This window comes from Tasmannia lanceolata, unplaced genomic scaffold (assembly GCF_043159265.1).
Source record: "Tasmannia lanceolata isolate RefF3 unplaced genomic scaffold, GAP_Taslan_0.1 ptg000026l, whole genome shotgun sequence".
In the NCBI taxonomy this organism is placed as follows: domain Eukaryota; kingdom Viridiplantae; phylum Streptophyta; class Magnoliopsida; order Canellales; family Winteraceae; genus Tasmannia; species Tasmannia lanceolata.
Genome location: NW_027518703.1, coordinates 9,172,539 through 9,237,635, shown reverse-complemented (window position 1 = coordinate 9,237,635; position 65,097 = coordinate 9,172,539). Strand labels below are relative to the sequence as shown.

The window sequence follows — 65,097 nt, the reverse complement described above, 5'->3', positions numbered from 1 at the left end:
ATTTTTTAATTGGAGAATTGTAGTATAAGAACCTTTGAGAAAACCGGTCGTGTGCAATATTTTGAGCAGTAAACTAGGTTCAATTCTAATAGGGGTGCAAGAATGATTCAACCTTGATTAGTTTGGTTTAGTAAGATCCCTTTTAGAACTTTAAGGCACCCATGGATGACAGTTCTAAAATCTAAAATTTTCAAAACAGTATCAAGGCTTGCATGGGATTATCAGTATGAAAGAGAAAAGAAAACATAGTTTTTGAAGTAATCGAAAGGTTGGAAACTGATCTCAAATAGTTCGTGGGGCTGTAAATGAAAATAAAGTGTCATAGGTAAGCAGTTGCTATGGACCAAACCGATGTAGAATATATCTATGTTGTATTCAAAAATTAAAGAAAGAGTCATTTATAGCCATTTTAGCTTTCTCAAGAAAAAAACGTCTTCTCTTGATTAAAGATGGTTGAACCATGGGCCAAAAAATGCACTGATAAAACAAATCTACCATATTGTCATTAGGCTTTGGCCTTGTTAGTGTTAACCAGTCATATCTAGACAATTGATCGGATGGCTCAGATCACCTGATAGATGAGTTCTTGGATAACATGTGGTTGCAAGTTGCAACAACAAGCGACCCAACCCTCTTTAAATAGGTGTTGTATAGAAAAGGAAACAGAGACGCTAGAAGTAAAGCGTAAGGACTTGTATACGTAAGCAAAGAAACTGAAGAAAAGTATTCAGGGTTATGTCTTTACACTAATCAAAATTTTCCATTTTAATTACACCCATTCATAAGGGGTAAAACGTAAGAACTGATATTGTTGTTTTTGTTTTAAGGAATATCATAGACGGTCCTTGTCTGGCTTTTACCTCCTCTTTACACATACCAGAATCGGAAAATAAATAGGGAGACATCTTACCCTTTTCTTTGCCTAGTCTAAATTTAATCATGACTTATAGGGATTTGCTAGGCAATTTCTGCCAAAGCCAGATCATGGCTTACTATTGCAGGAGACAATAGCCACGCAGGCTCACCTTTCAGCAAATTTTGTCTTATTCATTTAATGCATCCGAAGTGGCTATTCTCTCAAGCAAAAGTCAGCCAGCAAATGCCTTTCCGCAAAATTCCCTAGCATATACCTATTGATTATTATGGTAACAATATAATTGGGTCTACAAATTGATTGTGCATGGACTTTATGCATATATAGACACATGTGTTGTGTATATATAGACATGATCTCCCCTCCATATCTCAAACAACTCATTGAGAAATCATTTTTCAGGAGAAATTAAAGTAGAACAAGCATGGCCTCTTTGTCCGTTGCAAGTTCCCCCATGCTCCTAATCCTCTCCTTATCAGTGTTACTCCATCATTCATGCTATGCAGCAGACCCTGATCCTCTGCAGGACATCTGTGTTGGACAACCAAACGCCACAAATATATTTCTGAATGGATTCCCCTGCAAGAATCCAACTACAGTAACGTCGGACGACTTCTTCTCCGAACTCGTAGCCAAAGAAGCCAACACAACAGATATCTTTGGGGTTGGTTTAACTCCTGCCGATGCCACGACTTACCCAGGGCTCAACACTCAAGGGTGTTCAATCCTCCGTATCGACTATAATCGCGGAGGGATCGTTCCCCCTCACATGCATCCTCGCGCGACTGAGCTCTTATATATATTAAGGGGAAGAGTGAATGCTGCGTTTGTGACCACTGATAATGTTCTCTACTCAAAGGACTTGAAGACTGGAGATCTTTTTGTGTTTCCTAGGGGGCTGGTACACTACAATTACAATCTGGGGAAGGGGAAAGCAGTAGCACTTGCATTTTTTAATAGCCAGTTGCCAGGAGCACAGTTCATTCCCCTCTCCCTCTTTGCTTCAAATCCTACTATTCCTGATGAAGTTTTGGAAAAGTCTTTCCTAGTAGCCAAACAAACTGTGGAAGCCATCAAAGCCAAATTTACTTCCTAAGCTACTAATACTCCTTATGCTTCTCCGTATAGAATATCTTTCAGGGAGGAGAATATATGTCACTACTATCTTTGTCGCTTGTAATTCCTCACTAGAGGAGCTTTTTTTTTTTTTTTTTGTTAAGAATAATGTGTTATGGTGTATTATGATGGGACCCATCATCACAAATGTAAGGGCATGTTTGGATAAATTTGAGTTATTAGGGAGATTATGAGGGATCCGGGTACCACTAGTCAACTAGCCCTCAAAAGCTAGCCATTAAGGAGAGGGTGCCAAATCCTTATAAGCCCATCCACATGTTTCAACCTTTTCGATGTGGGATCTTTTGGTTTCTCGTGGTACCCCAACAATCACCCCCTCCACGTGGTAGGAACATGGGAACTACAAGATCTTCCCCGAGGGATTTTTCCATCCTCAGAAGCATACCGGGGTTATCGAGATTCTTCCCCAAGGGATTATTCCGTCCTCGGACGTACACCGGGGTTACCACGCCCCGGTTCTGATAGCACTTAAGGGATTCGGGTAGAACTCACCCTTAAAAGCTAGCCGTTAATGGGAGGGTGGCCAAATCCTTATAAGCCCATCCACATCTTTCAACCTTTCCGATGTGGGATCTTTTGGTTTCACGTGGAACCCCCAACATATTATGATGTTATGTAGATTTTAGGCTTTGCCTAGGCGAGTTCATACTCTATTTTGAGTGAAAATTAAGTTCATCTTCATAATTTTGCCTATTCTTCTTATCGATGTATCTTGAAAGCTTGAATTTTAATCCTCCAAATTGGTAAATTTTGCTTCTGCACTACATCAAGAAATCACACTAATTAGATGATTCTTACAAAAATTGGCAACATGTTTTTTTGAATGGCAATGAATTAAAAGAAAAAGAAACAACAGGAAGACCGCGACGATAGAGAAGATCAAGACAAAACAAACCACAAGAAAAAAAAACACAAAAGAACCAACAACATATTAAGAGGGGAGGATCAAAAACTGCAACTCCGCCCTAGACGCACCCTCCCTTGCTAGCCTGTCGGCCTCACTATTAGCCAATTTCCTCACGTGATGAAATGAGAATGAAGATCCCCACCAAATCTGAGATCTTATCAATCCATCTTGCAAACCTCCAAGGGCGAGACATGCTTCCCTTCAACCATCTTATGGCGTTTAAGGAACCACCTTCCATTATCACCTTATCTCACAAATATTGTGATCCATCATCAACCTTAATCCTTGAAGCACCGCTCTAATCTCCGATTCGTTGGAGTCCGCGATCCCAATCGGTCCCGAGCACACCTCTAACCATCCTTGCCATAGATTGTGCGCTGAAGCAAAATGGAAGCTAGGCAATGCTCAGACCCAAGCAATGGTTAGAGCTAGAATCTTGATGTATAGGAAATGAGGAGATTTCACTTGTCCTCTAAACACCCTGCAGTTTCACTCCTTACACAATACCCATAATGTGGTTAATAGAACTATATGCCATAAGGTTTTACCTTCTCTACAAAAATTGGCAACATTATCATAGTTAGGATGACATCCGATGGACCGTTATTGAGACCAGCTTGGCAACTATAATTTATAGCAAACTTTGAAAGAAAAACATTAGACAAGTAAATAAGAAGTGGAGAGTTGAGTATCATTATCAAAACAAGAGTGCTCATATCAATTCCATTAGAAAAGTGTAAAGTGCAGAGGGTTCCTTTTGCTGATTGAAGAGGAAGATGTTCAAAAGCAAAAATAATATTTCCTCCCCTCTGACGGATAAAATCACTCCCCAACTCCCCCCCCCCCCCCCCCAACGTTATTCTTTAAGTTTTAAAGGCAAATAAAAACGTCGAAGGGGGTGAATTTATCCTCCGGCAGTGAACCATTCTCACAGAAATTGTTAGGGGGGAGGGTGTAAATATCATTCCCCAAATTGTTATTTTCTTATTAATAAAATTTAAAAGGCTGCCCCTCTTAAATTTGAGCTCACTTCCTTGTGTTCTTGTGCATGGGTCACAAAATAGGGTTTCCTCTTTATTTTCCAAGCGACATCGCTTTTTGCTAGCAGCCCTCACAACAAATAGGAAGAGATATGAATTGTGTTTCAACTGTGTATATTCAAAGGGAGGTTGGGCCTGTAGCTCAATGGTTGAGGCTTGGTTTCTCAACCTTGAGGTCGCAGGTTTGATCCCTGATTACCAACCAAAACAAGGGCATATATTCAAAAGTTCAGGTTTTACTAGCTTTCAATGTATGTATTAACAGGTGACTTGGTCAATTTTTCTAGCTAAAGGCCAAATCAAAACATGGAGACTGCTAAGTAGTTGCTATCTACCAACCCATATATACTATATCCCATTTATAGCCGTTCTAGCTTTATCCAGAAAAAAGCTTGTTATCTTGATTAAAGATGGTTGAACCAGTGATCTGTAGAAAATTGATCGGAAGTCTATGATCATCTGATTAGATGTGAGTTTGAAATAGGTGTGATATTTCTGTTTTGAGCAAAGAACTAGAGAAGGAAACACATACGCTAGAGGTAAAACGTAAGGACTAGTATATATACGTACGTAACCAAAGAAAACTACGAAAAGTATTTCGGGTTCTGTCTTCACTCATCGATTTTCCCATTTTAATTACACCCAGCCTTAAGAGGTAAAACGTAAGCACTAATATTGTTTTTTTTTTTTTTTTTTTTTAACCCGGAAAGGAATGCGACCCTGGGGCGGGCCTCTGCATATTATTTATTGAAGGCACAATACAAGAGGAGGGCAAACAACCAGCCCTCTAGACCGTGACAAACAAAGGGGTACCAAAGACCCTACACAACACCACCTCCTTCGATCATTTGCTTGGGCGAATATTTGGAAAACCTTTAGTGTCGCATCTTGCAGCCCCCCGGGCTATGCGAGGCATTTCTGACCATCCATGGAAAATTTGATGAGATCTAGATTTGCAAGCTTCATTTGCAAGAGCATCTGCCACTTGGTTACCTTCTCTAAACTGGTGCTGATGATGAGGGCCCATGAAGTCCATGAGGTCTATAATTTCGGGCCACAAGAAAGAGATGGACCAGGGGTGGCTTCCTTTCTTAGAGATGAAATCCATGAGAACTTTGCTGTCTGACTCTACTATGAAATTCTTGAACCCAAAGGCTTTGCATAGCCTAAGGCCGTCCAATAGAGCTCTCGCTTCAGCCACCATGTTGGTAGATGTCCCGTAGAAGAACGCAAAAGCAAAAATAACTTTTGCTTTGGCATCTCGCATAACTCCACCGCCTCCCGACTCTCCTGGGTTTCCCTTGGCTGTTCCATCAATGTTCAATTTGAGCGAACCAATCATCGGACGTTCCCACCAAATCCAATTATCCCTGCTGATCTTTTGCCTCTGCGGTTCAATCTGGATTTGCTCCAAAGCTAAACACTCCACCATATTGTTTTCTTTGGTGAATTTTTTGCTAGAGCTCACAGTTTTTAACTTATTCAATATTTGCTGAATCACCCAATTTGTACTTCTCTCTTTACCTTCCATTCTTCTATTACAACGTTCCTTCCAGATTTCCCAAGGGATAATCAAAGCTGACATGCCAAGGAGAAATCCAGCTTGGGTGCTCCTTTTCCTGCCATATGATATCCAAGCAAGCATCCTGCTCCTTACTGGTTGCAATGGAAGAAGTTTCATGGCCCAGAGGTCTGCGAAGAACTCCCAGATTCCCCTTGCTAGGCCACTGTTACCTAACAGATGATCAACTGATTCTTCTTTACTGTGCTTACAACATTCACATTTGGATGCCATCTGGATTTTGAGATCTTTGATTCTGCTGTTCACTGGAATGGCATTGAGGAAAAGTTTCCAAGAGAAACAACCCATCTTAGGTGGGATGGAATCCCAAATACCTTGCGCCCAACTCACTTTAGGGCCACTCCTTCTACATACTTCCCAAGCCGATTTAGAGCTGAAATTACCTGACGATGTTTTTGCCCAAATGAGCTTGTCAGGCGATCGGTTGATGACGATCTTAACCTTGTCCATAATTGCATCCCAACCACCAGGAAGAAAAGGCAATATATGACTCTTCTTCCACTCTCCATTCTCATTGATCATGTCTTTGATTTTTCCCTTAAGATCGTTTCCTTGGAATCCTGTTGCATATTCCACCAATGGCTTATTCCCTATCCAAATATCTGTCCAGAAAAACACCTCTCCTTTTCCAACAGTCCACCTCGCATTTTCTTGCCACAAGGGTTTTGTAGCAATAATATTTTTCCATTGTTTTGATGAGACTGCATTTGGCTCCACTAAATTTAAGTGTTTACCCCTGCTGTAGGTAGATTTCAAGAATGAGGCCCATAGCCCATGGGATTGGTGAAGCCTATGAAGAGCCTTCATTCGGAATGCAATACATAGGTCCTCCATAGCTTTTATGCCTAATCCCCCTTCGTCTGTTGGCTTGCAAATTTTCTTCCAAGCAACCCAATGGTTTCTAGCCCCAAAGTCTGAAATCCCCCACCAAAAGTTGGCCATTATACTGTCAATGCGCCGGAGAACCTTTTTTGGAGGGGTTAATGTTGACAGGATGAAGATGGGAAGGCTTGATAGAACATGGTTGATTAATATAAGTTTTCCTCTAGAGGATAACATTTTCCCTTTCCATCCTTCAATCTTTTTCCGAACTTTATCTATTAGCCCATCAAAGAAACACGCTTTAAGACGACCCGTGAATAGGGGAGCTCCTAGATACATTATAGGGGACTTCTTTTGCATGTACCCTGTACTTTTGCCAATAGCTCTTTGCCTACTGAGCGTCATCTTGTCTGATGTGGTAAAGCTGCTTTTGTTAGCGTTAACTAGCTGGCCTGACATAGCTTCATACCGCTTTAGGAATCTCATAATCTGGTTCAAGCTTGCTTTCCCTCCATTTGAAAAGATCACGGTGTCATCTGCAAACAGACAATGAGATATTGGGGTGCTATCTTTACTTCTCAAGAAATACTTAGCCTTACCCTCACGGAACAGTTTAGATATTCCTCTGCTTAGAACTTCTTCGGCAATAATAAAGAGACAAGGAGACAAAGGATCGCCTTGTCTGAGACCCCTCGAAGATTTAAAAAATCCATTTGGTTCCCCATTCAAAACCACTGAGAACCAGCACTTCTGGGTTGCTTCTTCGATGAGCTTTCGCCAAGACTCCGAGAATCCAAATCGCGCCAACACTTTTTGCATGAAATCCCAATTTAATCTATCATACACCTTGGCCATATCAATTTTGAGCATTACATTACCTCCTCGCACTTTCCTACCTACTCCCACCATCATTTCCTGGGCAATTGATATATTGTCTGAAATGCATCTTCCTTTAACAAATGCTCCCTGTTCTGGAGAAATCAGGTTAGGCAAAACTTTGGCAAGTCTTGTTACAATAATCTTGGCAAAGATTTTATAACAGAAGTTACACAAACTGATTGGTCTATATTCAGAAAAGTCCTTTGGGTCTTCCACTTTCGGAATTAACGTAATTAGAGTGGAGGTATAGTGTTGTTTTGGTTTTAAGGAATATCTTAGGCGTTCCAATGTTTGTTTTCGGAAGAAAAAGAAGAGGCCATTGTGAATGGACTTTATGCATAGATAGAAGACACATGTGTGGTATATATATAGACATGATCTCCCCTCCATATCTCAAAACAACTCATTGAGAAATCATTTTCCAGGAGAATTTGAAGTTGAACAAGCATGGCCTCTTTGTCCCTTGCAAGCTCAGCCTTGTTCCTAATCCTTTCCTTATCAGTGTTACTCCTTCATTCATGCCATGCAGCAGACCCTGATCCTCTGCAGGACTTCTGTGTTGGACTCCCAAACGACACAAATGTATACATGAATGGATTCCCCTGCAAGAAGCCATCAAGAGTAATATCGAACGACTTCTACTACAGCGGCCTACAACAAGGAGGCACCCCAACAATATTTGGGATTAGTTTTTCTATTGACAATGCCCAAACTTACCCAGGGCTCAACTCACTTGGGGTATCACTTAACCGAATCACCTATCTTCGCGGCGGAACCAATCCCCCTCACGTGCATCCTCGTGCGAGTGAGCTCTTATATGTAGTAAGGGGAAGAGTGAATGCTGCGTTTGTGACCACTAATAATGTTCTCTACTCAAAGGACTTGAAGGCTGGAGATCTTTTTGTGTTTCCTAGGGGGCTGGTACACTACAATTACAATATCGGGAAGGGAGGAGCAGAAACACTTGCATTTTTTAATAGCCAGTTGCCAGGAACATCAGCCATTTCCCTTAACCTCTTTGCTTCAATGCCTTCTATTCCTGATGAAGTTTTGGAAAAGTCTTTCCTAGTAAATGAACAAACGGTGGAAGCAATCAAAGCCAACTTGGCTTCCTAAGCTACTAATGCTCTCTATGCTTCTCTATATAGAATATCTTTTATAGTTTGGTATTTTTCCTACCTTCTCTGCTTGAGGGTGGGGAATCTAAGTCACTGCCCTCTTAGTCGCTTGTAATTCCTCACATGAGGAACTTTTTATTTTCGTCAAGAAAAATGTGTCATGGTGTATTATGATGGGACCCATCATCACTAATGACAACTTGTTGTTCCATATTATTGGAGACAATATTTAATAAAAGAATAAGAAGAGTTCTGGGGGTTAGACTTTCAATGCCCACAAATTCCCTATCCTTCCTCTTTTCTTCCTCGCTCCTCTCTTCGAAGTCCTGATTATTCTTCTCTCAGTATTTCTTCTTGCTTTTTCAATAACAACTTTGAGATTGTTTCACATCTGTCTTGACAAATGCATCGCTCAGAAATCAGTCTTTCACTTTTTTGTGAAGGGTTGAAACTAAAAAACTTGTTTTTTGTGAGATTAATCTCACTCCTCCATAAGAAAGTGAAAGGCTGATTTCTGGGTGACACAGGTGAAACAACATTTTAAACTTGCAAATAAGAAAGATATTTCATGCCTAATTCAACAAATGTCAGCTATATCTCAAACATGAGGAAATGAACAAGTATATGCCATGTTTTTGACACTGACAGGAGCTAATTATTTATCAATGTTAAACTATAAAAGAATAAATAATGCCATCTCCAACAGCTTAAGCTTTTGGTGTAATTTGTAGTTTCACATGGTATCAGAGCAATTGTGAAAATCTTTGATAGTAAAAATCCACATGTAATGGCCAACACAAAAGAGCAGCCACATGTGCCATGTGTAGGCCAGCCCTAAAATTAAAAAAGAGGGGCCACACGTGAGGGGGAGTGTTAAACTATAAAAGATTAAATAATGCCATCTCCAACAGCTTAAGCTTTTGGAGTAATCAATAATGGTGATATTGCACTCCAATCTCAATGGTCCTCTCTCTCTCTCTCTCTCTCTCTCTCTCTCTCTCTCTCTCCATATATATATATATATATATATATATATATATATATTTATTTATTTATTTATTTATTACCTTGTTAGAATTTGAATATGAATTTGTGAAGCAGCCTAGGATGGTAAACCGTAGGCCTATGTTGATTGTTGTCTCTCTTTTCATTTATTTCAATATGTTTCCTTTGATTAGAGCGTAAGATTGAGAAAATGTGCTTAGGTCAGGCGGTGGATTGAGCAAACTCTTGAGGAATGAACACTCTACCATGGCACTAAATATTTGAATTGATGTCATTTCATTTTTTTTGAAAAGGGCAACAGATTATATATATATATATATATGTAAAAACAGAACCGAGGTGGTCCTGAAGGAACAAAGATAATACAAAGATAGCAGTACAATAATTCAAGGAGGTAGATAGTCAAAGCACTCAAACGCGGCCCGAAAGACTCCTTTCTTGGCAAGGGAGTCTGCTTCCGCATTGGCTGATCTCCTGACATGGCGAAAAACTATTGAGGAGCCCTTAGCCCTGTCCTCTATTTCCTCTAAGAGAGGCAAAAATCGCCAAGGGGGAGAAGCGTTACCCGAAAGCCAGCGAATAACATTTAAGGAATCCCCTTCGACGATAATTTTGTCGCACTCTAGACGAGGCATCGAGAGAAGCCCGCTATGAACGGCTCGGACCTCTGCCTCGTTTGAGTCTGCCACTCCGATAGGTCCCGAGTAGACCCAGAGGACTTCCCCTTTGTGGTTTCTACATAACCCCCCTACTCCTGCCATTCCTGGATTGCCGATAGACGATCCGTCAAAGTTAAGTTTCAGGGATCCCGGAGGAGGAGGAATCCAGGAGGGGAGGATTTTCACTTTGGTAGCCGATTCCAAGCATATGATTGACCATCCTTCCCAGAGGTCGAAAGCTGAAACAAAACGAAACAGAGGAAGGCTTCGAGCCCAGGATATGACCGCAGCTATCAACTGAATATAAATCCAATAGGGAGATCTAGCCTTCCCTTCAAAGATACGAGCATTCCTCTCTTTCCACAAGAACCACCATGAGGCCAGGAGACACATCTTCCACAGCGTTCTGCCTTTCCTTTTCCAAGGAGTCCAGGCCCAACTCTGAATGAATTCAGCCATAGAGTTGGAGGGGACCCAACTGATTCCAAAACGAGAAAAAATAAGACCCCAAATATGGCGAGCAACCTTACAGTGTATGAAAAGGTGGTCAATGGATTCCCCAGCGGATAAACATAGAGGACAGTGATCTACCAACCACATTCCTCGTTTCCTCAAAAAATCCATAGTTTGAATGCGGCCCCAGCTAACCGACCACCCAAAGAAAGCAACTCTCGGAGGGCAAGATTGTCTCCAAAACGAGGAGGACACATGCTCCACTGAAGAAGGGATCAGATGGTTATAAAAAGATTTGACTGAAAATATCCCCGAAGGATTCCAAATCCAAATCCGACGATCTACGCCCGAAGACTTGATGAAGCAAGAATCCAATAAGGAGAGGAGGGCGTTGTAAGAGTTTAACTCCCTAACAAAGAAGTCTCTGCGAAACTTAAGAGACCAAGCCACCTTCCCATGTTCCCTTACAAAACATTCCGACACCCAGACCTCTTTCTGAGATGAAACGATGAATAAGTCAGGAAACATCACTTGAAGAGGATCGGCCGAACACCAAGGATCCTGCCAGAACCGAATCCGATCCCCCCTATATACTCTGAATCGGACGCCAGGAGCAAATAACGACTTCAACTTCAAGATGTCCCTCCAAGCCGTGAGACCTTTGAGTTTAAAATTATCAACAGAGTCCCAATGCCCATGATCTGAACCATACTTACTTCCAATGACCCGGACCCACAAAGAGGATTGTTCTTCGCCAAATCTCCACAGCCACTTGCCCATAAGGGCCTGGTTAAAACTTTGAACCCTCCTGATACCCAAACCTCCATTTTTAGTAGGCAAGCAGACCATACTCCATTTAATCAGGGAGACCCCCTTGGAAGACCCTGATCCGCCCCACAGGAAGCGTCTCTGAATTTGTTCGATGCGTTTAGCAACCGAGGCGGGACATTGAAAAAGAGATAGAAAATATATCGGCATATTGGATAGAACGGCCTTTATAAGCACCAATCTACCTCCTTTGGAAACCAACCGGCGCTTCCAGGTGGCCAAACGTCGCTCAATCCTTTGAATAATAGGAGCCCATAGGTTGTGTTTCGGTCGACCCACACCAAGAGGAAGACCCAGATAGGTTGCTGGAAAGACATCTAAATCACACCCCATAATTCCGGCGAAAAAGGATGCATCGTTCTCAGAAACGTTGATCGCGAACAACCGAGATTTTGCGAAATTAGATCTTTGACCCGAAACCATCTCATAACAACGAAGCATAGCTTTAAGGTTAAGAATCTGGAATATGACCGGAGAACAGAACAGAAGAGTGTCATCCGCAAACTGAAGAAGCGATACTTCCACCTTGCTCTCGCCAATAAGGAACCCTTGATATAGCCCCAACTCACTTCCTTTTTTCAGCAGTCTGCACAGTGATTCGGCCACAATCAGGAAAAGAAAAGGAGAGAGAGGATCGCCCTGCCGCAATCCTCTAGAAGATTTGAAGAATCCTTTTGCTGATCCGTTGATGAGGACAGAAAACCAGGCGGACGATAAGCAGTTCCGGATCCACCCTCTCCACCTTCCCCCAAAGCCCATACGACCCATGAGAAAATCTAATGCTGCCCAATCCACTCGGTCATATGCCTTCTCCATGTCAAGCTTGCATAGAATGCCGCCTTCCCCCTTCCTCCGATAATAGTCAATGGCTTCATTGGCTGTTAAAGAACAATCAAGAATTTGCCGGTTGCTTATGAAGGCACTTTGACAGACCGATATAATTGAAGGAAGAACCACTTTGATACGATCCGCCAGAACCTTTGCGAGGACTTTGTAAAGGCTGCCCACCAAGCTAATCGGGCGAAAATCCGAGCTTTTTGTTGCTCCTTCAATTTTTGGAATGAGGACGAGAAAAGTTGCACCTGTCCCTTTGTCAAGGATGGCTCCCTCAAAAAATTCTATGAAGAATCGAAGAATATCCGATTTTACTGTTTCCCAGCAAGTTTGAAAGAAAGCCAAACAAAAACCATCGGGTCCAGGGGCTTTATCTTTTGCCAGAGAAAATAGTGCTGATCGGATTTCCACCTCAGAGAAAGGGATTTCCAATCCGGCTGAGGCTTCCAGGCTTAAGCTAGCAAAACAAATGTCTTGAGGAATTGGGCGTAACATCCCATCAGCTGAGTATAAAGATCTGTAGAATTCAATAATTTCTTCAATAATTCGCTCCTTGTCAGATACAATCTCCCCCTCCACTTCTAAGGATTCAATTCTGTTCCTTCTTCTGCGAGCACTAGCCATGGCATGGAAGAAGGCTGTGTTTTTATCTCCCTCCAACAACCACTTGACTCGAGATCTTTGGCGCCAAGAGATTTCTTTAAGCATCAACAACTCTTTATGCTCTTGAATTAATCTTCCTTGTTGCTCATAATCCTCCGCCGAGGCCAAACCACTCTCTGCCAATGTATTTATCTCCATCAATCTGTCCTCAAGAATCCTCTTCCTGCCTTGGTCCACTTCTTTCTGCTCCTTATCCCACTCTTTTAATTTCCCCTTAATGAAGCGTAATTTTTTGCCTATAACTACGTCCCCTGGACCTTCAAAGACGCTTTCAGACCACCATCGGACTAAGAGAGCCTCCATTTGGGGATTTTCCAGCCAAGCTAATTCAAATCTGAAGGGGGGCGGGCCCCAGAACTCCATTTTAGGAGACAAAAGGAGAGGGCAATGGTCGGAAACTGAATGGGGTAAAGCCTGCTGATAGACTTCAGAAAGAATTGCCAACCAGTCACCCGAGAGAAGAAATCGGTCAAGCCGACTCCGGTTCGAACCTCTGGCCCAGGTGAAAGAGGAGCCACCCAAAGGTAAATCTGCGAGCTCGTTGATTGCGATGAAATCAGCGAAAGATCTCATGCCCGCAGTGACTCGCTGACCCCCAAGTCGATCTCTTGATCCTAGAACTTCATTGAAATCCCCCCCGATACACCAAGGAGCGGAACATAGGCGACGCGTCTGATTTAATTCTTCCCAAAAAAGACACTTCTCAGAGGATGACAAAGGACCATAGACACCTGAGAAGAACCAGACTGAATTATCATTGCATTTACGGAAAGCAACGGAGAGAGAGAAAACTCCACGCCAAACATCTGTGCTGGCCCACAAGACTGAATCCCAAGCCACCAAGATGCCCCCTGAAGCTCCTTTGGATGCTAAGAAAGCAAAATTCCAGTCAGTATTGAACCCCATGCTTCTCATATCTATGTTACGGATTTGCTCCATCTTTGTTTCCTGGAGACAAACAACCTCAGGGCGCCGATGTTTAACTAATGCTTTGATTTGAATTCTTTTCTCCAGAGAGCCCAAGCCGTTTATATTCCAGGATAAAATCTTCATTAACAACTATATTCCGATGAATTCCTCCCCGCCCTGATACCAGACTTTCTTCCTTTTTTCTGGGATGTGAGACCTTTGCTATGCGATCCAGAATCATAATTGATATCCGATTGAAGTCTCACCAATTCGCGCTCCGTGCGTTTCAGGTTTACTTCGGATATGGAGACTGGAGATGACACTCCAGCGACCTCTCGTAGTTCTGCCTCCTTTATGCTAGACCTATATTCCTCAACGGGACCCGGAAATATTAGACCCAGATGAGAACTAATGTGCATGGTATGATCCACCATCAATTCAAGCACCTGTTGGGAAGAAACCAAGCCCGAGTCATTCCGTGGAGGGACATAAGATAGTTCTGAGTCACAAGGCAGGAGCTGAAAATCCGCCTTGCTACACCATCTCAGTGGACAAAGATGGGAGAAACTTCCAAGCGATACCCTGACGAGCGAGCGAAAAGACCACTCCCTAACTTCACCAGAGAATAAATGCTTTATACCTCCCAAACCACTATAATCAATGATCACCTTCCTTTGCCCCACCCGGCACTGAATGAAGAAACGGTCATCACGAGAGATAAGGATACATCTACTCTTGTGACTTTGCAGACTATGCCCCCACACCCGGTTGTCACCGAGCTCCTCCTCAGTCTCAGAATACGTGAGAGTAGCGCCCATTGTGCTTGAGTCGTGGATGAGGCTCTCCTCCTGGTTCCCAGGACTCGCCAGTGGAGAAGCCCAAAGGTCCTCTGAAGCAACTTCTCTTTCAGAAAATTCCATTGGACCCGAATCGGGCACGTAGATTACATCTACTCGAGGAGAGTCGCTGTGGTGCGGAGGGGATAAGGCTGAGATAATATCTTCAAAGCTGTTGACCTTAGAGTAAGGAGTAGCTGTTGCTGATGAGTCTTGAATAGGACCAGCTACACTGGACCACCTGTATGCATGTGAGGGACCCTCTTTTTGAAATTCAGCATTTTTGCCAGGTGAGATGCTGCTAACCGGTGCCGCTTTCTGCGCACAATAGGCTGAATGTGAAGGAATCTCCGACTCCACCAACCCGGCGACCCCAGCATTTATCTCCGGCACCGACAGCAATGATGAGGTTTCATTGATGGCATTGAAGACATCATAGATTGCAGTTATGGGATGGTGAACTACTTCAGCTTCACTTACCCCTTCAGTAGGAATATTTAAAGGAAGACCCAACTCTTCTTCGGAAACCATCTGCCCAGCCGGAGAAGGAGAGGAGATTTTTGCAAAGTCGTCGTCAACTCTTTCCCGGGAGGCTAGAATCCAACGAATTGTGCCATCGATAGAGCTTTGGAGAGATAGTTCACTTCCGGGGCGTCCTTCAGACATGATCAGCATCCTACCCACTTCATATCCGAAACCCGCATAACACGACAAATCTACCTCCACCACCTGGCCTATTTTCCTCCCTATACGCTGAAAATTATCGGCGCACCATGCTTCAGGCGGAACTCCTTCTATTTTCCACCAGGAAGGCTTCCCCGCCTTAGGAAATTTTGTATCCCACTTCTGTAGATCTTCCAGAGGAGAATGGGATGGAGAGCACCAATCTCTGATTAAGTGAGATCGATTAGCGCCCGCTGGGATGGAAATTTGGATTTCTAAAGGAGCAATTTTATACACCACAGCTTTAGTCCTGCTATTGCGAGAGAGCCAGTCTTCCAGCGCATCCAGATCACCATCCCACCCTTCCTTCATCTTCCCCCATAAGCCTAAGTCTGCATTACTAATAGACTTAAGGGGGACTACTTCAAGGTTGAAAGCTACACCTTCCGAAGTTGCAGGAAGCAACGGCTCCATTCTAACATTCTCTGCTTGAGGCGCTGTTGGTTTAGGAACAAGCCCCCTCCTCACCATCGGATCCGCTGACTGTTCTTGGTGCCCTGGAAAATTGAAGTCCGAACTGGACCAGACTTTATGACACTTCCAACATCTAACCCTCCTTCGAAAATTCCTGAAAGCACATCTGCAACATCTCCAATCTCCCAGTTCTCTATTCTTTCTTTTGTGGAAGGCACTCTCCATTCGTCTTCCCTTCTTGCTTCGGACGGGTAGCCACTCCTCCTCTTCATATCGGTGAGGCCAATTTCTCTGCCCAACTGCCGGCTCAGAGCCAAACTTCTTCCAACCTCCTACAGAATCGCCCAAAAGGCCTGCTTCGGGGTTGATCCGCCGGACCCCAAGAGGGATCAAATTCGCCCCACTGGCCCATCTAGGGCGATCTCCCCCAACACCTCTCACCCCGACGGAGGTCATAATTGTCACGGAATCCTCCTCCGCTCTGCAAAATGTGCCGACCACCGAGCCGTGAGAATCCACCGGATTCTGGATCGGAAACCCACGCGGAGACCGAGATGGAGGAAGACACCGAATCTGAAGGAGCTGAAGAAGAAGAGGTAGAGGATACAGATGAGAAGAAGATCCCTCTCCCTGCAAAATTATCCTTGTGCGAGAATCTTTCTGTAGATGGCGACCAGATTTAATGTCGTGAGGTCCACCTGGCCGGGTGCATAGTTACTTGTATGCTGTGACTATCGTCCAGCATACGAACTATGTCCGTTTTACACACAAGGTGTCCAGGTGTTGAGATACTAACGGTGCGGTGGCACTAGAAGGCGGGTATAGCCCTCACGGCTCCTACTTATAGTATCTCTCCGAGAGTAACTTGTATTGAGTGATTCCTGAATGACCGTCGACAATCCGTGGTGCAATCGGCTGAGATTGGTGATGATGAATGGGCTATATAAAGACCGAAAATGGAAGAGATTATATGGGTTTACGCTATGCCCCTTCGCAATATAGTTCGCATAGACGTTTCTTCAAACACCCGGTGGGCATCACTGCTGGAATGTCCCTGCAAACAATAGTTGGCAAGTCTCTTTGAGGCATTTCATCGAACATCAAGGAGGCGTAATTGCAAGAGCATTTCTGCAACTAAACTGCCAAAGAGACCTATACCACAGAACCGTGCCCTTCACGAATGGTCTCTGCAAAGAGACCTATACCACAGAACCACAAAATTGATTCCCAACAAAGACCCAAAACCTCAAAGTTTTCACATACCCCAACTCAAACCCACTTACAGAAAAGTAGAAGCAGAGGGAGAAAGCACCTGTTCCCAAACTCCAAAAGGGCAAGAAATAAAGCTATCCTTCAAAAACCCCCAAAACCCATCTCAACCGATCTGGTGTTGCAATTGAAATATCTTTGAGCGGAGAAAACTGAACATTCTGTACATCTCCTTTTGGGGCTTCAAGAAACTATCTAGAGAAGAAGGGTACTTCTTTTTTCAAGAAACTATCTAGAGAAGAAGGGTACTTCTTTTTTCGGATAAGATTGTGCCATCGTATTTCTCAATATTCAACCCAATTGGAGTCAGATCTTCCTTCCACTGCAACCAGATCTCCCTTTTCACAAATCGATCATCATCGTCACTGGTTCTGCTGTGAGAAACGGGAACTAGAAGAAACGCAGATCGATGCCCCAGCTAACTAAAAAAAACGAGGATAAACGGGAATTGATGTCATTTCATTGATTCATGTTTCATTGATTCCTGTGAAGATTTCATTTAAATTGGAGTTTGTTTATTCACCGTGTACAATGGTTTCTGTTAAGCATCCATGGATGAATGATCAAAGCGCTCATAAATGGCAAAATCGTAGGTTCAATTCCTGTTGGATTCAATGAAAAATGATTGGAGAAGAGTGCTCTATACTCGAAGTTGAATTTTCTCCTACTTGAGGAGTATTATGCACGCCAGGAGAGGCAATCAAGATCAAACCAGGAGGAGGTCTATTAAATGGAGTCCATGTTTTGTATCTTGGAATTTGATTCATCAATTGATAACCCGAACCATCGATCAAAGATGGCCTGACATAACAGCAACTGACCTAGACCTAGCCAAAATTTAATCCCTTTACAATCATATAACATTTCTTGATGGGAACTCCTATTTGAAAATAAAGACAAAAGTGAAAGGCTACTGATATCTGCACTGCCTTGATAATGACACAAGCTCACCTTGTGTAACACCAACCTTTTTGTGTATTTTGGTGAGTAAACTGTCAACCTTATTGTGTATTTTGGTGAGTAAACTATCAACCTTATTGTGTATTTTGCACTGATTGGAAGATTGGAAACTGATCTCAAATAGTTGGTGGGGGGCAGGAAATCAAAATAAAGTGTCATACATAAAGATAACTGGAGTATGTATGGAGAAACAAATTAAAATCAAGGATTCGAAGCTTACAGAATGCAAAACAAATTATAAACAGCTCTAAATTGTCACGCCCCGACCACACTGTGTAAATATTGTCCAACCCTTGGTTTTTCCACCCTCCTCGATTTGTTTTCCCGCATCACTAACCATACCCGACCCACTCTGCGGGGCCCAACTCTTGGAGATTCTGAAAATGCTTCTACACAAGGAGAAGGAGAGTTCAGATATATTGCCCAGGAACTTTCTCTCCTTTTCCGGTATGGGATCTTACAATCCACCTGTTAGAGCTTAGCGTTCTCACTGGCACACCGTACTGCGGGAGGTACGGCTCTGATACCACTTTAACTGTCACACCCCGACTTGGGATCCGCCGTCCGGAGCGTGCAACAGCCACGAACATGCAAGGCATCTACTCCACTCATTGCATACATAGAAACAAGGCTCCTAATAAATTGCAGAAATAAAACTAAATCAAAGATTAAACCAGTAATAATATGAGGGTTCTACTCATCCCTCTACCACCACACTTAACATTATTACATTCACCTCGAAATAAGAAGTCCAAGTAAATGAAGCTACAAATAAAGCTGGAATATAAACTTTTCACAAATGGCCACCCCTTCAATGGGATCCCCCAAGCCAACGATTTACTGCTCCCGAGTATATGAAAATGTTAATCCACATAATGAGCTAATAGCCCAGCCAGTTTACCCAATCCAAGTTATTAATCCTAAGCTTGATAACGACACTTTAACATAATAAGGACACCCATACATACATACATACATACATACATAATTTTTTTACATGAGTCCGGGTATTGCATGAATAACTTTGATAAGTTGGATAGGAAGGATAGTTTTATTGGAGTCATAGCAACAAGACCAAAAGCATCACACCAATAGGTTTTAAGGGCATCACACTAAAGTAGATCAATGCATCATGCTAAGAATTGTAGATATCACATCCACGAAAATTGCAAGGTTGTAAAACTTCAATTTTTTTAATTAAATTATTGTAGTAGATGGCCATGAGGCATGAGGCTTACAATATATAGATAGATGTGGGCGACTCCTAAAGCAACTTAGCAAGTTGAATCCTATTCAAACTGTAGTAATGACAATGGTTTTTTTTCTTCTTAAAATTCAACTGTTAAATAAGGGTATTTTGTCATTTGGGCATCATTTTGTTCACCCAAATGGAGTTCCGTTCTAGAGATATTTTCTATTAGGCTCCTATTCCCCGGAGTTTGTTTCTTTCAACCTAAAATGGGCGTAAAACAAATTCTAGGCCCATTTTCGACGTAAAAATGGCTGTAAAATTTATTTTATGCCCATTTTACATTGACAGAATCAATGTGAAATGGGCGTGAAATAAATTTTGCGCCCATTATTTACTTAAAAATGGGCATGAAATTTGTTTTAGGGTCCATTTTAAGTAGAAAGATGCAAAACTAAAGATAAAAACAAATAGAAATGGATATGAATTGTGTTTCAACAGGAAATATTCAGTCCAAGGTTCTGGTAGAACAAATCGCGTCATTTGACTAGCTTTCAAAGTATGTATTGACAACTGACTTGTGCAATTTTTCTAGCTAAAGACCAAATCAAAGCATGGAGACTGCTAACTTGCCAAGCAGTTGCTTTCGGTTGGGGTTTCACGCAAAAGCAAATAGTCCCACATCGGATGAGTGAAATGGATAGGGATGGGTTATAAGCAAGGTTTTAAATTTCGGTCCTCATCGAAACCGAAATTTTAGCCGAAATCCCAAAATTTCTGCTGAAATTTGGTAGAAGTTCTTGAAATGTCATTTTTTCAGCCCAAATTTCGGTAATTCGGGTTGAAATTTGGTAAAGGAATTAAAAAAATATTATTTTATCAATAATTTTGCCAAAATTTATGAAATTTCAGCCAAATTTGGTAGATTTCGCTTGTTTCGGTTTCGGAAAGTTTCAGTGTCAGTCCCGACCGAAACCCAAAATTTCGGTCCGAAATTTCAGATTTCGGTTGAAATTTAAAACCATGGTTATAAGGGAATGGGCACCCTCGCACTAACAGCTAGCTTTTAAGGGTGAGTTCTACCCGGTTAAATCCCTTACAAATGGTATTAGAGCTCACGGCATGGTAGCCCATATTTACCTCTGAGAGCGGAAATGTCTCTCAGGGAAGATCTCGGAAACACCGGTGTAGTATCTCGTATTTCCCACTTTGCCGCCACTTGGAGGGGTGAGATTGTCCACGTTGCTTCCACAAGGAGGGGAGATTGCTTGGGTTTCACGCAAAAACAAATAGCCTCACATCGGATGAGTGAAATGGATGGGGATGGGTTATAAGGGAATGGGCACCCTCCCTCTAACCGCTATCTTTTAGGGGTGAGTTCTACCGGTTAAATTTCCTACACTTTCTATGAGACCCTTGTGGATTGTATCTCTGTTGTAATCGAAACTTAAAGAAAGAATCATTTATAGGCCATTTAATTTTTTTTATAGAAAACAGATTCTTCTATTGAATGAATATGGTTGAACCATGGGCCAAAAATTGCATTGATTGGGCGAATACAGCATGAAATAGGTGTCATGTAGAAAAGGAAACAGAGATGCTAGAGGTAAAGCGTGAGGACTAGTGTACGTAACCGAAGAAAATTAATTCGGGTTCTGTCTTCACACTCATCATGTTTTTCCAATTTTAATTACACCCAACCTTAAGAGGTAAAACATATTTTAATTAGACCCAATCTTAAGAGGTAAAACGTAAGCACTGACGGTCGTTGTCACATCATTCGTAAAAACCAACGGGGAGACATCTGTCCATTTTCTTTTCCTTTTCCTGTTGCCACATCATTCCGTCAAAATTTAATCTATTTATTGGGATTTGTTAGGCAATTTCTGGCAAAGCCACATACCCTCTCTTTTTAGCAGATTTTGTCTTATTCATTTAATTCATCTGAGATGGCTGTTGTCTCCTGCGAAATTGCGTAGCAAATCCCTTATTTATAATTTCATATAGGGATTTGCTACGGGTCAATCGCAAAAGGCATTTCTCAGATCTTCTGTCGCATGTCAGAGCATCCACCTCATGAATGAAGACAAAATCTGCTGAAAATTGAGCCTGTGTGGCTGCTCTGACATGCGACTGACCATCTGAGCAATGCCTTTTGTGATGGACATGGACACTAGCAAATCTCTTTCTAATAACATTTATTGATTATTATGGTAAGAATATAACTGGGTCTACAAATTGTGCATGGACTTTGTGCCTAGATAGACACATACATGTGGTATATATATATATATATATATAGACATGATCTCCCCTCCATAATTTCAAAACAAAAAGCATGGCCTCTTTGTCCCTTGCAAGTTCACCCTTGTTCCTAATCCTCTCCTTATTAGTGTTACTCCTTCATTCATGTCATGCAGCAGACTCTGATCCTCTGCAGGACTTCTGTGTTGCAGACTTGAAAGCTCAAAAAATATCTGTTAATGGATTCGCCTGCAAGCCCCCATCTAAAGTAAAATCGAACGATTTCTTCTTCGATGGCCTAGCCAAAGAAGGAAACACAACAAACATCTTTGGGTTCGGTCTGACTAGTGGCAGTGTCCTAGAATACCCAGGGCTCAACACACTTGGGTTTTCAATGAACCGCATTGACTTGGCCCCCGGTGGGAGTGTTCCCCCTAACTTACATCCTCGTGCAAATCAGATGGTGTTTGTACTAGAGGGAATAGTGAGATTTGGGTTTGTGACTACAGCTAATGTTCTGTACACAAAGGTCTTGAAAGTTGGAGAGATTATTGTGGTCCCTAGGGGACTGATACGCTTCGCTTACAATGCGGGGAAGGGGAAGGCAGTTTATCTCGCAATTTTTAATAGCCAGTTGCCAGGGGTAGTGTTCATTCCCCTTGCCCTCTTTGCTTCAAATCCTTCTATTCCTAATCAAGTTTTGGCCTAGGCTTTCCAAGTAGATGAACACATTGTGAAAGAAATGAAATCCAAACTAGGTTCATAAGCTATTATAAGTCCTTTTACTTCTCCATGTACTATATCTTCTTGTTTGGTTTTTCTGCTTAATTTTCACCTTGAGGAGAATGTGAGTTACTACCCTCTTCGTCACTTGTAAGTCCTCACTTGAGGAACCCCTTTTTTTGTTAAGAATAATGTGTTATGGTGTATTATGATGGGATCTATCATCACAAATGACAACCTGTACTTTAATATTGTTGGAGACAATACCTAATAAAATAAAGGGAGTTGAGGGTTAGACTTTCATCCCCCACAGATTCCCTACACTCCCTTCCCTTCTTCCTCTGTTTCTCCCCTCCCACTGTCTTGATTGTTTGCATCAGTAATTCTTCTTTCTTTTTCATTAACAACTTTGAGATTGTTTCACCTGTCATGACTAAGTGCATCGCTCAGAAATCAGTGTTTCACTTTTTTTTTAACTGAAAAGATCAAAATGATCATTAGCTTAAGCTTTTCATTTGTTGCAGGGAATCAAAAGCAAGAATTGTGAGTGTTGCATACATGATTGTGATAATTGTGAACTGGGCCATTGATTTCATGGCCTGAATTAGCTTGGACAAGTTGTGCGTCTACAAATCCTTCGTCTGAAAGAGAAGAGAGGTGACCTGAAAATCCTGTAAGGGGAGAGGGATGGATGCCAAAAGACCAGAGACTATTTTTCATGAGTATCGTACATAAGAAAGGTATGCTAGCTACTTCAGGATCTAGGATCTAGCCCCTCTTAGAAAACCTTCTAGGACAAGATCCTCATGATGAACCACAACCGTCAGATGTGGATTATTGATCAATGTGCCCTTTGTGCGAGAGATGGTGAGACATAAATCACTTGTTTGTTCATTGTTTCTTCTTCTTCTTCTTCTTTTTGATAGGTAAGCTGGGGATTGGCAGGGACCCCTACCGGTTTATTAAAATTAGAAAGATGAAACAATTAGCTCACAAACTCTAACCCTATTCCAAGAATTGGGATACAAACCAAAAGAAGTAAAACAACAAGACCTATCCTTAAAAGCAGAGACTAAGGAAAGGTGAACAAAAGAACCTAACTCCTAATAAACAAGAGCCTCTATCATCTTCTAACTGAACTTCCTAGCTCTCTGGCTCTTCTGCAAATCCTAATGATTCCAAGCAGAACTGCCTATCATGAGCAGAGGAATGGTCATTGTCTCTTCGTTAGGGAGGTTTGGTTTCATTTAAAATTTTGGGATGTCTTGGGTTTTTCCTCATCGATTGGCTGATTTTTTTGGAAAGTTGGTTTCTAGTGCCCTAGCCTTATAAAGGAAGTGTTATGCCTAAAATCAGTAACAGATACGGCAGTGACGTAAGAGCTGAGCTAGAGGACCCGAAGAGCCGAAGTGAAGGAGCTGAGTCATGCACAAGAGCACACGAGGTCAGAAGACCAACCCGGAGTCGTTACTCCGGACATGCCCTTCGACACTCAAGTCAGTACGAGCAGGAGTGCAGAGCGAGTTTTTAAGAAGGGTAGTTCAGAAGTTATTACCCTTTACTCTGAGCCTTGAGAGGCTTTTTATAGTGGGAGACCTGGGGTGGTTGGATTACCTACCCCAGGACAGGTGTCGGGCCATTTGTGGATTTAGGTTTACCTACTCTTAGGTAATTACCGGATTGCCCCTGGGCCGACGCTGGATTCGTGGCAGGCCATCCTGGGGCCACGTGTCGACATCTAATTAGCTGCTGTTTTTCGTACCCTATCAAGAAGGATTCTATGGAGAGTGGAGATGCTACCCACCATTTGGATCCTTTGGAAGGAGAGGAATGCTAGGCTCTTCAAAAATCTATCTAAGGGCCCCTTATTCACTTTCACAGGTCCTTTCCATCACAAGATCATGGGTGAGGATCCTCCCTCCCTTCAAATTCTATTCAAGCTCTAATCTTAATAGCTGTTGGAAGGAGATATGCTTTTGATCAGACAGGGTGGAGCCCGCTTCTCTTAGATGGACTTCGCCTTATCCTGGTTGGCTAAACTTAGATTTTGATAGCTCAAGTTTTGGCAATCCTAGGCCAGCAGGGGTTGGATGATCGATTGCTTAAGGTCGAGGACAGAGATTTTTCATGCCCCTTTGGTTCATTGATTCTAATGAGGTAGAGGCGACATTGGTTATTCTGGGCATCGAGAATACTGATAATAGTCTCTTGGACAGGCTAATTGGGGAGGTAGATTCCTTAAACACCATTAGATGGTTGAACGGTAGCAAGTCTCAACCATAGTGATTCACGGAGTTGGTTGATGAGATCCTAGATCAAGTGCAGTGGCATTTGGTCCGATTTCAGCATGTTGTCGCTCGACCAATAGTGCAGTGAGGCAGACCGGATTGTGAGAGCTAGGGTGAATCGAGTAAGCTTAATTGGGAAAATTTTGATTATCTTCCCCTTAAATATTGGCTTCATATTTGTTGTTGTACTTTTTTTTTTACTTTGTTTTTGTTGACCTCCTCGGTCTTAGGGTTTCCCCCTCCTTAATAATAATATGTGCCTCATTTCAAAAAAGAAGTAATGTTTGCTACTTCACTTTTGGTGATCGAGAATCCTACATAAAAAATAATACCATTAACAAATCATAAGGAAACACCAACCTTATTGCATATTTTGGTGAATAAACCATGAAGCATGTGGACACTAGGTTCCAAACTAAAGACACTGATGTAAAATGATATGAGAGGGATTTTTTAATTGGAGAATTGTAGTATAAGAACCTTTGAGAAAACCAGTCGTGTGCAATATTTTGAGCAGTAAACTAGGTTCAATTCTAATAGGGGTGCAAGAATGATTCAACCTTGATTAGTTTGGTTTAGTAAGATCCCTTTTAGAACTTTAAGGAACCCATGGATGACAGTTCTAAGATCTTAAATTTTCAAAACAGTATCACGGCTTGCATGGGATTATCAATATGAAAGAGAAAAGAAAACATAGTTTTTGAAGTAATCGGAAGGTTGGAAACTGATCTCAAATAGTTCGTGGGGCTGGTAATGAAAATAAAGTGTCATAGGTAAAGAAAGATGAAAACCAAAACTGTAATTGGAGTATGTACTGAGAAACAAATTAAAATTAAGGATTGGAATCTCAAGGAATGCAAAAACTAATTATAAACAGCTCTAAATAATTAGGTGAATGGGATATAAAGGTTAGTTGTGTTGGACTCAATAACAAGACCAAAAGCATCACTCCAATGGGTTCTAAAGGCAATAACATGTCTTCTTAATCATGCCGATGACTCTGAAGTGTATTTGAACTCTGATGCCTTTGTACATGAACTCTGAAATCTCCGACTTTGATCCGAACTTAGACTTTGAATTGCATTTTTGCACCTTTGATTCAGAACCTTATTTGACATACACTACACTACTTTGTGCTTACTGTTCAGTAGTGAATTCAATTTTGGCTCTGTTACTTGACCCCATTGAATCTTGTCTTGTTAGACTGTGCTTAGAGTAGTGCGTAATTATGTACTGAGCTTTTCAGCTGACTGTGGTTATATATCGTTTTTAGGTTTTGATCCTCGTGAGGTTAACGGTGAGCAGGATGCTTATTTCTGGAATTTGACTTTGACTCAGAAATTAGTTTATTTGTTTCCGTTCATTAGGAAGTGAGTACTTTGAATAAAATGTAAAGACTATATTATTTATTTGTTTGACTCTTGGGGAGAGATGAGATTTGACTTGACTCTGATGGGTCCGCTTAGATTGAATTTGATGTACATTTTAATTATGAATGCCATGTTATTTTTGTTATCTGCTTTGTAGCCTTGTACATTTGTGGGACTTGTCTCGCAGGTGTATGGCGATGTCATGTCCTACGCCCAGGGTGGGGTTTGGGGCGTGACACATTGATTTTTATCTTTCACTTTCTTTTGTTTATTTTTTTCATTGTTTCTAGAGAGAAAAAAATATCCCTCTTTATGCATTATCTATTGTGCACATTGGAACAACTAAAATTAATTCAAGGATAAACCAAAGGAGGGTGATCTAATTAAGCTGTAATGTTTTACCTCTTAGAAATCCGCATGTTGTGAAATAGAAATTCATGATCTAGTTGCAAAGTTTTAAACTTCGTCCGAAATCAGAAATTGGCGAAACGTACCAAATTTTTTTCGGCCGAAATTTTGAAAATTTCGTCAATTTCGGCGAAATTTGAAAAAAAAATATTAATTTTTTATTCCTTTCCCACAAAAAAAATCCACGTTTTGTGCGTCTTTACCAAATTTCGGTTTCGGCTGTCTCCGAAATTACCCCCGAAACCGAAATTTAAAACCTTGTCGAGTTGTCTAAATTATGTTGGCTTGAGTCAATGGCTCAGGTAATCCATTTATAATTTCATACAATATTTATTGATGGAAAATTCAACTCCTTTTTGAAAATAAAGACTAAAGTAAAAATGACTGATAATTTGGTCATTTTCAATATTTTTGGCATTTGGTGGGAATTTGAGCTCTCTTCTTCCTTTTTTGCCACGTGTCACGGTATAAGATTTCTTTTCTCGGTACAGAACAGGTTTCCATTTTGCTAGTACTCTTGATGGAAAACACTTTCCAAAACAGAACTCCGGTTTGAAAATAAAGTCTAAAGTGAAAATGACCAACGCTTTGGCCATTTTCACATTGTTTTGGGCACTTGGTTAAGGGTGTCAATGGACTTAGATGGTCGACGGACCATCTGGATCCAACTTAAATGGACAGTATCTAAACACGATTTATGGACATATTTGATCCGAAATTATTTCTGATCGGACCCAATCAACTAACAAACACCCATTGGAAATCCTAAATCCCAATTTATTTTATTAGTCCATTTTTTTTTATAACTTTGAGTATTATTTCAAGGGTATTTTCATAAAAATAATCCATACGAATCTTATTTTAAGTATTTTTGTCATTCATCTCTCTCAAGTCTCTAGTAATCCTCCTCTTCCTTCTCTAACCATTGACCCCAAGTCCTTAACCCACCGTGCCCCGGTGCACCCTCACCCTCGTCTGAGAATTCTATTCAATTAACGCTGGATGCACGCCAATGGGAACAGCCTCCTACCTTGAATATGTCCTTGAGTCCAAAAAATCAAATGCTATTAAACAATGAAAAGTGATGGAAGAAAACACCTTCACGTACAGTATAGTCAATACATGTAGAGTTTTCATCTTCCCTTTCTGTCTGACTTTTTAACCAACTCAAAACTCCACTTCCTACCTACTCCTTCTAAGGCTAAACTACTAAACACTAATTGTAATTCCTTCTAAGACTTATAACTCCTTACACCTCCCACTAACAAACTTCTAATTCAACTAGGACTCTAACTTACATAACTTAAGGAAATAAGATTCTAGATTTCTTTGACTAGCTCAGACCCTACTAACTAAGAAGTCATCCTACATCTAATAAGGACATCAATTTATCTCCAACGATCAGTAATTCTGAGTTTTAAAAGCATCAAAATGGGTGTGCATACATGATTGTGATGTTTGTGATTTTGTGTTCTACTGATTTCATGGCCTGAATTATCTTGGACTGGTATTGCGTCTTCAAGGACTATTTTTTAATTTACGGAAATTTACTATATTAAAAGCAAAAAGAGATTACAAATCCTTACATTTGATCCCTAAATAAGCTCATACCATACTGTAGTGAAGAGCACGAACCTCCGCTTGAAGTTGAGTCCATCATTCCAACCAGCCTAGATAGAAGACGCATTGGTCCATGGACCAATGCGTCTGCAAAGACAAAGGAGATATATACTAGAAGAGAAGAGAGGGGACCTGAAATAAAATCCTAGAGGGGGAGAGGTAAGGATGCCAAAGGCCACATGCTACGGTTTACATTTTCATGAGTATCATACATAAGAAAACTTTTGGTGGATATTATTTTGTCTAGCATCACTGGACAGGTGAGCTGACATAAAGCCAACTGATCGAGACCTTGTCAAATTTTAATCCAAATAGATTTTCATATAATATTTATTGATGGAAAATTGATCTCCTTTTTTGAAAATAAGGAAGAAATTGAAAATTACAAACGATTTGGTCATTTTCACAAAGTTTGGTGGGGATTCAAGGTCTCTTATTTATGTTTTTTTGTTGCACGTATCATGATATATATGAGATTCCCCTTTTTTTACACAAAACGGATTTCCATTTTGCCAGCAGTCCTCTTGATGGCAAACACTTCCAAAAAGAGAACTGTTATTTGAAAATAAAGGTAGAGTCGAAAATGACCGATGATTTGGTCATTTAACAGTATTTTTTTTATGGGTAAGCTAGGGTTTTGCAGGGACCCCTACCGATTTATTTCAAAATAGAGAAGATACAAGGAAAGCACAAAGCATACCCTAACTTGGAAAATGCAAGGAAGGGATGAACCAAGGCTCAACACACATATGAGTGAGCAGACACTAAGCCTAAGAGATCAAGATGCTCATTACTTCTGACTTACATAATCGGCTAATTTGGATGGGATATGTTAGGCTCTTTGAGAGCGTTTTGGCTAACTTTTCTTACGAACTTCTTGCCATGTTTCATTTGGTTCAACTTCTAGGATCACTTGGGCGGCCTCTTTATCTTTTTTCTCAATGGAAAATTTTTCCTTTTCAGGATTTGAAGTTATCCCCTTGGCAGGACGTGCTTTCGTCGTGAGTAGCTCTTGCTAACTCCTCCTCGACTCCTCGTAAAATGCTTACGTATGAGTGAGCATTTTTCAGTAATTTGGAGAAGCCCTTGTGTCCGGTTTCTCTAAGGGCTCCTGTGAGTTTAGCATCCATTTTACGTGTAAAGAAACATGCCAATGTAAAACCAATTTTGTGCTCATATTTTAACTTATTAAAAATGCATGTAAAATTTATTTTAGAACCCATTTTAATTAGAAAGAAGCAAAACAAACGATGATAAGGAATGGAAAACACTTACAAAAACAAAGCATGAAGACTGCTAAGCAGTTGCTATGGACCAAACCGATGTAGAATATATCTATGTTATATCGATCAAAAATTAAAGAAAGAGTCATTTATAGCCATTTTAGCTTTCTCAAGAAAAAACGTCTTCTCTTGATTAAAGATGGTTGAACCATGGGCCAAAAAATGCACTGATAAGACAAATCTACCATATTGTCATTAGGCTTTTTCCTTTTTAGTATTAACCAGTCGTCTCTAGACAATTGATCGGATGGCTCAGATCACCTGATAGATGAGTTCTTGGATAACATGTTGTTGCAACACCAAGCGACCCAACCCTCTTTAAATAGGTGTTGTATAGAAAAGGAAACAGAGACGGTAGAGGTAAAGCGTAAGGACTTGTATACGTAACCTAAGAAACTGAAGAAAAGTATTCAGGGTTATGTCTTTACACTAATCAAAATTTTCCATTTTAATTACACCCATTCTTATGGGGTAAAACGTAAGAACTGATATTGTTGTTTTTGTTTTAAGGAATATCATAGACGGTCCTTGTCTGGCTTTTACCTCCTCTTTACACATACCAGAATCGGAAAATAAATAGGGAGACATCTTACCCTTTTCTTTGCCTAGTCTAAATTTAATCATGACTTATAGGGATTTGCTAGGCAATTTCTGCCAAAGCCAAATCATGGCTTACTATTGCAGGAGACAATAGCCACGCAGGCTCACCTTTCAGCAAATTTTGTCTTATTCATTTAATGCATCCGAAGTGGCTATTCTCTCAAGCAAAAGTCAGCCAGCAAATGCCTTTCCGCAAAATTCCCTAGCATATCCCTATTGATTATTATGGTAACAATATAATTGGGTCTACAAATTGATGGTGCATGGACTTTATGCATATATAGACACATGTATTGTATATATATAGACATGATCTCCCCTCCAAATCTCCAAACAAGTCATTGAGAAATCATTTTTCAGAAGAAATTAAAGTAGAACAAGCATGGCCTCTTTGTCCCTTGGAAGTTCACCCTTGTTCCTAATCCTCTCCTTATCAGTGTTACTCCTTCATTCATGCTATGCAGCAGACCCTGATCCTCTGCAGGACATCTGTGTTGGACAACCAAACGCCACAAATATATTTCTGAATGGATTCCCCTGCAAGAATCCGTCTACAGTAATGTCGGACGACTTCTTCTCTGAACTCATAGCCAAAGAAGCCAGCACAACAGACATCTTTGGGGTTGGTTTAACTCCTGCCGATGCCACGACTTACCCTGGGCTCAACACTCAAGGGTGTTCAATCCTCCGTATCGACTATAATCGAGGAGGGATCGTTCCCCCTCACACGCATCCTCGAGCGACTGAGCTCTTTTATATATTAAGTGGAAGAGTGAATGCTGCGTTTGTGACCACTGATAATGTTCTCTACTCAAAGGACATGAAGGCTGGAGATCTTTTTGTGTTTCCTAGGGGGCTGATACACTTCAATTACAATCTGGGGAAGGGGAAAGCAGTAGCACTTGCATTTTTTAATAGCCAGTTGCCAGGAGGACAGTTCATTCCACTCTCCCTCTTTGCTTCAAATCCTACTATTCCTGATGAAGTTTTGGAAAAGTCTTTCCTAGTAGCCAAACAAACTGTGGAAGCCATCAAAGCCAACTTTACTTCCTAAGCTACTAATACTCCTTATGCTTTCAAGGAGGAGAATATAAGTCACTACTATCTTTGTCGCTTGTAATTCCTCACTAGAGGAGCATTTTTTTTTTTTTTTTTTTGTTAAGAATAATGTGTTATGGTGTATTATGATGGGACTCATCATCACCAATGACATTTTGTCATTCCATATTTATAGGAGACAATATCTAATAAAAGAACAATGAGAGTTGTGGGGTTAGACCTTCGGCCCCCACAAATTCCCTATATATCCTCCTTTGTTTTCTTCCTCTCTCTTCTCTCTGTTAGAGAATAAAATCAAATTGTAGATTGATTGGGGTGGATTTTAGATTGATTTGATTAGATGGTAGATTAAGGAAGAAAACTAGATTAAGTAACAAGATTAGATTAGGATTATCTCCCCAAATCATGTCATATCTCTTTCTATGTTTATCTTCTTGAGTGTTCTCTATATAAACACTCATTGGGCTTGATTGTAATGCATCCAAGAATAATAGAAAATCTTCTCTTCAAAATTTAACATGGTATCAGAGCCAACGACCTTGGCTTGACCTCTCCACAAGTGCTTCCGTTCTCAGGTGGACGGCCGATCGTCCGTCCGTCCGTCCTGACCAACATTGATCCCCTTAGCCTATGAGTATCGGTACTTGCCGACCTATGATGTCTTGCCCATCGAGGCCCATTCTTGCCCATCGAGGCATCCTTTTGCCTATCGAGGCATTGGTCCATTGTGACCCATTTTCAGAAGGTTCGGTATTCAAAACCGACCTAAAGACTCGCCCATTCCGGCTCGAGTCCAATTCAGTTCTTTGAGACTCTGTGCGCCTCATCTTTCATGCGACACATTCTTCAACAACATGCGGCAATTCATATTCAGCAATACCAACAACAGGCGGACATCAATCGTAACAGTGTGCATAAAAAAAATTTACATTTCTTTTTGGGGATATCTATTGTAATCAAACGTATATCGATTTCCAATCCATATACGTTTGAGGGGGCATATTAGAGAATAGAATCAAATCGTAGATTGATTGGGGTGGAGTTTAGATTGATTTGATTAGGTGGTAGATTAAGGAAGTAGGCTAGATTAAGTAACAAGATTAGATTAGGATTATCTCCCCAAATCATGTCATATCTCTTTCTATGTTTATCTTCTTGAGTGTTCTCTATACAAACACTCATTGGGCTTGATTGTAATGCATCCAAGAATAATAGAAAATTTTTTCTTCAAAATTTAACACTCTCTTCGACGTCTTGATTGTTTGCTGTCAATATTTCTTGCTTTTTCATTAACAACTTTTAGATTGTTTCACATCCGCCAATCGCCATGACAAATGCATCACACGGAAATCAGTCCTTCACTTTTTTGTGTAAGGGTTGAAATTATAAAACATGACACACTTAGGCATGAAAGAGGTGAAACAACCTCAACGGCTTTTAACCTCGCAAATAAGAAAGATCTTTCATGCTCAATTCAACAAATGTCAGCTATATCTCAAATATTAGAAAATGAACAAGTATATTCCATGGACAAACAGCGAGGAGATAATTATATATATCAATAATGGTGATATTTCACTCCAATCTCAATGGTCCTCAATCTATATTGCCTTGTTAGAGCAGTTTATTCCCTGTCTGATTTTCAACATGCTTCCTTGAATCCAGCGTAAGATTGAGGAAAATGTGTTTAGGTTAGGCAGCACATTGGATTGAGCATACCCTTAAGGAGTGAATACTCAACCATGGCACTGCACATTTGAATTGATGTCGTTTCATTGATTCACGTTTCATTGATTCACCTAAAGATTTAATTTAAAATTGGAGTCTGGTTATTCACGGTATTCAATGATTTCTGTTAAGCATACATGACTGAATGATCAAAGCGTCCAACTCATAAATGGCAAATTCATAGGTTCAATTCCTGCAGGATTCAATGAAAAAAAAATTGGAGAAGAGTGCTTTATACTCAAAGTTGAATTTCCTCCTTGAGGAGTATGATGCAGGCCTGGAGAGGAATAAAGAGCAAGCCTTGAGGAGGCCTATTAAGAGGAGCCCATGTTTTATCAAATCTTGGAACTTGATTCATCGATTGATAAGATGGACCATCGATCGAAGGACCGGTTCATTGATTGAAAGGTCTACTCATCAATCGAAAGATCTTACCACCAATTGATGGGGGGTACGAAATAGCAAATGAATTTATTTTTTAGAATATTTTCTTTGTATTTTTCATTTTTTGGATAAATTTGTATTTGTATAGGGTTTTGCTTAAAAATATCTAAGTGCTTCTACTTTAAAAGCAAGCACAAGTTGAGTTATTAGGGAGATCATGAGGGATCCGGGTACAACTAGTCAACTAGCCCTTAAAAGCTAGCCGTTAAGGGGAGGATGCCAAATCCTTATAAGCACATCCACATGTTTCAACCTTTCCGATGTCGAATCTTTTGCTTTCACGTCGAACCCCAACAATCTTCCCCTCCACCTGGTAGGAACATGGGAACTACGAGATCTTCCCTGAGGGATTTTTCCATCCTCATAGGCATACCGGGGTTATCGAGATTCTTCCCCGAGGGATTATTCCGTCCTCGGAGGTACACCAGGGTTACCACGCCCCGGTTCTAATAGCACTTGGGGGATTCGGGTAGAACTCACCCTTAAAAGCTAGCCGTTAAGGGGAGGGTGGCCAAATCCTTATAAGCCCATCCACATCTTTCAACCTTTCCGATGTGGGATCTTTTGGTTTCACGTGGAACCCCCAACAGATTATGATGTTCTGTTGATTTTAGGCTTTGCCTAGGCGAGTTCATACTCTATTTTGAGTGAAAATAGTGGTTCCAAGGTATAAATAGTGGTTCCAGAGTAGAAATATTGCTTCACACAATCTAATAGTACTTCATTGGGTGTTAATGTTTCAATGAATTTATGAACAATGGGTTAAATAGTTTTCTAAACACTCGGACGTTATGGTGGTTCATAGTTTAGATGGCCTAATACTTGTGAGAATGACTGTATTTATAGGGTTTTAAACACTCATAAGCACTCATTATACTTAGGAACCACTAATTATACGTAAGAACCACTAATTATACCTAGGAACCATTATTTACCATTATGTAGTGGTTCCAAGTTATAAATAGTGGTTCTAAGGTATAAATAGTGGTTCCAGAGTAGAAATATTGCTTCACACAATCTAATAGTACTTCATTGGGTGTCAATGTTGCAATGAATTTATGAACAATGGGTTAAATGGTTATCTAAACACTCAGATCTTATGGTGGTTCATAGTTTAGATGGCCTAATACTTGTTTAGAGAGTTTAAATTGTGATTACAAAAAGTTATGCACTCAAAAACACTATAAAAAGTGAGAATGACTTTATTTATAGGGTTTTAAACTCTCGGAACCACTAATTATACCTAGGAACCATTATTGACCAATATGTAGTGGTTCCAAGGTGTAAATAGTGGTTCCAAGGTAGGGTTTTGTGGAGGGTGGAGAGTGGAAGGATTTAGGAGGGTTTTAGAAGGGTTTTAGGGTTTTAGATGTAATTGATCTTAAGGTTATGGTGGAGGGAGGGGAGTGGAGGGATTTAGGGTTTGGGGAGGAAACGCACAGTTGTAATGGGGGGACGTGTGTTAGAGGTCTTTATGGGGAGTGGTTTCTGCAAACGACGTTTGGTTTTTTAAAAAAATCGCAAAAAAACTGGTCGACCTTTTCATATGTTTTTAACCTATCTGACGGGATGGTGGAAAGGTCGACCTGCAGGTTGACCCATAAATGCTTTTCCTACCTGTTTGGTCATATGGTGAAAAGGTCGACCTGCAGATCAACCCATTAAGGCAAATTCACACATGTTTGTGAATAAGGTAAAAAGGTGGACTTTCAGGTCGACCCATTAAGGCAAATTCGCACCTGTTTTTTGAAGAAGGTAAAACGATCGAATTAAGCCTTTGGTAAAACTCCATTGTATAGCCCCCTTCTAAAATGAATTCAGCCCATTTTTTTCAAAAAAGACTATACAGCCCATACCATAGGATGATCCAAACCGCCCAATTGATGAGCCACAACGTACATAGGTTGTGCCCCAAAAATCATTTTCATAGGATGATTCTAACTATCCGATCTAAAAAGGGACTTAGATCATGGAAACTTCTATAGATTGGACGATTGGGATCATACATGGAAAAATAATTTGGGGCAGAACCTATTTATGTTGTGGCTAGGGTTGGCAACGGGGCGGGGCGGGGTCGGATGTTGCATTCCCCGTCCCCGTCCCCGTCCCCGTCCCCGCCCCCAGGGGCAAATCTAATCCCCATCCCCGCCAAGGAAAAAATCCCCATACAATTCCCGCCCAATGAAATAAGAAATGTGAGAACTACTTACATATAGAATATAAGACAAACTTAAATCATATGCATATTTTTATGGAAAATGCATATTTATATATTTCTTCATTAATTTGCTCGTGAAAGCCTTTGGGAAATGAAATGATCATTTGATAGATCTTCAAATTTTAAATAAGTTTTTTTTTTTATGACGCAAGGTACTAGTAATGAATCGGGGCGGGGCTAAGGTCCTCCCCGTCCCCGCACCGGGGAATTTTTAAAATCCCCGTCCCCGCTCAGGAAATCCCCGCCCCGAACGGAACGAGGCGGATCCTCGGTTTTCCAGGTTAAATTGCCAGCCCTAGTTGTGGCCCATAAATTGGGCGGTTTGGATCATCCTATGGTGTGTGGGCTGTACAGTCCATTTTGAAAAATATGAGGTGAATTTATCCATTTTGAAGTTTCCATAATCTAAACCCGTCTTTAGATCGGATGGTTAGAACCATCCTATGGAAATGAATTTTGGGGCATAACCTACTTATGTTGTGGCCCATCAATTGGGCAGTTTGGATCATCCTATGGTATGGGATGTATAGTCCATTTTGAAAAAAATGGGCTGAATTCATCCTAGAAGGGAGCTCTACAATGGAGTTTTACCAAAGGCAATGAACTTTCAACACTTGGCGTTGAAAAGAAGAAGCTAAAAAAGTTAAAGAATAGTGTTTGTGAAATGCATTGGGATCCGTTTCTCAAAAAGGTGGAGGGAAAAGCAACTCAAGGGCATTCTTGTCTTAAAACATGCCTTGGGATGTGTTTCACTCCTTTCTGAGAATTTAGCCAACTCAACCCTTTTTTTTGAGATTTTCAATTAAAAATCCCTTTTTTTGAGAATTTTTCCATGGAAAATTGAACTCCTTTTTTGAAAATAAGAATGAAATTGAAAATTACAGACGATTTGGTCATTTTCACAGAGTTTAGTGGGGATTCGAGCTTTCTTTTCCTTTTTCATGCACATCATCATGATATGAGATTCCCCTTTTTTTAACAAAACGGATTTCCATTTTGCCAGCAGTCCTCTTGATGGCAAACACTTCCAAAAGCAGAACTGTTATTTGAAAATAGAGGCAAAATCGAAAATGACCGATGATTTGGTCATTTTACAGTAATTTGGTGGGGAGTCGAGCTCTCTTTCTTGTTTTTTGCCCTTGTGTCACGATATAAGATGCCCCTTTTTTTTTCTTTTCTTTTTTTCAAAACAGGTTTCCATTTTGCTAGCAGTCCTCTTGATGGAAAACACTTCTAAAACAGAACTCCTTTTTGAAAATAAAGAGGAAAGCGAAAATGGCAGACGGATTTCATCATTTTCAAAGTGTTTTTGCTATTTGGTAAAGGGTATGAATGGATCCAGACGGTCTGATTGACATCTAAAGTACCAGTGGACGGTCAGATTTGTAATGGATCATGACCAAGACAACCCTCTTGATAAAAAACAATTCCAAAACAGATTCGGTCATTTTCATACTATTTTTGGAGTTTGGCGGGGATTCGAGCTTTCTTCCTTGCTTTTTTTTCCCACATGTCACCATATAAGCTCCTGTTTTAAATATATGCATATATAGATTGTGCATGGACTTCATGCAGTCCTCTACATTGATTATTATGGTGATAATACAAATTGTGCATGGACTTCATGCATAGATAGAGGCGTATATGCATATATGTGGTACATATATATAGACATGATCTCCCCTTCATATCTCAAAACAACTCCTTAGGAAGTCATTTTTTAATAGGAAGTAGAACAAGCATGGCCTCTGTCCCTTGCAATTTCACCCTTCTTCTTATTCCTCTCCTTAGCAGTGTTTCTCCTCTAATGTTGTAGCTCCAAACTAAATACAGGAGGGAGTTTTTAATTGCAAAATTGCAGTAAAAGAGCCTATTGGAAAACTGGTCGTGTGCAATATTTTGAGCAGTAAACTAGGTTCAATTCTATTAGGGGTCAAGAACGGTTCAACCTGGCTTAGTTTGGTTTAGTAAGATCACTTTAAAACTTTGGATACATCCAGGAATGGACAACAAATCTAACATTCCAGATTTGATCTAAAATTTTCAGAACAGTTCCAAGTCATACCAAGGCTTGCACAGAGTTATCATTAAGAAATAAAACAGAAAACTCAGGTTTTGAACTGATCGTAAGGTTGGAAACTGATGTCAAACAGTTTGTGGGGTTTGAATTGAAAATAAAGTGGCATGTGTGAAGAAAACATGAAAATTAAAACTCTAATTGAGTACGATAGAGAAGAAAGGTAAAACCGGAACCACACATAATGCAAAAACAAAGTATCAACAGCTCTAAATAACTTAGATAAATAGTATAGAAAGGATAGTTGTGTTGAACTCACACCAACAAGACAAAAAGCATCACATCAATGGATTCTTAGGGCATCACATTGAAGGAGATCCGAGGCATGACCAAGGACATCACACCCACAAAAATTTTAAGGTTGTAATATTGTATTTTTTCCATCAAGTCATTATAGTCTATGGCCATGAGGCTTACAGTATATAGAGAGATGCCCAGTACTTCTAAAGCAACTTAGAAACTTGAATCCTATTCAAACTTAGTAAAATCCCAATGTTATATAAGAGTCTTAATTAACAAAATCTTTTAAAAGGTCAAAAAGTAGAAACTATCTCAGCATGCATACAGATCAGCCCATAGAGAGATCCAAGCTCTCCTAGACTCACTAATCGTGGATGAAATTCACTCAATGTGATCCATCAGGTTAGAGATATGACATCTCTTATCCCCAGAGAGGCTAGGTAGGACTATTGAGAAGATTTTGGACACGGTTGAAAAGCACACCAATGTGTTTTTGGGCATATGTATAGGTCAACCGATAGTGAAACGGATCATCTTTGCTTGTTTCGGAATTTCGATATTTGTCTTTGGAGATGTTTGATCATCTACCTCCTTGAGGGTGTTGTTTCTTTTGTTTGGTTGTCTTTATCCTTATTTCTTGTTTTGTTTCCCTTTTCTCCCTTCTTTTGTTTGTTGTTTTTTTTACTATCTAGGTCTTGGGAGTTTTCATCCTTTCTTAATATATGATCATCATTCAAAAATAAAAATAAAGACTATCTTGACAAAAAAGCAAAATGCAATAGACCCAAAACAGAAACAAACCACTTAAAAACTAATAAACTTACCTAAATATTCCGATCAAATGCTGTAAAGCGTTTTCAGCCCAAATCTACAGAAATTATAATACAAATGAATGCACATTTTTAGGTCAGTTGGATCGTAAAGATTTAATGCAACATTGATAACAGCATCGATAAAAATGAGTAGAAATAAAGTGAACAAAATAAAGTGAGACCAGAAGGATATGGCACAGATAACTTTACACAATCAGGGGTTAATGTAAAAAATGTACATGTTTTAACTCAGTTTTTTTCTGGGTGTTCTCTGTTGCGACCTCATACTGGCTCTACGAGCTACATCCCATGCTCTCTGTAGGGTTAAAACACCTGCCTGTGATGCAAAAAATGACTCGTAACCTGGCGAGTCAAAAGCAAATCCGGTGTGCTTTGATGTTTCTCTTGGAAGCTGAGCAATCGCGTAGCTCCTTTCCTCGTCTGGTGTGAGCTGGTTCTCAATCTCCAGCAGTTCCGGCCTGCTGCTCACGTCAGGATCGTGTCTGTGAATTTCCTGAATAATCTGATAGTTGTAGGGGAAATATCGTCTTTGAATCCTGAGACCAGACAAAAAAAAAATTAAAAACATTAAGTGCATGAGAATCATCTACTTGTATTACCATTCAAAAAATATCTACTTGTATTAGGATAATGGACAACAGATGGAGGGAGTTAATTTCAGTATGGATTCTGTGATCATAACAAACTGAATGGCATGCAATGGATATGATTTCAGTATAGTTTTCTAAACATTAAAGGACTTGTAAATTATTGGTTACAAATTGTAAGGGTTACATCAATGGTTTTAAATTTCCACTAAAACCAACACGAAACGACCGAAATATTTCCGTTTCCATCCTCACCAAAAACGAAACCGAAATAACCAAAATGCGTAAACCAAAATTGTAAGTGTAATAGTGGTATACGATATCAGTATGTATTACATAATTATATTTATATGAATTGCATGTGAAATGTGGTGCATGTACGATATTCTAGCATTTCCTAAAGTTTCATCTTTAAATTCCATCATTTGCATATCTTTCCATATGTTTCCGTGATTTTACAGGATTTCCAACCGAAACCAAAAAAATTCCGTTTCCGTGGCGATCGAAACCGAAAGAAGCTGAAATTTAAAACCTTGATTACATCTGTACGGTTGATGCAAATTCCATGATAGAGCATTATTATTGATAGAAATCTTCTGTATAAGAACTAAATGAGGATCCAGATACAGACATAGACATAGGAACAAAGATATGAATTTGCATTTTCCAAATGTAGGGGACAGATAGAATTAGGCTACTAATATCCGCACGACCGTGGTTTGATAATGGGGTGAACTCCCATTTGTTTTACACTTTTTAACAAGCTGTCAAAGGCTATCACAATTCCCAAAAAGGAAATTACATAGACAGAATAGTAGGAATTCCCAATCCATTACACACCTTAAAGCCCCCTTGCAGGGCTTATGGAGATCTTTCCATTCCCAAAAGACTTGTATTACATTTCATATCAAAAGTGAAATTAGCAAGCTCCCTTTGCAAATATGCGACACTGAAGCTAAGTCTATGATAGTCAGTTCGCAATTTCTTTTAAACGAAATAACAAAGATACATTAGAAAGAAAAAAAGGGTAACTCAGAGGTATAAAATAGCCACAAAGAGAAGAAAGCAAATAAGATGAAAATCAAGGAAAAAGAAAAACCTAGACATTGATGGCCAACTTGTATAAAAGAATAACGCACATTTCCTACATAGGTTGGCTTTAGTGCCAGGGTCTCTATGCACATTGATATCAAAATTTTGGTTCTCTAACAGGCCACTGTTAGTTTTGTCTCTACCATGATTGAGAACTCCCCTCCCCACAAGAGTCTGTGACCATCAGCAGCTAATATAGGAATGTCGGGGAATCCATATCAAACAATAGTTACAGTCATCACTGAAATCTAATATTATTGGTTCTCTTTTCAGAAAGAGAGATGCATATCAAAAAAAAAAAAAATGTTTTTCTGAATGTTGCGATTGACTGGTCGGTCGAGGGGCCTCCTTACATTTTCTTTTTCATTAAAAATACACCATTAAAAAAAGCACCAAAATTAGATCTTTGATCAAAGTATTTTGTTATCATATCCAAGAAAAATACCATTGATCATAAAGTTTGAGTTCTTCAAGGGCATTCCTTTTTTTTTTCTTCAAGGGCATACCCGTAATTCTGTCATCTCACTTATTAGTTTTTCTTCCCTCTTCAGAAAACAATAGAAAATTGTATAGAAATGAAAGAGAAAAATGCAGTAGGCAGAGACTGCCTGATACATAAAGAAGGTTTATTTACACCCTCTCTTGCACCCATAAACACTACTTCGTTAACCTGAGAAAAAAAACATTGACCCAATAATTGTTAATTTCATTAACCAGATGCAAAAGCCTACAGGGACCTAGGTGGTTTTATGCCCAAATAATCATGTTAGATGTGCATTCTTCCACCAAAAGCTTCTTATCTAATCCTTTTTACCATCAAAGTAGCATCCTTCCACAAAAAGTGCAGCCCTTGTCTCTAAAAAGAGAATGCAAAGAACCGTACAAAGAGCAAACACTTCCATGTCAATTGCATGTTTGATTCTAATGGGCACCACCAAAAACACCTTTAAAATATTCCCCTTGTCATTTATAAATACACTCTCCACCCATGCGGGCCCGGGCTCCAAAAAATTTGCAGCCATTTATTGTTTCAGATAAATATTCCCCAAAACTACTTACATTTTATAAATGATTAATCATCGAATAGTGATTGCATGCCTAGGATTTATCATTTCTATCATAGATTGTAATGATCTAAGAAAACACTTAAACAGATTGAAACATAATAGAATAAGCTCATGGAAAAATATCAGGAAAAGAAACATTACTAAATCTCACCCTTGGTATACAAAGTCCCCAAGAAGTGCAACAACTGGAACAAGCAGAAGCATGAGGTAGAAATAGTATGTCCTCATCAACACATAAATAACAAAGAATATGTTCTCCTGCAATATAATAAGCATAACAGTCAAACAAGATACTATATAATTTAGGTCAGTCAGAAAAAAATAACAAATCATGCTCAAGAGACTTACTTGTCTATCATACGGGGTCATAACTCCAGAATATACAAATATAAATATGAACCATGCTACAATGCTCCCTGCAATACTTATGTGGTGCCACCTTGTAATTGAATTGCACGCCATAAGAAGGCGCACATTGACAGTTATTACAATGCAAGTGAATGCCATGGTGCTAACACCCCAAAGCCCACAGATCTTGCCTGATGAATTATGAGCTTTATGACTGGACGCAATTGTGAAATGGTAAAGAATTAATTACTGGTATATGGAAAAAAAAGCCCAGACTGCCACAACTCTCCATTTGAAGAACGCATTTCGTATTCCCTCCTTGTATAGCTCTGGGTATTTCTTTGAAAGAGAAGCACTGACATCCTGGCAAATAGGAACGTTGAAATAAGTGTATGCTCTCTGTTTAAACCGTTAATGTCTACAACCTAAATGAATGGTAAAGATAGTGGTAATGCTGAATCTTAAAAGATATGAGATAATGTGTAGGATTGAATAACCTTAAAAGGAAGCAATTCTTTGGATCCAGGGCATTTTACGAGAATGAATGGCTTACCTTGTCAAATAATCCAACAATGATTACAGGTAAAGCTGTAAAAATGACATTATATAATGATTGGAACCAATCGTCGTAGAATCTCTGACCAGAAAACCCAGTCTGGAAGGTGAACCAAAACTGGATCAGAGTGAAAGTAAGATTCTTGTAGAAAAAATATGTTACAACCCGCAATGCAAGAGAACAGCTGAGTAAGAAACTTGCCAAAAAAAAATTAACGAGGGTCGGTAGTTCTGAAGAGAAAAATAAAAGAAGTTTAACCTTGCATATTCTGAGATATGACCACCGGCCATGCACAAGAAGTAAATCAGTAAGGAAGCGAAACTGAGCAATCGCAAAATCACTAGCCATGACGGCTTGCATTCCTTCGAGCCCACTTATACCAACACCAACATGAGCAGCTTGAATCATGCTCACATCATTGGCCCCATCACCAATACTAAGTGTGATCTTCCGAGCACCTTTCTTGACCAGGCTAGTCACCTGGCATGCACAATTTATAACTTCAGAATTACCCACAAAGTTGCATGTAATGGTCCATAATTGATGTACTTCTCTCCTCAAATATATTTCTCATTATTGCATGATAAAGGAGGAGGCAATAAAAATAGTATACCACCATGGAACACATAATTAATGAAAGAGAACACAATGCATTCAGATATACACTTGATAGAGCATGACATACACATACAGAATTTTCAGAGATATTTCGCAAAATGGAAAATTACTTTTTCTTTTGTGTAACTTCTCTACGTTATTTGTCTAGTCCATGTTATGGATTTTACCAGAGCACTTTAATAAAATTCTGATAAAAAGGAATATAACCATTGAAAACTACCATTCAAAAAAAAAAAAAAAACCATTGAAAACTACACCTGTGCTTTCTGTAGTGGAGAAACTCGACAGCAAACTACAGAACTACAGTTCAAGCTTAAGTTGAGCAGAATGACTCGTAGATTTGGGTCCAATGCATACGTCAAACACTTTCCATCAATTATAAGTGCCAGTTTTCGTCCAGATGAAGTATGCAGGTAGTGCTGGGCTTCCTCGAGGTATCTCTTCAGCTCTTGTTTCACTGAATCTCCGATAAAACGCTCGGTCTCCACATGGTCACCCTAATCATAAATGTAAAGAAAGCTTAGCAGAAAAAAGAAAGAAATAAACAGCATGTATAAAACAAGAGGAATTCTAAAGTCACAGGCACCCTTGCAGAAAAGGGGTGAAAGGGCACCCCAATTGGTCAATAGCCATTTATGATGGCACAAAAAATTATGATCATAACTGTTGTCATAAATGACAGTTGACCAATGGGGGCGCCCTTTCACCCCTTTCTGTGCAAGGGCGCCTATGAGTCTAGCATCCCTCATATAAAACAATTTTCCTTTCATGTAAACGTTAATAAATTTAGTTTTTGAGAAATGTATATTACCCTACTCTCAACCTCTCTAATTGCATCAGTTTCTGAACTGATGGTAAACTGTTTCATGTCATTGTTGATCAAGCTACAGGCTACATCAGAGAAACAGAAAAATGGGTTATAAAGTTGTGCAAAGATGGCTGAGAAAACAAGATTAAGTAGACTTAAAAGTTAAAAATGACTCAGCAAAATACAAATGCATTCACTTAACATTGACCTTACCATAGGCTATATTTATTGCAGTTTCCATCTTGTCCCCTGTCAGAACCCAAATCTTTATTCCAGCTCTCGAAAGAGTCTCTATACAAGATGGCACCCCATCTTGAAGTTTGTCTTCTATGGCAGTGGATCCAATCAGAATAAGATCCTTTTCTATCAGGTCTGCCACCTGTAAAAATTTAAGAAGTCACAAAGAAGATAAAGTTAGTAAGACTTAGCACAGAAGATAGAACTAACAGTATTTTGAAAATAAAATTTATGACACATCTTCAAAAAAAAAAATTTATGACACATGCTCAAAATTATAATTGCAAATATCTGACAAGTAAAAAAGAATCACAGTTAATTAAAAAAGAATGAAATGTTTCAAATACTATAGTTTTGACCGACAGAAGCATCTACGAAGTATTTGACCACGAGTATCGATATTGTATCATGTCAGACATGGTCCATCTGCCCAGACAAATATTAGAGTATAATAGATATGCACACATTGCATGTTAACACTCCTGCTGAATAACTAGGGACAGTGATGTTTCTGAGAACTTGAGCAGGAGACATATCTCCAGAGGAAATTCTTCCTTTGGGATCGGACCGAGATTCTACACGTACCAGTTGTGGAGTAGTTAGAGATAGAAGCAACTTTCAGGATAAGGCATCATACAGAAAGTTAAATGGACACAACACGTCAACACACTAACACACAACGCACAATGATACAAGCGCACACTTTTTTTTTTTAATGGTAAGGATTTCATTAAAAAAAAGACTACCATTAAAAAAAAGACCGAGATGGTCAATTACAAGGGAATAAAAGACAAGTGACAATAAAGGAAGATTACAAAGGAGAAGAAGCCGCGAAACTCGAGGGAGGAAATCAAACTGCTCAATATTCAACAAAATCACCCCCTCCCTAGCTAGCCTATCCACAACCCCATTCGTTGATCTCCTAATATGTTTAAAAGAGATGGAAGATGAGCCAAGAATGTCCTTGATCTCCTCAAAATACTCCGCAAATCTCCAAGGGAAGACATGGGAGCCACACAACCATCGAATAACATTAAGGGAGTCACCTTCAACCATGACTCTATTTAGATCAACATCCCTCAAAAACTTGATACCCTGATGCACAGCGCGAACCTCCGCCTCATTAGAGTCAGCCACACCAATTGGACCAGCAAAAGCCCACCTCACTGATCCTCCCTCATCTCGAAGAACCCCCCACCCCACCCCATCCCGGCTGGACCCGTTTCCAATACTCGATCCATCAAAATTTAACTTTATGCGGCCAGGAGGAGGCGGCTCCCAAACTTGCAAAACCGATGATCTTGCTTTAGGAACAAAGCAAATCTCCCTCCATCCATTCCACAATTCGAATGCCGATACGAATCTAAATGATGGGCTAGATTTCGCCCAAAAGATGGTAAGAGCAATAGCCTTGTTCAGAAGAAAAGGAACTCTCTGGGATCGGCCTTTGAAAATCTTTGCATTCCACTCCACTCCTTCCATATAACCCATAAAACTGCCAAAAAAGAGATACAAGCCCACACATATACATACTTGAACACAATTACGGGCATAATATATACATCCAAACCATATGGCATGAACCATATGTTATGCGACACTATTTGAAAAGGTATTTCTTCAAATGCGTGCAAGATAAAGTAACATTTGCCAGAACAATCACAATGTACTAGCCATCCCTGAGTAGAACAATATTTGGCCCTTAAGAAAATTTGTACAAGTTTTTGACATTGCAGTCTGATGTCAAATGGGTGTTTGTTTAGTCAGTTCTAAAGAGAGTCAACCCGAAAGTCATTTCTAACTATCTAAGAATGGTGCACTAGTTTCTACTATCGATGTGGTATGGTATGTAAGAACATTCGGCATTCTACAAAGGGTGCTCTGGAAAATCGCAAGGGCGGGCTCAAAGCGTGGGTGCGAGTATAGAAACTTAGAGCTATGGCTTCTAACCGAGATATTTTAACAAGGGGATGATTTATGGGTGCTGTCCAGAAACTTAATGTTATTCTGTTATACATGATTAGTAAGTATAAAGTAGCAGTCCAAGTAGGCGCAGTCTTTTATTTTAGGTTGAATCTGAATTTAAAATCAGTGTAGGAAAAGGGTTTTAGCAACAAGTCTATAATTAAGTGCTGCCAGTCCATTGTATGATACGAAGTATTCAAGCTATAGTTTGCTAATGGAATTTCCAGCATCAAAAATTTCAAAAGTGATGTTAATCCTAGTGTTCTGAGAAGTTCTAAATCGAAGAGCTTCAACAGGATATGAAGACTTCGAAGAAAATGATCCTGAAATTCAGGGTGTTCATGAGAAAATTCTGAACACTGAATCTCAATTGAATAGAAGTCTCAGTCACTGTATGGCTGAGATGATGTCGTGAAAGTCCATAGAGAAGCAACACAGAAAATTGCAGGGGTTGGAATTTTAGGACCACAATTTTGCAGAACCTGGAAATTTCCTGCAAATAAAGTTCTAGCCCAATAGAATTGGCGGCTTGTATGTATCTAGAATGAAAGTCTAGGTACTGAAATTGTATGTTCTGAATCTATGAGAAACAGTTATTGTACTGTTTCTAGAGTTTCCGAAAACATTAAAAAGGCTCAGAATTCTGAGGCTTCAAACAGAATCCTTTCCAAAAAAAATCAATGAGGATTCCAGCAAGGTGCTATAAATTTCCCTGAGTTTTATTAGCTGGTCTTTTACTGCAAACTCAATATGCGGCCCTTTACTTGCATTACTATCAACCATTTGGGAGAAAACGAGAAGCACAAAAATCATTTTGAATCAATGGCTTCATACAAAATCTGGTAGAGTTGCATTGTTGAGAAAGCCCCATCAATATTTAGGCCTCTTTGATGCACAAGATTCTCCACAGCAACCTTTCACCGTATCAATACTGATGTATCCTTCTAGCTCACATCTTGAAAGACTGGAACATTGAGATATTTAATGTTTGACGCAAACACATACTTGGCATTGTCCCCCTCAAGAATAACCAGAAAAATCTAATAACATTTAATATCATTCATTCTACTCGAGGGTTGGTACTGTTCATGGGATTAAAGTTTAAAGGGTTATTCACATGAGCCACTCTCAAAGGGAATGAATAAATTTTCAAAAAAAAAAAGGGAATGAACAAAAATTGCTATAGTATATAATCAAACTTCAGGAATGTGACATACTAATATCCATGCAGATAATAAATTTTCCATAAATATTATATCGTATAGGGAAATGGTAACCGCACTCCCTCATCTCAGCAATGGAATAATCTGGAGGACGGAGGTTCAATCCGATCTTACCTACCAAAAAAAAAAAGCAATGGCACAACCTCTTTTTATTTACACTTTTCTAATCAGCTGTCAAAGTCTCTTACAGTTTTCAAAAAAGTTACCCTACTAGAAAAGTGTTTACCAAAGTAAAGTTCCATTATAAAAACAACGGAGTCCCGATTATCACTTCCAAGTGAATAAATAAACACACATGAAAAATCTATTGTAAAAATTAATTATATATCAAATAATTATCATGATACTGAAGTTTAAAAAGTAGAGACATGTCTTAAAGTCCACCTACCTCATCCAACTTCTTCTCACGCTCTCGTAGAGAAGACTTGGCTTGGATAAATCTGTCATTCCAGCTTTCATACAATTCACTACTTAAATCCCTGTAGGCAAGGCAAAGAGTACGTAAACCAGCAGATCCAAACTCTTCCAAATTCTCCCGAGTGGATTTCTTTATGTTATGGTTTCCATCAGCCAATCTTTCATAGATGACAGTATCAGCACCCTGTAAAAGAAATTTTCTCTTTTTGAGTGCCGTATGGCTTGCTAGAAGTAAAGCAAACCCTAAGTTTTAAACACATTTTATCACCTTGCAATACAGAACGAGCCTTCCATTTGAGTAACGACAGATGACAGACTGGCGCTTCCTTGTACTATTTGTACAAAAAAAGTTGACCATCAATGCTACTAGTATGATAGGAAAGCATAAAGTCAAGAATAAATAATAGTATTAATAATAATAATAATAATAATAATAATAAGCACCCACCTATGGAACTCCAAAACATTTAGAATCTCATACGAGACATCTTCAATTTTACCCATCTTTTCGACATGTGACTCACGGACCATGATCATAGTTGGTGTACGCCTGAAAAAGTAAACAGATAGTGAAGGGATTTAATTAGATAAGAATTCATTGCAGTCTCAACCCAACCAAAATAACTTAGGATATTTGATTAGTGATCTTCGTATCCAATCAAGAATTTGTAGTGCAGTACATAACCTCTGCCTTAGTAAATAAATCACTTTCCACACATGATTCACCCAAACAAACAAGGGAAATTCTTACAATGACTATGCATGCCACAGTGCACCCAATGAGGCAAGGGAAATTCTCCCAAAGATCCTTTCCTTCATATGTTACACGCTTACAGGTAAACTAGGAAGCAATGACTTCCAAGAAAGGATTACAGTTCAGATGGAGGAAGTTGATATAATGTAGCTTAATCGATTGATAAAACTGTCTTATCATTACATCACAGAGGCGGGCCGATCTATGCTGTTTCACTCTGAGGCATCGCCGCATCTATTAACTAAGGCATTCCAATCACTTGTATATGTCATTAACATGCATCCATCCACCATACTAGATCAGGACTCTCCCACTCAAGTACTCACTAGGAAGACCTTGATTATTCTTCCCTTTTATCGTGGGGTACTGGGGTTGTATGTATTATGCCCATGTTCCTCCATCAAATCGCAAAAAATTCTCTCCCAACATGGTCACGTGCATTTTTTGTGGGATATAGTGATGATAATCATAAGGGTTACAGTAGAAATCCTGTGATATGAACATTATAGCTTTGTTCAGATATACAGACACCACAGGATTATCTCATACTCTATTCAAGCTACCACATATCACGTTGTAGAGCCCTAAAAAAGCACTATATTCGTTAGAAGCACAAGAAGTGTAAGTAGACTAACAAAAGTCCTCAAGCCACTAGATGAGCCATTGACATTGTGATGCAACCCTTAGTGACAAGTGCGTATAAGTCGCAAAATAAGAAACCAGGGCAAGGGTAAAACACACATCACAAAAGGCCGGGGAAAACACACCATAAATGATGTATCAGTGCATGATATGGGTGAAATAATGACGCACATTCTTGGAAATCTGAACTTTTCATGGTGAAGATGGCCAAAGGTCAAGATCTTGTAGGTAGTCAAAAGCTTCCGCCCTAGATGGAATTGGGATGGCCCACACCTATTACAAAGTTGTCAAGTTCTCTCCAACTAAGGTTTATCTGCATGTCATTATTCTTGAATAGAATCAATATCAGAAATAATAAATAAATAAACCAACAATTTAAACATACATCTACTAAAACCAATACTAAGAATCTCCATTAAGAAACAAGAAACAATGACCTACACACTTTCAGCAAAAATGTCACCCAAAAATGAAGAACTACTGCCAAAAAACTATTTCTGGAAGCCCTTGAATCTTACAATTATTTAAACCTAATCAATTGCAAACAATAAGCAGATAACTATATACCCAATTATAAAGTTACCAAGTATTTCGCTACACCATATAACTACCAAAAATTATCACAATATCCCACTTAAGAAATCAAATAAGAAAACATCAAAATTAGGAAATTCACTAAAAAAAGAGATTATTGGGGACACGCGTGAAGACATATTAATTTAAGAAAAGGTTCCAACAGCAACTTCCCACCAAAGTGCTAAAAACAAGTAACAACAGAAATACGTTTATACCTATAAAAGAAGAATCCAAAGTTCTTCGCAGCCGTAACTAAAGCAGCCTCATCTAGAGATGCAGCTTGATATGTGATCTTCTCCGGGGATTCATCACCTTCAGGAAGCACCGTATGACATATCGCTAGGCATCTGAAGAATTCCTACTCAGAGAAGAAAGACTTTTACTAACAATGCCATACTGTCATAGAAACAATGTTTCCAAACTAGAATATGATGAATCAAATATAAAAATAAATGATAGATGAGCATTTCCAGTTTAAATTTTATATGAAATGCACAAAAAATGTTAGAAAATAGAAGCATCTCTATTTTTTTTCAATAGTAAAGCATCTCCATATTTGTCTCACACTGTTTTCTTCTCGTGTCTTATTTGATTGGTCTACATTTAGGACAACGGAAATGTCACTTCTTGTCACTTCAATTGTGTATAGATCAAGAATTGTTTGAGCCATCTATCACTACAGTGTTTGTTTCTAGCATTAGATGGTCGGTTCAAACAGAATGGCTTTGACTTTTATAATTCATTTGCACTTTGCCATATACTTCAAAGGGTAATTAATGTAGGACAGATCCTAGTATGGATGCTTTGATACCAAATGACGTGAAAACAGCTTCTAATAACGATGCCTCAATGACTAATTAACGATGATACCTAATAACCAGCAGTATTTTTTTAAAAAAAAAACAGAACGATTTACAACTGCAATTCCCAAATTCCTCCAAATTCAGGAATCCAAAAAACAGTTGTATTATGCGCAATTAAAATGAGATTACTGCGTTATTTTTAAAAAAAAAACAGACTGATTTACAACAGATGGATTTTGGCACTTCAATTCGATTTAGTTGACTATCTTGGTTTTATTTCTTTGGCTATTGAGGCAAGGTGGCATGTCCTCTTGCATTTTTTCTCTAAGATCAATAAAATTTAAGGTGTTGGTCCGTGTTCCTAGATAATAAAACATGTGAAGTTAAGTAGGTACTAAAAATAGTTTTAAATTTCGGACGAAATCCAAAATCTCGCCCGAAATATTTTGGTGTCGGTTTGGACTGACACTGAAAGAGCATGGAATCAGAAAAGTACAAGATTTAGGCGGAATTTCGCTGAAATTTCTTTTACAAAATTCTACCGAATTTTGTACAAATTTCCACCAAAATCAAAAATTTCGGTGGAAAAATTTTTTTAATTGAAATTTTATAGAATTTTTACATGATTTCGGCTGAAATTTCGTCCGAAACCGAAAAATTTCAGTTTCAGCCGTGGCCGAAACTGACACCATAACTGATATTTAAATCCTTGGTACTAAATGCACACATGCCAGTGCACACACCTACACCCACCACCCCACCACCACAACCATGGGACATGTTCAGGGGGAGGGAGATAGTGTTCCCTCACATCCCTAGGACTGCCAATGAACCTTGCCGACAAGCTTGGTAAGATGTGAGTGTCTAGATCTCTTATGCATGTTGAGCCTTTGTTGCCCAATGATATTCCTTGGTGATTTCCTTTTTAATTTGTACATTCAAAAAAAAAATCTCATGCACGGACCAATTTCCTAAGACAGATTGAGTACAAACAGAATATTATCACCTTATATATAAAAATATACTTTGTTATAACAAATCCTGCAAGTCTAGACACATCTAGTAATCACCTTGCAAGAATCAGGATCACGTTCATTTCTCCAAGCACCATGCATCAACCTAGGATCATCAAAATTGAAACCCTTCTCATGCACCGTTGTATCTGGTTTCTTCACCTATAATAAACTAGATGAAATGAAGATAATATATACAGTAAAAACACGATATAATATTCTGACTGAATGAATTGTGGAAGCATACCTCATCAATTCTCAAACCATTCCGCTGAGCTCCTCCTTTTTCTATTTCGGTGATCCCAGTTCCATACACCTCTCCACCAATTGAACACTTAAAGAACTCCATTAGATTTCTTGTTAAGGTTCCGGTCTTATCAGAAAATATATACTCAACCTGTCCTAAGAAAAGAAGTCACTGTCTAAGCATAATGCCTAGAAAGATTGATACAATGTGCAAAATAGCAAATATAACCCTTAATAACAATTAACAATGGGACTGTGGGTTTGCCAATGAGGGTGCAACTGAGATTGAACTTTGGCAACTTGGCTTGAGTTTTCATCTTGAAAACAGGTTGGTTCAGGACCTTCAGGTTGAATCCAATTTATTTTTGAGTAAAATCACAACAAGATCCAACCCAAATTGCAACCCAGCTTGCCAATCTAACATAGAAACCAGATAATAGTGACAAATTGCTAAAATTAGTAAAGTTGCACCAATGAGGAAAAAAGATTATGGCATCAAGATTGGATGTACGTGCCAATGCAGGGGTGTTGCTTTCAACATGATACATATGTAAATCCTTACTAATAAACTGAGTGGACTGAATAAATTTGATCATCTGAAAAGTTACAACAAAACAAAATACCACTCAACAACGATTATATGCAAAGTTTGAATAGAGAATTAAAGGCCTCACTCAAGACAACTTCAACTAAATTGCCCACCTCGATAGAAACATAGAGAGAAATAGGGATAATTGTTGAGTACAACGTAATTAACGTAAACATGGTCAGAATAGCAACCTGTAAAAAAAAAAAAAAAAACAAGAAATGAAGGGTGTTCAGAGCTGCCAATGAAATTAAACTGGGTCACAAGGATATATGTTATTGGAAAGAGAATTAGTACCACAAATCTGTTGTTAGGGTTGAACTGATCATCCACACCTTCATCAAGACCTAAGTAGTAATACTTGCGGCTGATGAACACGCCACTGGCAAATTTCAAACAAACATGAAATAATATTTAATCCCCAAATTAAAAAAAAAAACTTTTATTTCAGAGGAACAGACAAAGAAATGACCCAAAAGATACTGTAAATCAAAATTAATTATTCATGGAAGAAGATGTTTCAACCGTGTAAAAACACATTGTTTGTAATAAATGCAGCTCACTTGTCAATGTGCACTGTTTGTATAACCATAACTAAGGATTCCTACCAAAAAAATGAACTGATGCCAGAAGAAATCTGAAGAGGTTAGCAATTCCTCAAAGCAAATGTTTGACTGAACCTCATGTGGAAGAAACAAGTAAAAGAAAATTTTGCCGTAAAAACAACTTGCAATGGAGCACTAACTGGATAGTGATTAGACCTGGCAATGGCTCCAATGAGACACATAAGGAAGAGAACACCAAAAAGAGTGAGTATAAGTTTGTCCATTTTCCTCTCCAATGTACTTCTTTTTGAAGGCACATTCATGGAATTCATCATAACCTGCAGTTTATTTAGTGAAACCCATAAAATAATGCATGGAAGTACAAATCCCAATTGCGGATGAGGCAAGGGTAGCTATTAAAGAAAAAAATAGAAGCAATTGATTATTTTGTGCCGTATGCACACTGCAGCTCAACGAGGGAAAAATAAATAAAAAAAAAGCAAGTAAAAAGAAAGAAGAAACTGGAACATGTAAATAAAGTAACTGCAATTATACCATGTACAAAGGCAACACACCTTTGTTTCATGCCCGGTAAATACAACGGCCCCAACTATGTATTCTGTATTCCGGAGGCTACATCCCTACATTAAAACATAAGTCAGTATATAGATGTGCAATAGAACTGATGCTGAAAGATGGAAGCTTCTCATATGAATGTTTAAGTTAAATACGATGGTCTTTGCCAGAAAGGTAAAGTAATAGCATTGAATACTCGGTTAACATCTCCCCCCCCCCCGCCCAACCAACCCACCCCCCCAAAACCCCCACGCCGCCCACCCCCAAACAAAAAACAAACATTGTATACTCAGTTGCAATCTGCATTTGTTACACGTGCAAATCAAGATGGTAAAACTCAAATTAGCTTACTGAGAAGGAAAGGAGCAAGTTTAGGATCACAGCTATGATGCAGGACTCATATCCAAAGACATTAAGACAGAAAACGATACTAAGTTCAGCTGAAAGAGCAGATTAGCATCCAACAAGTAAATAAAAGTAGGTATGTCAACAATAAAATAAAACATCAATTCTATATCAACAGAACTCAAATCTATCCATCTGAATTGCAGCAATGCCAATTCGTCGTAGCATTTATGACCTTCGTAGTTCAAAAGATGCTCACACATCTCAGATCTATTTTCCAAAGCTTCTCTCCATTATATTAGAGAAAAGTTTGATGATGCTATGTGTTTTTCTGGCACAAAAAATTCCTCTTATTTCGCCTGAAACTTCAGATGGAGATTACTCTAAAGAATGCTTGGAACCCCATAAAGGTAGAATATCCTAATTTTGAATGGTATCATCTTATTTGGTTCAAGAGGTCACATTGCAAGACATGCTTTCAAGGTATCGCAAGGTATACAAGGGGCACTAATTACAAAACATGCCATCTTAGTTGGGGTACAAAAATTGATCCTTTTTGTCCTCTTTGAGATGCTTCATTAGAATCTATCAACCATTTAGTTTTTGGTTGTGGTTTTTCTTTTGGATTTAGTGATCCATCTTATAGAGATTTCATCATAGAAGGAAACTTTATAAATCCTTAGATGAAGAGAAATGGATATTATCGGCATTCCATTGAAAAAGCAAGTTGCAATGGCCTTGAAGAATGGATTAGATTCTCTTCCATATGTAGATTGAAAGAATAACCAAACTTCTGTGAAAAAGAATATGCACAAATGGTTAAGGCCTTGGTTTTCAACCTTGAGGTCGGAGGTTCGATCCCAGCTTACCTATCAAAAAATAAAGTACGCACAAATTTATGGTTCACAAAAGCATTCTTATTGGTAATCCAATGTAGACTCACACATTAGACTTCATTAACATTACAATGAGAAGAATGTAAACACTCTTTGAAACATTGGATGCACAATCAATGCCATCAAGATAGTAGAGAAGAAGTGCAGATGCACTAAGTCTCCTAGAATATTTTCATGATCAACTCTGATGCTTCATTGGATGCTTGTGGAATTATTAGAAACAAAAAGGGCAGGTGCAACTCTCTTTGGATATTGGATTTGCTTCATCCATCTTCCATGGATTGAAAGAAAGAAATAAAAATGCTTGATTGGGTGAAGGAATAGGGCATATTCGTGGCATTATTACAAACGAAAAATGGTAACTTCATCTCAGATTTCTGGTACATGACATCAATAACGATATTGGAATACTTGAGTTGCATGTGATCTAAATGGGCCTCCAACGTGCTTAGCTCTTGACTGTAGTCGAATATGGATAGGATCCAATTCACTATTGGCTGTTACTATATTTGCTTAGCTCTTGACTTTAGAGAACTAAGTGTTCAGTTAAATGTCTCCATCCATCTTCCTGCCATCATTATCACTAAGTTGACGAACCTAAAAAAAATTATACAACTCTATCTTCCTTGCAGCAAATGCTAGCATCATCATCGGGGAGCTCAGGAATCAGAGAAAATTTTCCACCCATCTGGTCCCAATCTTCCATGCAGCTCGTGTATCGAGATTCAAGAGCTCAAGCTCAACCTAGAAATGTTCATCTAACAGGCTCCCCGTCTAATTTTTCTTCCTTTGTCAGCCAGCTGATATTCCCTATCCATCCAGCTCTATCCATTTTAGTCGCAAAAATTTAAGCTCGTCAAAATAGAACACATTGTAACCTTGATCAGTTTTCTCAAGTTCCAAAATACTTCCACCAAGCAATCCAACAAATTAGAAGAATCACTCTAGTAACCATGCCAATATGAAGCACTTCCTAGACTCACTGAAACAATATTAGTTTCTAATACAATCAAATAAAAACTTGAAAAGAAATCTTGCTTACATCAAAAACCTACCAAAAGCACCAAACTCGAGCATCTTTAACTGATACACACCAAAGGTCGAAATCCTCGAGCTGCCCTCTTCGCCACTTATAAGTACTAGAATGTGGCTAACCAATCAGATCCATCCAATACAAATGTCAAAAATTACCTCACTAATCTATAAGTAACATCTGACCCAAAAAGATATGTCTACATTAGATTTGTACCCACACAGCAAAGTCCACCCACCTTCTAAAGCCTAGGAAACATGGTACAAAACCTAGATGTGGAAAGAAAGCAAAAAACAGTTTATCAAGGGGGTGAGAGAGATTATTCAATCAAATAAAAAGCATAAACATATGGGGATTATGAAAAATAATTTCACACTAATTTAAACAATGAACTATAAATCTAATGACTGACCATGTAAAGAAATCACATAGTTGATTACTTGATATGAATAACCTACACATAAAAGACACCATGTGCCAGGCAAGAGAGCTACAGTCCAACGGAGAGAACAACACCAGAGACATAAATCTCCAACTTTTATTCTCTAGATCGCCTGACAGAGATCAGAAATAAACTCTTCCCACGGTAACAGACCTCAAGCAAAATCATAGAAGATAATTTTACTGAATTCCAACAAAATTTTGGAGTGTAAAAAGAACACAATTACATAAAAAGGAAAACAGATGGTTTTTTTATCTATGAGCTATGATTTGTGGACATGGACACGAGTGTCGCGTGTCGACATGGACACAGAGTGTTGAACACGGCGAACTCTCAAATTTAGAAACGGAGACATGGCTAAAATAGAAAGTAGATATAGTCATGATTTGTGGATACAGATTCGTGTGCCGAGTTTTGACGCGGATATGAGGTATCTGACATGGAAACCCTTAAAAATCTAGAAATAGTGGCACACTCATACACGTACATACATATAATGTTACTAACACTTACACAATACGTTTAAAAGTGTCTAAAGGAGTGTCGACACGTGTGGACACGGGTGTCATGTCGGACACGACACGACACGTGTGTCCACAAGAATTTCAAAGTGTCAGCCAAATCATAGATAACAAGCATAACAAAAGAAAAAAAAACAAGCATACATGCATGAATTAGTAAATGATTTCAGTGTCCAGATACATTGAAATTATAGAAAATTAAAAAAAAAATATCCTTAGGACAACGAGCATACTCGCAAAAGAATTTGGTTTGGAGAAAGAGGAAGTGTCTGCTTCTGGATGATAAGATTGCCAGTGAAAGTGTACAAGGAATTGTTTGGTTGTTCACATTGTATTTCTCCTGCAAACATAACAAATATCCATAAGAAAAACAATATATGCAAAATAGGAGAAAAAAAAAGATGTTTCATGAGGATGGGCCCTAAATCAACCAATTTGAACTCTACTTTTGCAGAAGTGATATAATGTGTGGTGAAATGGGTACATGCATAGAATATGGCTCAGATAGTAAATCTTAGCTTTCCAAATGAAGATTTTCCCTTATAAGAATGGTGAGATTTTGGAGTTGTCAAAAAGGTCCAACTCATCCAAATGGGAGGGAGCAGTGGCACTCAAACCATGTATTCTAGTATAAAGCTCAATGATGTCAAGTGATGCTTTCCCATGGGTGTTTCTATGAGAGAATGGCAGCGACTTTAAGTAACATAAGGGAGGCAGCGTAGATATCTTTAGTTGCATGGCTTGAATGAGAAAAAGAAATAAAACAATGGCAAACGAAAGCCACTTTTACCTCTTCAATTGAAAGCAAGGGTGATCCCATAGTTAAAGGTTATGTCAAAATTGTTTAGATCCCTCCACAACCACATCATACTGGCAATTTTAGAGAGATTATTTTTTTGAAAAATTATATTCATACCATGGAATATACATGGGGACCAATAGTCCCACCAGAATTACATAGTATGAGGGTCCGGGAGCATATTCTAGGAGCAAAAAGTAAAAAAGCGTAAGAGACTGTAAAAAGGCTTCCACCATCATTTAACAGACTTCCACCATCATCTAAACTTCCTCCTGCATCGACCCTTCCCAGCAACCTTCTACAATACCTTTCAAGACATCCAACGACAGAAACACCGTAGAGCCCAACAATCATCCACATAATAGAAGAAAACCAAGGAATTTATATGCCTCAAAATGCATAAAGGATCTAAGTCATTTTTTCACCCACCTTGGTAACTAAGAAAACAATCAGCATGGAAAGGAATGGTTATCCAGGGGTGAAAATCTCCCCCGAGCAGCGAAGGATAGTGTCCCTCAAGAAAACAACCATCATGGGGAGGAATGGTTATCCGAGGGAGAAAATCTCCCCGGGGTAGCGAAGGACAGTGTCCGTCAAGCACGCTCAGACAGACCAAAGTAACCTCCCATAATTCTTCATAGGAAAAAACTTTTAACATGGGCTTCCAGCCCCACACAACATTCCCAGCCCTTGCAACATCCATGGACTACCGTAGCCTACCACAAACCACCAAAAATGCCGAAAACTCCCTACCATCCCAAAAAAAAAACATTCGACGAGCATATTTACACAAAAAGTGCCCCCCTTCATTTCCTGAGAGCTTTAAGCTCTCGGCTCCCGCGACCAAGGGTCTTACCTTTCTTCTCTTCCACATCCCTTTTCTCGATGTCAAAAAACATCTTTTTTGTTTCTTCGACATCTTCCTTGTAATCTATACCCAGTACATCCCTCATTTTAGCCATCTCCTCAAACTCTTCTGAATAAGCTTGCTCTTCTTCCTCCAAGATGGCCTTCTCATCTTGGAATTGCAACTGAGTTTGCTCTTATTCCTCCAGTATGGCCTTCTCTTCATCTCCTGTGACTCCCTTCTCTTCCTCTTCGGGAATTTGCTCAGCCCTTCCAAGACAATCCTTGATTTTTCGACTAAGATCCATGTCCATCACGTCTCTAGACATCATAGACTCCACGTCCGGGATAGCAATGCCCACCTCCTTTTGTTGATCCTTTCCATCCAACTCCGCCTCCATAAGAGCATTGCCTCTTCTTCCAAACGTTTCTGAAAGAACGGTAATTTATAGACCGGTACACATCCCTCCTCGATCGATCTCTTTCCTGTGAGTTGAAATAACTCCTCCTCCTTGCCCTTTGACTCCTCTTCAAACTTTTTCCACTGGAGTTCTACATATTCCATAGCTATCTCGCATTTAGTTGCGACCCAAGGTTTACCCTATTTTTGTCATATCCACTCTTCTTGAAACTTTTCCCCACTCCTAGCCCGTCATCTCTGGTGGTCTTACCCTTCCCCTTATAGTCAATTTTGTCCCCTTCATCTGAGGAGGAAGAGTCCCCACTTTTCTCAAAGTTTTCCAACATCGTTAGAATACTGGTGAGAAATATTTTCTTATTCTTTTCTCTTCTGTTGAGAGAGCGCCCTTCTGGTTTCTTCTTATAGTGAGGGGGGCTGCCTTTATTAGCCTCTAGGGTTGACGACCGGTGATGGCGACTCCCAGAATAGTAAAAAGCCGTGCATGGGATTGCCTTTTCCAACACAGAAACTTTCCATATTCTTATTAAAATCGACGCGCTTCCTTTAAGGATATCGACTCTCAGGTTCTCTCTTGCCCAATTTTAGAGATATTAAGTTCTTTGCTCTTGATCCATTTATCTATAGAATCAAAAGGAATGGAGGTTGAGGGTTAACATGGAAGATTGTAGTTCCCACAATTAACCCCTCAAAATAAGAATGATTCCATTTATGTCCCAAGCTACATGCTTCAATCAGAAAAGTGATGTGATGAAAACAATTAACAAATAGACAAGGACCTCACATCAGCTCTGAGATATAAAGGAATAACATGGTAAGAAGAACAGTATGCGGTCACACCAGATGGCTCATTTCAAGATGATTGGAGGTGCATACCAACTTGGGCGGGCCAGGTTGACCTTTGGCATATGAGGCATTTCCTGCTTCCGAAACGTGCTTCCCAACTTCAGGAGGCGTTTCCAGTAACTTTGGGATAAAATAAAAGGAAGTATAAGAGGAAGGAAGAATGAGTTTCTGAACAGAGAAGCTCATTAGGGGGAAGAAGAAAAAAACGAAGAGGACATAGAGCACATATGGGAAGCCGCCTTCAGCTCCACGTGTATCAAACAAAACCAGGATGCTGAGAATAATCTGATGCAATAACCAAATAACATATCCAAAAGCATGTTTTAAGTCAAAGTTTCAGTTGCAAAAGAACATAAAGATAAATAGCAAAAATAGAAGTTGAAAGGCTATACCTTTAAATTCAGCAGCTTTATCAGGAAGTAAGTAATCCCAAGTTTTTTCCAGTGCTTTTCTGATCTTCAAATTTGTCTCCCCGTCAAGATTTGCAGTCTGATCCAAAGTTAAAGTCTTAATTTAAGCTAAAGCATAAACCAAGGCCTTCCATTTCATGTTAAAGCAGCAAACAAAAATGAAGGAACATTTAAAAAACGAAAATCAAGGAATCATGATCGTCCAAGGAACATGAGAATATGCGAGAAAACCTCAATGTAGCAGACACCATCTGGATTTGAACTAGCAAGGAAGAGCAAATCTGCAGGAAAAAAACCATCCTGCTTTACCTGCACCAAATGCAATAATCAGAACTGCCACAGAAGCACTAAAATCATAAAGTCCAGGGTGAACATCCTCAAAATCCATTTAATCTGTAGTTGGAAACGTGAAGCTCATATGTGCGATTGTTTATTTTTCAGTTTTGATTATTTTGATAAGGCCTCAACATTGAGGTTGTAGGTTCAATCCAGATGGCATTTTAAAGCGGTAAAAAACTATAACCTTCTACGGCTGCAAATGTGGGCTCATTATGTAACATTCAATACCAATTATAATACAAGTAAAGGCCTCTTAATTGTCTTCCATTAAGCTATGCATTCCACTTTATTAAAAATTCAAAAGCCACTTAATTGCCATCCATTAACCTATACATTCCACTTTAATAAGAATTACAAAACAAGTACCATTGAATAATATATTTTCAAAAAGTATAAACTGTAGAGAGTTGTAGCTTCATCTGTTGCAAACCATCTAGCACAATCATTACATCGAAAATAAATAAATAAACAATAGAGAATCAAAAAAAATCGTAGCATGGTCTTTATTTGATCAGTACAAAAGAATTAAATCAGAAACAAACACCATAGAATGAATTCAGCAGCCACAGATGAAAGGAGACTCCACAATCCACAGATGCTAAACCAGAAAACAATTTTTGAAGCACTCAGCACCCAAGGTTTTTGCGGGAAGGGCTCTACATATAAAAGAGAAAAGACATTTTTAAAACAAGAAATGCTACATGAGACAGAAAATCAGGCCCCAAATCTTGAGGCCCACAAGATAGGCAACCAAGTTCATAAAGCCGGTAGCAATTAAGTTTTCTTCCCCAAGAACATGAATAAACAGGATACTTCTAAACCTTTTTTCTATCAATGGGAGAAAATAATTACAAGTAGGTCTGCCTCTCATTCTATCCCATTCTCTTAAGTCAACTTGATAGATTATTATCCACAACAAATGCAATACATTATGATGGGATTTTTTTTTTATGAATGGAAAAATAAGATGGGATAAAGTTTTGATGGGGAAATCGACGAGAAAACTAAAAAATGGGAAAGTTTTCATTGGAAAGACGCTCTTTCTTCACTATGTCGTCTTCGTTTTGTACTTCTCATCTTCACTCGTGAAGATCGAACAGAGATACGAAAACAGACTGTTTTACGAATTAAATTGGTAGCCTACGCTCCCTTCTCTTAGCCTTCAATAACCACCAATATGTAGAGCCATCATACAAACTTAAAGCACCCAAAGCAATAGGAATATGAGAAAAGGAGCTTTTAAGTAAAAACAGAAAAGAAAGAGGTGCTCATATTCTATGGGTGTAAAAGGGTCTGTCATGCCATGGCTATAGCAGTCAGAAAAAGGAATTTTTTATAATCATAGCACCAAAAATCAAAATCTGTTTATATAAACAGATAAAGACAGAATGGCTCAGACACGCACAAATAAAGTCATCATAAACAGATATATGCAGATTAAAAAACAAAAACAATGTGCTTATCTGCTTGGTCTCTAACCAGAAAAAATTATCAGAATCAAGAAACGATTTGTCATCATAGCCAAAATCTCACAAAAAATGAAAAAAGGGGAAGAGAAAATTGAAGAAACCAAATAAATTTAGAGGCTGGTGTAACTCAAATCTCGTTCTTTTGTTGGCAGATTAGAGCTTTAAAAGCCTCAGATTTCTGTTTGGAGCAGCGAAAACATGCATATCGAAGAATTGATAGCATGGAAATTAATTTCTACTCAAGAAAAAATAAATTAAAAGCCTCACATTTCTATTTGGAGTAGCGAAAACATGCATATCGAAGAATTGATGGCATGGAAATTAAGTTCTACTCCATAAAGAAAAATTAGATATTTGATAGTAGAAATAGAGGAAAGAAAAGTAGCCATTGAGAAATTCTTACAGAAATATAGACTTGTGTATATTTGCTACCAAATACAGAAATTCTTTTTGTATTGGTGGGGTGGACTTGCTCGGTCTTCCCTGTTTTTTTTAATGAAACTTGCTACCATTATAAAAAAAAAAAGACTTCTGTAAAAAAAACCGTAGATGGCTTATGGCATAACCATTTGGAAAAAAAAAAAGATGGCTTGCAAACTGTCGATCCAAACACGTGAAAACAAGATCGCCGAACGAAACAGAGAGAAAATATAAGTCGCAATGGCAGCAGAAAAGGGTTGTTAAAATATGAAGATTCAGTTCCAAGAGGGGAAGAAAAAGGAGAACACCTGAACGATGTGGATATTACCATCGATAGAGAAAAAGAGAAAGGACCTCCTCTCAAATTGACAGGAAAAATAAAGGAAGTGAAATCAGCTGCCACATCAACTAACAAGGAGTTGACAGAGCTTTCTCAAAATTTCGAAAAAGCACTTTCCATAAAAACCAGAAGCACTGTCAACAGTGTTTGATGGGAAAGAATGGTTCTTTCCATAATTCCATCTACTTTCTTGCTTTTAGTGGCATCCAAACGGAGGCTGAGGAAAGTGCCTTTTTCCTCACATTCATTCCGTCCATCCTAAGTATCCATTTCCTGCTTTAGTAACAGCATCACATGTCTAGTATACGATACTAGGCCCCGTACAGCTATCAACATCACATGCCCAGTATATGGTACTATGCCCCATACATCTATATCTATTTACCTTTTTTATCTTGTCTCAATTTTCTGGAAAATTCAAGAAATAGTATCGAAGAAAAAGAAGAAAAACATTGCAACGGATTCACGAAGATGATCAAGTTGATGAGAGAGAGAGAGAGAGAGAGAGAGAAGGCAAAGGGCGGGGTTGTAATGTGAACTAGTATCAAAGAAGAAAGAAGAAAAAGTGAAAAACACAGCAATGGATTCAAGAAGAAGGTCAAGTTGACGAGAGAGAGAGAGAGAGAGAGAGAGAGAGAGAACCCAAAAAGACCTGATAAAAAAGAAAAAAAATCAAAGAAAGTCCCCTTTTATCCCTCTCTCTGATATATGAAACACTAGATTTGATCCCCCACGTTAGTAAATTGAAGTTAGGCCATATTTAGCAGCGCACACAAATCAGACCTTTGTTTCTTCTTACCTTGATCATTGTTCTTATATCCCTACGTCTTCAAAAGGGCGAGGTTGTAATGTGAAGTAGTATCGAAGAACGAAGAAGAAAATTGTAGCAATGGATTCAAGAAGAAGATCAAGTTGACGAGAGAGAGAAGGTGAACCCTAAAAGTCTCAATAAACAAGTGTGCTCAAAGGATTTCTAACCTTCACCATAAACAAGTCGTTTTGTTTAATATTTGTCGACGATGATGAATATTTGCTTTGGCCCTATACATTGCATACATGTCTTCAATGTTTTTACGAACTTCCTCATGCAATTCTTTCTTGTCTGCAGCCATTTTTCCCACTTACTCGACTGCATTCTCAGAATTAGGCAAAAGAATCAAGTCATAATAATAACTTGGCTGCCCTCCATAAACCTCAAATGGCCTCTTCCGGCAGTGAAACCTCTTGAATAGTTGTATACGAATTCAGCTTGTGGTGAAATTGTGTCACGTTTTGGCTTCCCATGAACAAGGCTTCTTAAAAGACTCCCTAAATTCTGGATTGCCACTTTCATTGTCTGTTTGTGAACTGTACCATATTGAAGTCAGTTTTCAAATTGATTCCAAAAAGTCCTCCAAAAGTGTGGGAGAAGCTTTGAATCACGAACAGAAGTAATGGTTTTTGACACTCAATGTAAAAGCACGACCTCATCACTCTCTTCTCTATCACCATCTATCGTGAAATAAGTCTCGCATTCTTTAGCATTTCCACAACACGACAGATTAATGTCCTGATTTTTCCACAACAGGAACAATTAAATTGTCATCGGATGAAACTGGATGAAATCACATCACAAACAGTGGTAGTGTTAGTCAACCCTTCTTAACCTCTCCCACAATTTTGTTAGTTTCGCCAATGGGTTTGGGCTACACCTCCAAGATCATGTGGTGCTACATCGCCTTTCCACAACCTATGATGCTTCCTGTATCACTTGCAGAGAGTCTAAAGTTATTTATGACGGACTATTATGTCTCGACCATATCCGCAAGAACCATTGCTTGAGAAACAGTCCAGAACTGATGTAATTATTGTGAATGACAACGTGCAAACCTATGATGTAGCTGTCCAAATAGTTGGTTTTCTATCGTTTGAAGTTGAACATGGGACTTGAAACGAATCATTGGAAAAAAAAACATGGGACTTCAAGTCATTGGTGTATTCTCTAACTGCCCTACATTCTTGTTGAAGTTGTTAAAATGTTGATAAATAATACCTTCAAGGTTGGTTGGGAAAAAAACAACATCAAAGTTGGTTGGAAAGCATAAGGACGAGGATTAACTTCAGTAATCTCCTCCCATGATTTAGTCCTTATCCATTTGAACCCTAGATAATTGGACTATTTGTCAGTGTTAAGAGAAATTAAGAGAGAAGAAAGTGTGAGTTAGGGCTGGCTCCTTCTCACTGATTTATTTATATACTAAGAGACAAAGTACAATGACGAGAATGCCCATACTAGGCTTATTCTAATAGTCAGCATAAGTGTACGAGTGCATAGCCCCTGAGTCAGGTAACCACAAGCTTCACCATTTTGGCTTCATCTCCAAATATTAAAAAATCATTTCAACTTAAAGAAACTAATTCTAATTGGATGCTTCCTCGGAGTGATTATTTATTTATTTATTTATTCATTTATTTATTTGGAAATGAGGTGTGTCCACTTTAATGGGGAAGTTCTACTAACTTCCATCAGGCACGTGTTTTGGAATTGTGCTCTTCCATGCACAAAACCTGGATAATTTCCATCATAAAGCGCATCACATGGAGCATGCTGATTGATTGATGGTCTAGGGGTTCTTGGGTTATCTCAGTGACATCATTGGTGTCATAGATTCCAGGTTGTTCCAATTATTAGCAAAGTTGCACAATAAATTGTTACAAAGCTTGAAACACATCTCGACTTGCATAGTCTTGCAGTGTGGTGACTTATTTCCTCCTCCTGTCTTGACATGCTAAAACCACCGACCAGATAGGTTTTGACATCAAGTAAAGCATAGTATCAAAGCAAAAGAAAAAAATACAACAAATAATGGATTCAAGAAAAAAACAAGTTAAAAGGACGAAAATGGGAGTAAACCATAGTTGTAAATTCCGTTTCGGTCGCCATTTCGTTTTGGCCATCGAAAAGGAATTTCGGTGGGATTTCGGTCATTTCGGTGCATTTCGGTCGAAACTTTTCGTTCACACAAAAAATATATTAAAAAATATGAGAAAAATCCAAAAAAATAAAAAATCAATAGAAAAAGATGAAAAACTAATAAA

At 39.1% G+C, this 65,097-nt stretch overlaps 1 non-coding gene and 5 pseudogenes across 2 annotated transcripts; 4 read left to right on the top strand and 2 right to left on the bottom strand.

Moving 5' to 3' along the window:
• The first annotated feature begins 1,298 nt into the window (after window positions 1–1,298).
• On the top strand, window positions 1,299–1,970 carry LOC143858488 (germin-like protein subfamily 2 member 1 pseudogene; annotated as a pseudogene).
• Window positions 1,971–7,688: 5,718 nt separating this feature from the next.
• On the top strand, window positions 7,689–8,357 carry LOC143858487 (germin-like protein subfamily 2 member 2 pseudogene; annotated as a pseudogene).
• Window positions 8,358–21,429: 13,072 nt separating this feature from the next.
• On the top strand, window positions 21,430–22,412 carry LOC143858803 (germin-like protein subfamily T member 1; annotated as a pseudogene).
• A 7,607-nt stretch (window positions 22,413–30,019) lies between these two features.
• LOC143858484 (germin-like protein subfamily 2 member 1 pseudogene) lies at window positions 30,020–30,691 on the top strand (annotated as a pseudogene).
• A 7,579-nt stretch (window positions 30,692–38,270) lies between these two features.
• Window positions 38,271–56,630, bottom strand: LOC143858414 (phospholipid-transporting ATPase 3-like; annotated as a pseudogene). The gene is made up of 19 exons (XR_013238955.1): window positions 56,366–56,630; window positions 52,895–52,960; window positions 52,536–52,657; window positions 52,072–52,156; window positions 51,891–51,968; window positions 51,685–51,784; window positions 51,190–51,356; window positions 51,000–51,104; window positions 49,342–49,484; window positions 47,603–47,704; window positions 47,423–47,486; window positions 47,126–47,338; window positions 43,526–43,691; window positions 43,316–43,395; window positions 42,762–43,001; window positions 41,884–42,366; window positions 41,331–41,693; window positions 41,134–41,240; window positions 38,271–38,772 (listed from the first exon to the last, which is right to left on the bottom strand). The product of XR_013238955.1 is annotated as a phospholipid-transporting ATPase 3-like (transcript).
• Window positions 56,631–61,052: 4,422 nt separating this feature from the next.
• Window positions 61,053–61,142, bottom strand: LOC143858861 (small nucleolar RNA snoR8a). Its single transcript, XR_013239058.1, has one exon. It is a non-coding gene; the product is annotated as a small nucleolar RNA snoR8a (small nucleolar RNA).
• Window positions 61,143–65,097: the final 3,955 nt, after the last annotated feature.